At 43.9% G+C, this 72089-nt stretch overlaps 1 protein-coding gene across 2 annotated transcripts; it reads left to right on the top strand.

Moving 5' to 3' along the window:
- Positions 1-26782: 26782 nt before the first annotated feature.
- Positions 26783-60624, top strand: LOC121539267 (RAS guanyl-releasing protein 1). Of its 2 annotated transcripts, XM_045207495.1 has the most exons (17): positions 26783-26994; positions 28238-28428; positions 37563-37668; positions 39516-39578; positions 39813-39944; positions 41282-41435; positions 41604-41777; positions 43897-44013; positions 44141-44416; positions 54696-54776; positions 55087-55191; positions 55415-55524; positions 55917-56061; positions 56347-56383; positions 56952-57086; positions 59055-59434; positions 59576-60624. In XM_045207495.1, the coding sequence occupies exons 1-17, from the start codon at positions 26855-26857 to the stop codon at positions 59726-59728; spliced, it is 2499 nt and encodes an 832-aa protein (XP_045063430.1). In that variant the 5' UTR covers positions 26783-26854; the 3' UTR covers positions 59729-60624. The 2 variants fall into 2 exon arrangements, with proteins under 2 accessions (XP_045063430.1, XP_041703564.2); XM_041847630.2 differs by lacking the exon at positions 55087-55191.
- Positions 60625-72089: the final 11465 nt, after the last annotated feature.

The following is a 72089-nucleotide window of genomic DNA, read 5'->3' as shown; positions in this document are numbered from 1 at the left end:
AAACTTAACAAAGAGTTGCAGTTAGTTTTAGAATAAGTGACAAGAAATAAGCTAGTCCTAATTATTTAAAAAAACGAAAGGCATTGTATTTGGGACAAATCATTCAGTAAACCTTAAACCTCAACTAAATCTTGTAATGAACAATGTGGAAATTGAGCAAGTTGAGGAAACTAAACTGTTTGGTGTAACCCTGGATTGTAAACTGTCATGGTCAAAACATATTGATGCAACGGTAGCTAAAATGGGGAGAGCTCTATCTGTAATAAAGTGCTGCTCTGCATTCTTTACATCGCTATCAACAAAACAAGTCCGACAGGCCCTAGTTTTGTCGCACCTGGACTACTGCCCAGTCATATGGTCAAGTGCCACAAAGAGGGACATAGGCAAATTACAGTTGGCCAAGAACAGAGCAGCACGGCTGGCCCTTAAATGAACAAAGAGAGCTAACATCAATAACATGCATGCCAATCTCTACTCAAAGTAGAGGAGAGATTGACTGCATCACTACTTGTCTTTGTGAGAGGTATTGACATGTTGAAAGCACCAAGCTATCTGTTTAAACGACTAGCACACAGCTCAGACATCCATGCATACCCCACAAGATATGCCACCAGAGGTCTCTTCACAGTCCCCAAGTCCAGAACAGACTATGGGAAATGCACAGTACTACATAGAGCCATGACTACATGGAACTCTATTCCACATCAAGTAACTTATGCAAGCAGTAAAATCAGATTTAAAAAACAGATAAAACTACACCTTATGGAATAGTGCAGACTGTGAAGAGACACACACACACACAGGCACACCCACACATACGCACACATATGCTAACACACGCACTCTACACACACGTACATTGTAATATTGTTATATTGCTGTATTATGGATTTTGTATTGTAGATATGTTGGGGTAAAGTAGTGTGTAATAATGTGTGGTGTGATATACTGTTTTATTTTGTATGTAAGTGCCTTAATCTTGTTTGGACCCCAGGAAGCAGCTTGGCAGCAGCTAATGGGGATTCGTAATAAATACAAACACAAAGAAAAGAGAGGGGAGGTAAAACAGTTTACCCACAAATCTGCCTTGGTGTGCTCACTGGTTCATTGAACTTGTTTAGGCAGGAAAGTAAAGGCCATCTGCTCTTTTCAGACAACAACCCCACCTCAAAATCCTCCCTTTGCCCAAGTCACATTTACCACTTTCATTACCATTGGCCAGTAGATTGCTTGACCAAATACCCCCTCTCTCACAGGAGCCATTTATCCTAATGGGAGCCAAGGTTGGTCAAGCGACTGTTAGGGGTGTTGGGGATTTCTCTGTGTGGGTTTGTGTGTGTGTGTGTGTGTGTGTGTGTGTGTGTGTGTGTGTGTGTGTGACTGTGAGAGCCAGGGAGTCTCTGATGCCTCATCTCCTACTGGCGCAGAATGAAAGGAGAGAGCTGGACAGCGCACGGTCACAGCCATCAGTGTCACTGGACCAGCCATGACAGGCAGCTGCTCTTCTCTTCCCATCGCCAGGCCTGGAATGGGCAGTAACATTTACACAGCTAATGGGCAGGCTGGGCTTGGGATGTATTGTTCAGCTTTAGAACAGGCCTTCAATGAAATACAAACTTTTAGTTGATGAACTGGGCTGATATGGGGTACTGTCCATAGCTTTCAGATGGTGAACTACCACTCTAACTGGGCCAGTGCTTGGCATAGACAGTTGGACACTGCCACTTTGTTCAAGGCTTCATCCTGGTTTTTCCTCCACCACAGTAACTGTCCCTCTATCTCAGTAGTGTTATGGGTGGATCTGAAGACATCCATGCGTGCGGTGCCCATGCAGCATGTGGCATACTATGGCTGTCTACTCTGGAACTGGGCAGCCACACACAGCGTCCGCCGGCCTGTTTGAAGGCACACCAGGTGGGGCCAAACAAACACACATTAATCTGTGTTTTTTATGAATATTCAGACACAGCTGTCTGTGACGGGGAGATAGCAGCTGGTGCGTTTGGGCCCTGCTGATATCTCAGTGCCATCCCTGGACAGGAGCTCCTGCATCTGGGCCAACGGTACGGCCAGCCAGCCAGCCTGCCTACCTGGCCCAGGCTCCCCCAAACCCCATAGCTGACAACTTTTACATGCAGTGGGTCAAAGACACTTGTGACACTACCGTACACAGAAACTTTGTGTGTTTGTGTATCACAATGAATGGGAAAACTTTATTTTACAGCATCTACAGATGCTCAACAAACTATCCCCAATCAGATACAATTGTTAACTGTCAACTGCATGAAGGTTCTATCAAAATTAGTTATCAGTGTTTTCCACTGAACTATATATGATATATTAGAACATATTAGGCTACTTTGTACACATTTGTGAAATAAGTTTTCACTAGATGGTAGCAAACTTGAATCCTGCCATAAAATGAAAGGATAATTTTCCATTCTCTCGTTTCTTTTCAATGAAACAGTAGGTACAGATGGGTAGTAATGAATACAACTGTGTTATAAACAGCTGTTAAAACAGATGTCATTCCTCTATATCACATTTTATTTCCCATTTAGAGCTTTTGTTAAGCATTCCTGACAAAGGAAAGTATCTAAAATGTAATCATAAGGACATGTTCATTACGTTTACGTTCAGCTGAATGCGGTGTGAGGGACAGAGCATAACTGATTGGCATGTCTTGGCACCAAACTGTCTTCAAATTAATGTGGTGTGAAGAATACTGTATGGTGAAATGTTTCATTACTGCTGAATGTCAGATAGGCTTAAAGTGGCATTGACAATGTCCCACATGAGATAAATCAAATTTGCTATTTTTAATTGCCAAACTTGATCCACCACTAATCCAATAATATTGCCATAAGTAGAGATATAATGGTGAGTAGGTTTGGAGACAAAGCTTGGCGGAGGGACTGGAGGAGTTTGAGTTTGGTGTGCCTGGCGTTGGTGCCTACCAGGCAGACTGCTGGTTGGCCCTGGCAACATGGCATCATCCTGCTAGGCAGGCTGTCAGTGTGCCAGGACCAGAGCCCAGCTGCCAGGCCAAACCAGCAGGCACTAATTCAGCCAGCCACAGGGAGCCCTTCTCCCACCCCTAAGCCCTTCCCTGTGGCTATAACCAACCCTCCCACACAAAAACACATGCACACACACACACACACACCTAACTGACTCACATCCCCCAACATCAGCCTTAATTATGCCAAACTTGCCAGAACCTAATCTCCCATCTTTTTAATCAAATACATTTGTAACAGATGATCGTGCCAATATCCAGATGACTTATTACCAGAGATTCTGGTGAATAAACATATTTTCTTCTGTTGACCAGCACTACCCTCTTCTCGATACCGCAAAGCCTATGAGGCTGTCAAAGGCAGGAAGGGACAAAACCTCACTGAGAAAAAATTTGCCTTTGCATCTTCATTGATGTTGAGATGAATGTGTGTGTTGTCTCTGGCTGCTGTACTGAAGATGTGTGGAACATCAAGTGGAGTTTCCATTCATTTTCATGGATCTCTTTGACACATGTCCATGTTCATCTTTGTGAATAATTAATGTCCTGCTCGCTTGGTCATTATCCCCCATGTGGTTAAGAACAAGGCTCTGAACCCCAGGGACTACTATGAGGCCAGTTAGTCAGCGGTTGGTAAACTCATGTTCAAAATGCTCGGAAGCGTTCAGCTGGCATTCTGATTGTTCTAGAGCTTCTCTGTTGACATCCCACTGTGTCCTTGGCCTCTACACTGGACACAGGTTGAGATGGGAAGGCTTCCACTAGTCCTCCAGTGCTGGGCGTGGAGTTTCTTAGTGCTATGCCATGGGGTTCATCATCAAGGCCCAGTGAAACCCCACGCTCCAACCCTCCAGAGCAGGCAGGCTGACAGACATGGGTGGTTCCTCTATGGTCATCTCACATCCCCTAAGGCAAGAGCCACCTCTCCTCATCCTCTCACCATGTACATACGTACATGAAGCCAAGTCACAAAGTCTCTTAGGTTATTTTTATCACTCAATAAATGGATGTAATACATTCTGTAAATGTAGCCAGGGAGAGCCGGAGCGTTGCACAGAACCGAAGCCAGGGCAACATACTGCTGGAGCTTAAAGGCCTGGGTGTGAATGTGCCCTCAAACAGTCCATTTGATGTCAGTTGTACAGATTGGCACAGGGGTATTTGTGTGGTATTCCGCGGGCCTGCCCTCTGCCCGGTTACACACGCCTCATCTGCTCACTCACCTGTCACTCAATCTGTTGCTGATTCAGTCTGCTCTGGCTGATGGTCACAATATGGTGATGGGCTTCTGGTGGAGAGAGAACCCTCCAAAGGCCCCAGCCAGCCTAGTCTCCAGCCTGTGTACACAGGAGAGGAGCGGGAGAGAGCACTACAGAGAAACATGTGCAGATATTAACATTCAAGGCCCCAGGCATGATATAGAATCAGCATTTAGTATAGGGTAGCGGCAGGTAGCTTAGTGGTTAAGAGCGTAGTGCCTGTAACTGAAAGGTCGCTGGTTCTAATCCCAGAGCCGACTAGGTGAAAAATCTGTCAATGTACCCTTGAGCAAGGCACTTAACCCTAATTGCTCCTGTAAGTCGCTCTGGATAAGAGCGTCTGCTAAATGACAAAATGAAAATAAAATAAATAAATAAGCAAAGCCGAATTTACAAGATTAAGCTGCTTTTGCCTCAAAGGCCCTTATGTCTGAGGTCTAGTCATTAGGTTTGGTCACAGCTCTCATCTTGTCCTTGTGGAGACTGACTAGTGACCACAGGGAAACACAGCATACCTACAGTATAACATACTGAAATATTAATGCTGTTTCTTGTTCACATTTTTGGCCCTACCTAAGTGGCCTTCAGGGCAGCTTGGCTGTTCTCACGTTAACTATTAATTCCCCTGTTGAATATGACCAGTGCTGCACAGTGGGAGCTAATTGTGTTACTCTAGAGAGAATGAGAGAGAAAAAGAGAGGGACTATACGTAGGATGAATGACATGAATCTTATGATAACAGATTAGTGTATTCGTATTGTACAAGCAGATGGAAGTCGAATACTGTAGAATGTAGAAGCTGATGATTGATGATGTGTTTGACCCTGTGGACAGGGATAATAAAATTCAGATTATTAGTTTACTCTTGTTTTCACATTTGAGAAGCACAGTCCAGAAGTGCCAGCTAATGCTCATCTCTGCCTATTTGCCTCAGTGCTCAGGTAAGACTGACAAATCAAAACTCCCTAACACTACAGGGCAATTAAATCACCCACCTCTGACTGACTCTGCCACTCAGGCAAAACTACAGACACCCAGGGGAGAAATGATGGCTGCCAACAGCAAAGCTCTCGCTGACACCTTATGCCAGTCATCACACCTGAAAGCAGAGAAGTGCTTTCTTGGGGAGCCACAACCACTCAGGCCTGATGATCAAGACCTGACAGATTTGAAGAGCGCACACACACAGGGAGAGAGATGATCCAGTCAATGACCCGAAAACTGCTCTCAGGTCCTTTCTCCTTTCTGCTCAATCCACTTAATGACAGGCGAGCTGTGGACAAGATAAGCGCTTGCCCAGGAGAGCTCAACTCAAGTGTGAATATTAATGATTGTTTTGGCCAAGATGTGCTGATTGGAGCCAGCCAACAAATGGAATGACAGTTCTAAGGAGAGGAGCAAAAAAGGAGAGGGTGGGATCATTTATCCCCCTTCTATGGTTAATAATTCATGAAACCCTATTAAATATGAACCAATCTGTAACTAACACTAGTCATGAGGGATGCTGGTTGCCTAGGAACATTGACCCATTTAAAATACTACACCTTATTGTTGCTGTTAATGAGACCCTCCCCAGGATAGTGGTAATATAGTAGAAAGTAAATCAAGCGGGCCACGACAATAACAGTTGTTTTGGGTCCTGTCACAAAGGAGATACAAGCCCCAGTGATCAATAATGCAGTTGTGTCTGTTGTGTCAGGATGCCTTTGGGATCTTTGGCATTCCCCCACTGAACCTGCCTGAGCATGTGTATACAGATAGGCCCAGATTCCTATGGAACATTATTCCCTTTTTATGCACTTTTCTGTCTACGCGTATTTTGACCTTGAACTTAAGCATGTGAACCCACTATTCGTTCAGGGTGGAGATCTAAGAAAGTAAGGGGTGGCAGAGGTGTGTCTACATATAAGCCGTATTCTGACCTTTACTTAATTCCCTGATAATACCAACGCTTTTACGCGCGAGGAAACCATGAATAAGGTCGAGAAACCTGCCGGTTCCAAGTGGGAAAAGCATCAACTTTATTTTTTCCGATAGAAATAACAGCATTCTCCATGCACTGTAATTTATAAATGGATAAGAGCTATTGATAAGAGCTAGGTAAATTAGTAATCCGTTTGGAGAAGGGGATTATAAATACACATAGCAATTACTTTAGATTATATTTCCTTACGATCCCTGGAGACGAATGTGAAACCAGCCATATGGAAGTAAATTGAAACTCATATCAACATGACATGTATTGCAGCCCCTTTTCCACAGGTGCCATTTTTCAGAATTGTAATTGTGTTCCCTCATAATTTACGTGGATGAAATTTGGACACCCAAACTATAGGCTTCTGTAGGGCTGGACTTGCAGAGTTAGTCTATGCGCTTTATAATTGTTTTTATTACAGCCTATGCCCGGGCTTTTCTCCATTTTATTTTAACATTTGTATCTGTATGTTAAATATTAGCCACTATCCGGAGCCACCATCAGTAATACCCACATACATTTATAACTGTCACTTTAGTGTTTTGTTTCTTCAATGTAGCTTACATTAAGCATCATTCCATTCCATTCTGTTTACCTTTTTTTCCTCTGTCACGTTCGTGTGGTTGTTCCTGAGGGTCGCTAGCATTAGTGGATCATATTAGGCTAAGGTTGTGCAATAATTTGGGACATGTAGCCTATTTGGATCATTATGGAAGTCAGACCACACGTAGCAGGTTAAACCTGGAGCCTGGCGTATGGTTCACGACGACTGGACCGTTGTCATACAGTTCCATGATTAGTGAGAATTAGGGTAGATTTATAGGACTATTGTTCAACCCCTATTGTACACTTTTTTCCACCTTCCAATATTTCATGGATGGAACTTGAATATGACAACTTTAAGGATGAATCAAACCACTGTATTTTTTATTCATCGATATATTTAGTGCGTAAAGGCTCTCCAAAACAGTTTTTTTTTATTATTCATACCTACTTTCCTAATCCTAAAATTTACCAAAATAATCTTCAAGATCAGAGTATTTTTAAATGTACCAGTTGGTGCTGAAACGAAGACGAATATGCATAGATGGCATTCTTTCATTGATCCCTATTTTCTGAACCCGTTCTCTCAATGTATTCTCGTCTGTAGACAAAATTCTAATTAAAGGTACACTGTATTTAAAGGGATGGCTTAAGATAATTGTACTGAAAACCACATGAGGTTGGAGGCACCTTAATTGGGGAGAACGGGCTCGTGTTAATGTCTGGAGCGGAATTGGTGGAATGGTATCAAATACATCAAACACATGGTTTCCAGAATTACATTTATTCAGCCACGCAAGGGAACCACGCCTGCAAAGCCCATTACGCACCTTCATAAGGTAAGTCTGAATACCAACTACTGAGAAGTGTATAGGAAAGCAATGAGTAAGAAAGGCCTAATTTCGTTAAGTCGGAATCTGGCCCATAGTGAATGTCTGTTTAGTGGAGGTGTTATTGGGAAAATATAATATACTTTATAAGACCTAGAGATGTTGTAGGAAACATTATTCCTGTTGGATAATATTAATTTTATTTTATATTATGTAATCAATTCACATTCTATTAAGATTAGCTGTTTTGAAGGTTGTGTATTGAGTTTATAGTGTGGATAAAGCATACAGTAACTGTATGAAGGAGTTCATTGTGTGGTTGTTGTTTATTTAACTGTGGAAGGAATTGTTTGTTTCTGACCCACATTTAGACACGATGAGCAAACAGTAGACCTCCACTCCACGTTCCTCCGGTGAAGAGGCACAACATGGAAACAACAATTTCTTGTAACCAATAAACACAGCGGGTATTTCTAAAGTTTATGTTTATGTCTGTGTCCTACCTTCTCGACCTGACACTAAAAGTAACCATACACATCCTGCTGCAATGTTCAAGGTGTAGTCATCTCCCCTCAGAAGGAAAGAGACTGTCTGAAGTTAGGGGCCGGGGGGAGGAGGTAGGAAGCCATGACTACCGTGTGACAAGCGGTAGTTCCTTCCTCCCAGGCCTGAGAAACAGGAAGTGGAGCTCATAATGCATTATTGTGACGGACAGGAAATGCAGTGTCCTCTAAAATAAGATCCCTCTCTACCTGTCAATGACAGGTCCCTGCCCTCTATAGCCCTGTGTTAGACCTCTCTCCTACTGCACCCCTTTCTGTCTTCACGTTAGCAAGACACAGAGACTGGGGAGAGCATGACCATTACTGTAACAATATAGCCTACAAAACAACTAGAATGTGTGAGAGTGTTTAGTCATACCCTGCAAATCTACATCCCCATCATCAGGTATTATAGAAAATGATGGATAAACAATGGGAATGTTGAGTGTTTTATGACCAAAGGCAATGACAGACAGGTAATTTCAGGAACAGGAAGAGTGTGGCACACAATGGACTGGGCCATGTGATTTCTGCCAACCAAATACGGTACACTTCATATATACAGACTGCTGACACAGCCCAACAGGGAAGAGAGCCTTGAGTAACCCTTAGAGCACCCTCCTGCATTTACAGCCACTGTCAGTGTTTCAATGCTAAATTGATTGGAATTGTATTTTCAGTCACATTACTTGAAACAAGACTGTGATATTGTATACAGTGGGGAAAAAAAGTATTTAGTCAGCCACCAATTGTGCAAGTTCTCCCACTTAAAAAGATGAGAGAGGCCTGTAATTTTCATCATAGGTACACGTCAACTATGACAGACAAATTGAGAAAACAAATTCCAGAAAATCACATTGTAGGATTTTTTATGAATTTATTTGCAAATTATGGTGGAAAATAAGTATTTGGTCACCTACAAACAAGCAAGATTTCTGGCTCTCATAGACCTGTAACTTCTTCTTTAAGAGGCTCTTCTGTCCTCCACTCGTTACCTGTATTAATGGCACCTGTTTGAACTTGTTATCAGTATAAAAGACACCTGTCCACAACCTCAAACAGTCACACTCCAAACTCCACTATGGCCAAGACCAAAGAGCTGTCAAAGGACACCAGAAACAAAATTGTAGACCTGCACCAGGCTGGGAAGACTGAATCTGCAATAGGTAAGCAGCTTGGTTTGAAGAAATCAACTGTGGGAGCAAATATTAGGAAATGGAAGACATACAAGACCACTGATAATCTCCCTCGATCTGGGGCTCCACGCAAGATCTCACCCCGTGGGGTCAAAATGATCACAAGAACGGTGAGCAAAAATCCCAGAACCACACGGGGGGACCTAGTGAATGACCTGCAGAGAGCTGGGACCAAAGTAACAATGCCTACCATCAGTAACACACTACGCCGCCAGGGACTCAAATCATGCAGTGCCAGACGTGTCCCCCTGCTTAAGCCAGTACATTTCCAGGCCCGTCTGAAGTTTGCTAGAGTGCATTTGGATGATCCAGAAGAGGATTGGGAGAATGTCATATGAAACCAAAATAGAACTTTTTGGTAAAAACTCAACTCGTCGTGTTTGGAGGACAAAGAATGCTGAGTTGCATCCAAAGAACACCATACCTACTGTGAAGCATGGGGGTGGAAACATCATGCTTTGGGGCTGTTTTTCTGCAAAGGACCAGGACGACTGATTTGTGTAAAGGAAAGAATGAATGGGGCCATGTATCGTGAGATTTTGAGTGAAAACCTCCTTCCATCAGCAAGGGCATTGAAGATGAAACGTGGCTGGGTCTTTCAGCATGACAATGATCCCAAACACACCGCCCGGGCAACGAAGGAGTGGCTTCGTAAGAAGCATTTCAAGGTCCTGGAGTGGCCTAGCCAGTCTCCAGATCTCAACCCCATAGAAAATCTTTGGAGGGAGTTGAAAGTCCGTGTTGCCCAGCGACAGCCCCAAAACATCACTGCTCTAGAGGAGATCTGCATGGAGGAATGGGCCAAAATACCAGCAACAGTGTATGAAAACCTTGTGAAGACATACAGAAAACATTTGACCTGTGTCATTGCCAACAAAGGGTATATAACAAAGTATTGAGAAACTTTTGTTATTGACCAAATACTTATTTTCCACCATAATTTGCAAATAAATTCATAAAAAATCCTACAATGTGATTTTCTGGATTTTCTTTCTCATTTTGTCTGTCATAGTTGACGTGTACCTATGATGAAATTTACAGGCCTCTCTCATCTTTTTAAGTGGGAGAACTTGCACAATTGGTGGCTGACTAAATACTTTTTTGCCCCACTGTATTCTGTATGATGTCTATGAGGATGTATTCTGTATATTGTTTATTGCTTGCTGGCAGCACTTTCTCACTAAGGCAAATTCTGGGTATGTGTAAATGTACTTGGCGAATAAAGGTGATTCTTATATCTAAAAGACGATCTAAAGGCCTAGGAGGCTAGGAGGTGAAGCATATGAGAAGGATCCAGGATCTATCCATCCAGTCCCTAGCAGAAGCTGAGGAGGAGCGGTTGCTAAGAGAGATGGGTCTTTGTGCTCTGCTCCCTCCTAGTTAATTAAAAGCCTACTTTATCTGTTTCATGCTTTCAATGAGGGGTCCTGGCACAGGCCCAAGCTGCTATATCTAGATAACCATGGAAATAAGATGTGATTAATGTGGGCCCCATTTGTACCGTGCGCCCTGCTGCTGTTTGAACACATTGTTTTGTCTTAATATCCTGTTTTGTTCCAAACCTCTGAAAATTTATTCAAAGAGGCTGTTTGTGGAACATCTGTGTAATATCCTCATTGCAGGATCCTTATTCAGGAAACCGATAGTAGATTGATAAGACAAGGCTTTGTTTTGCTGTGTAAAACATGGCAGGTGTTGGGTACTTGTGATCATTACCATCTGAACTTCTTGAGTGATTAGTGCTGCAGACAGGCAATATCAATTTAATAATGTCAACGTCCTGCATTCATTCCTTGCCAACTCTAATTGTTTTCCAGTCATCTGTAATCAAAGGAACCTTCCAGAAACAATGTTTTTCCTAAATTAACAGCAAATCCATCAATGCTTTCCTCTGCTTTCAGCCTCAATTAATAGCAGCCAAGAAGCCAGGTTTTTAGGCAATGAATCATCATAAGCTAAATGCATTTAGCTATTGGGTGTTTTGTTCTAACATGTTCTAACACAACTTCCCATTTGACTTTTGAGGAGAAAAAAGTGTCAATAGCACAATGAGAATTAGTTTTATTTCCACAATTAACTGATCATGAGGTTTCCTTTGACGAAACATTTAAAATGATAATTCTGCCAGTGCTGAATACATTGTCTTCCTAGAAGGCTGGTATGCATTGATGGGTCTAGTACCACTGCATATAGTCTTATCAAAGAAATTAGTTGGACATTATCGGGCTGTAACCCAGCAGAATATCACTGTACGCTGAGGACCTCATTACCAAGTGAAATGACTTTGAAATGACTGCACTTGACAGATTCAGAATGTACCATTACTCACGCAAATCAGGCCAGAAAGAGAGAAAGACAGAATCACAATAAGCAGAGTACTGAACTGGTGTTTCATTTACATTTGTAACAAGTCTTGAACAGCAATTTGAATAAACAAAAAAATACAAACTCAAATGAACCACTGCACACAAGATAAACTAAATACCATGATACAGAATTATCAAAATATCACTCATCCAATTTTAATTTTATGTGAATCTACTGTTGTTTTTCCATTTGAAATAGAAAACCATTTAACTGAAACACTGTTGTTGATACAATTTAAATTGCAAACAAAATCGACACTGCCATCTAGTGGTCTTTGTAGGATAAACAATTACAAAAGTAATTTCATTTACATTTACATTTTACATTTTAGTCATTTAGCAGACGCTCCTATCCAGAGCGACTTACAGTTAGTGAGTGCATACATTTTTCAACCAACCCTTCACAATCACGGGTGGTCCTCTTAAGTCTTTCTAAAGGAACTGAAGGAGAGACAGAGGAGAGGTGAGACCTTGGGGTTTCTGGATGAAGAGGCCTCTCCCTGCACCAGGGATGTTTTCAGGCCTGGCAGGAGGAGGGCCAGCATGCTGGCCTGCTGGGGAACAGCTCGCTGTACTGTACTGGGGAACAGCTCGCTGTACTGAGTCTTGGGCCTGGGTCTTCAGGACCCTGGGGCTCTCCTTGGGGACCTGGGCCGCAGGTATCGGGAGAGCCAGGCCTCTTCCCAGGGAGAGGAAGGCAAGTAGGGAAGGCAAGGGAAGACAGGGAGGGTTGGTGGTGCTGGGTCTTTCATCAGAGACCTCCCTCTGCCTGCCATTGTGTCCACCACTATCTCCATGAGTCCTGATGCTCCTGATCCTGATGGAGCCGCTGGGCTGACGACTCCAGAGGGCTGTTTCCTGGAGCTCTGCTGGACCTCTGGGGTCAGGGCACTGGGCATAGCATGGAGGTCAGATGCCCACGGGGTATTGCAGGGACGGGGGGTCTCTGCTCGGGCCTGCAGCCCTGCTGTGGGGACAGGGGGGTCAGGTTGTCTTTGGGTGTCTGTGTTCTGGCCCTGCCCATCCTGTGATGGGGGTAGGGGTCTGGGGTTGGAGCGCTCCAGCAGGCCCTGCTCTATGACAGGGTGATGGTCGATGGCCCACTCCTGCCGCATGTGCTCCAACTCCTGCAGCTCCCTAGGCAGCTCCAGAACACTGCTCTGTAGACAGATACACACAGCAGTACATAAGCTTCTATATCATCTCAACACACTGGGACATTTATACCTCAGATAATTACTGTCATTGAGATCTATTCACTAAATATTCTCTACTATTACAATGTTTTCCGTCAACATTGCCATTTGTCATATGTACAGTAATGAGTAAGTGACTCTGGATGTTTGAGGATGTAAGTACTTTATTTATCTGGGTGGTTGTGTGTTGGGTCATGTGTGTGTTGCTCATTTGCTCACAGAGCCAATGTTCTGCATGTGGACAGGTTCCTCACGGCTGCAGCTAAGGTAGGAGTCCACCAGGCCTGTGTAGTCAGCCATGAGGGCATCCAGCAGCTCCAGCCTCAGAGGCTGCAGATGGATCACCGACAGGGCCATGACCTTCAGCAGGGATGCAGAGCAGGGACACACGTACCACACCTCTTTGTCCTCCTACAGGTATAGTACAGACACACACAGTAACAAGTCTTGAAATGCAGATACACACACAGACACACACAGACCACATCCATACTGTTGTGCTATGTTCCCTGCTTTAGGGTTATGTACCTTGGTGAGCAGACACTTGATCTTGAGAGAGGAGAGTCATGATGAGGGCATCTTCAGATGTACGATCACCACTTCCTGTAGAGTACTGACCCTGTCTGGCAGGAAGCCACCTGTCTCTCTGCAGAAGCACAGGATATCTGCCAACTATGGAGAAATAACCCAAACACATCACAGTGATAAGGCTGGGAGGGTAATACTTGGTATGATGCCTACAGGGCTGTAAGAATCCATTCATAGAACGACAACAAAGCTTCGGCTGCACACTCTAGGATCATACATTTTCTACAGTACACTACCTGCGTGTCAAAGACGTTTGTGAGATTTACTCCAAACTGAGCCATCAGACATCTGGCAATCCTCCGGCAGTCATGGGTGACCTGAATAAGATACATACACCGACAGAGGTGAAATTACATGAGGTAGAAGTAAAATGGATTAATATAATAATCTCCTGTCTACATTACTCACCTTTAATATGTGGTTATTTTCCAGGATCATGGACAGGCTGTTCTTGAAGGCCCGGGCTCCAAGCAACAGGATGTCAAAGAGGTACACCTTGTTCTTAGTGGCAATCTACAAAGGAGATTGGATATAGTTCAGCGGTTCAAATTTCCATTCATGAAAAGTAATAGATAATGAAAAATAGAAAATGATGAACATATTCATATCAAAAAGCCTAGGTAGTATTACTTAGAGCTCTGTATCTCTTTCCTCACCTGCAGCCAACAGAGTCTCTCATGCAGGAACGTCCCGTCCCCGTCAGCTCCTATCCCGATCACCTGCTGCTTCCGGATGAGCATCACCTATTGTGGAGATAGCATGACCAAGCAAGGTACTAGAGATCACTCCATACACCCACAGGACAGGACACAGGGCACACACCTCCTTAGACTCATTACAGCTTCATTTTCTTCAGAGATGTTATCCACGTCTGTATGCCAATAGGCTATGTAATGGGAACCGTACACACAGGGGGCGAAGTGAAATGAAACCCTAATTGTGAGGGTTAGGTACTCACAGCAGGACTACATTTCTCATGGAACTCATCAATGACCACAAAGTTGACATGGCTCTCATCAATTTCATCATCTGAGGAAGGGAGACATCTATTTGTTGAGCTACATACATAGATCATATAGCTAGCTACCTAATGAAAAAAGCTAATGATGCAAACCTATGGCTTCAATTAGCTAAATGTGTACAATAGAGTATAAAACATGAGGTCAACTAACTCAGTATGAGACTCTTCCTGTAAGGCTGAAACTCTGCCACAGTCAGGTGACCTTCAGGTCTGTGGTCACTAGAGTTATCTGTGCCACAGATTGAATACAGGGTCAGTTTCTTGCATTATTGCATGCAATACTAATGAGACATTAATTTATACGTGAGCAAAGTCAACTATTGTAAAACATAATTTATACGTGAGCAAAGTCAAAAGATGGACACTTACAAAGAATGATTCCATGGTCAGTGTTGGAAAAAGTACTCAACTGTCATACTTGAGTGTCACGGTTTCGGCCGAGGCTGCTCCTCCTCCTTGTTCGGGCAGGCTTCGGCGGTCGTCGTCCCCGGAGTACTAGCTGCCACCGTTGTATGTTTCGATGGTTGTTTGGTTTTGTCTTATTGGTACACCTGTTTCTGTTTTGTGCTTATTATGTGTCCTATAAGTTCTCGTTGTTTGAGTCTTGTGTTGTGTGTAATTGTTCACCGGTCAGAGGTGCAGTGTTTGTTTCCTCCATTGGAGAGGAGAGAGTTTCCGCACTTGTTGTGCGCGCTATTTTGGCGAGTAGAGTTTTACGCGTTGTGTGCGTAATTTTCGTGTTTGCCTTCTGGGCTCTTGTTGAGGCCCGTTTGTTTTTTTGTGTATTTACTAAAGCCTGTTGGACGAAGCCTCTGTTTCCTGCGCCTGATTCCTGCACCACATCCACATTTCACACTGACAGAATTACACACCATTATCGATGGAATCAGCAGGAGCAGCAGCAGCACCCGAGTCGTTCGAGGAGCGCGTCCGCGGACAGGACGACCGGATAAACCAACTCGGGACCGCCCTGCAGGGAGTAATAAATACTCTACACCGATGGGAGACCAGTGGGGTACCCACACCTCCACCTACCTCACCCCCACCATCGGCCAGTCCGCCCGTCCAGGCTCCAGAACCCAGTGGGAATCGGCTCTCGCTCCCGAGGGCGTATGATGGTACCGCTGCCGGGTGTCAGGGTTTCCTCCTACAGGTAGAACCTAGCCACTGTACACCCGGCGCCCTCGGGACACGAGAGCGTTTCCGCCCTCATCTCCTGTCTCACCGGCAAGGCGTTGGAGTGGGCCAACGCCGAGTGGAGGGGGATAGACGCCGCAACGATCACCAACGCGGAGTTCTCCCGCCGCTTCAGGGCTGTGTTCGACCATCCACCTGAGGGGAAAGCGGCGGGGGAGCGTCTATTCTACCTCCGGCAGGGGAAGAGGAGCGCCCAGGAGTTTGCCTTGGAGTTCCGGACTCTAGCGGCAGATGCAGGGTGGAATGAGCGGGCCCTCATTGACCACTTTCGGTGCAGCCTACGGGAGGACGTCCGCCGTGAGCTGGCTTGCAGGGACACCAACCTCTCGTTTGACCAGTTGGTGGACATGGCCATACGCCTCAACACCCTGCTGGCCACCCGCGGACGTCCCGAGTGGGGGCCTTCCATTCCACCCTCCAGCGCCTCCGAGCCGAGTCCTATGGAGCTCGGAGGTGCTGGCGCTAGAGAAAGGAGGAGAAGGAGTCCAAGGGGAGCCGTCCCCTGCACCAACTGTGGCCGTGGAGGACACACTGCGGCTAGGTGCTGGGGAGGGTCTCCAGGGGGAAGAGACAACAGGCCACGCACTGGGGAGTCATTCCAGGTGAGTAGGCGCCCCACTTACCCAGAGCTCTCTGTTGTGCACCTAACTATACCTGTCAGTTTTCCACAGGTTGCACCTCGGTCCCAGCATAAGGCGCTAGTAGATTCAGGCGCAGCTGGGAACTTTGTTGATCGGAAGTTTTGTGTAGAGTTAGGGATTCCTCTCCTTCCTGTCAATGCTCCCTTCCCTGTACATGCTCTAGATAGCCGCCCGTTGGGATCGGGGTTGATTAGGGAGGTCACGGTGCCACTTAGGATGAAGACGCAGGGGGGTCATGAGGAGACTATTCAGCTATATCTGATCGACTCTCCTGCGTATCCGGTGGTGCTGGGGCTTCCCTGGTTGATTACCCATAATCCCTCTATTTCGTGGCAACAGAGGGCTCTTAAGGAGTGGTCTGCCCAGTGTATGGGGCGATGTCTGGGTGTTTCCGTGGGAGCGACCTCGGTGGAGAGTCCAAACCAAGTGCCCGCAATGCACGTTCCCCCTGAGTATGAGGATTTAGCACTCGTGTTTAGCAAGGCGAGGGCGGCGCGATTGCCACCTCATAGACAGGGGGATTGTGCGATAGACCTCCAGGCAGGAGCTGCGCTTCCATGGAGCCATGTGTATCCTTTGTCTCAAGAGGAGAAGAGGGCTATGGAGACATACATAGCCGAGTCTCTGAGACAGGGATACATACGGCCCTCCACTTCCCCTGCGTCCTCGAGCTTCTTTTTTGTGAAGAAAAAAGATGGAGGTTTGCGCCCGTGTATTGATTACCGTGGTCTCAATCAGATTACTGTGAAATACAGTTATCCACTCCCTCTGATTGCGACTATGACGGAGTCATTACACGGAGCGCGGTTCTTCACAAAATTGGACCTCAGGAGCGCCTACAACTTGGTGCGCATTAGGGAGGGCGATGAATGGAAGACAGCATTTAGTACCACCTCGGGTCATTACGAGTATCTCGTCATGCCATACGGGTTAATGAATGCTCCTTCAGTCTTCCAATCCTTTATGGATGAGATTTTCCGGGACATGCAGGGGCAAGGAGTGGTCGTGTACATAGACGATATTCTGGTGTACACTTCTACCTGAGCCGAGCATGTAGCCCTGGTGCGCCGAGTGTTGAGGAGGCTGTTGGAGCACGACCTGTATGTCAAGGCAGAGAAATGTCTGTTCTTCCAGGAGTCTGTCTCCTTTTTGGGTTATCAGTTGTCCGCGTCAGGGGTGAAGATGGAGGTTGACCGCGTGTCAGCCGTGCGTAATTGGCAAACCCCAACCACGGTTAAAGAGGTGCAGCAGTTCTTGGGCTTTGCGAATTACTACCGGAGGTTTATCCGGGGTTTTGGACAGGTGGCAGCTCCCATAACGTCCCTTCTGAAGAGGGGGTCCGGTGCGCTTGCAGTGGTCAGCTGAGGAGGACAGGGCTTTTGGGAAACTGAAGGACCTGTTTACTTCGGCTCCGGTGCTGGCGCATCCGGATCCCGCTTTACCATTCCAGGTGGAGGTGGACGCGTCAGAAGCCGGTATAGGGGCCGTTCTATCGCAACGGTCCGGCACGCCACCTAAACTCCGCCCCTGTGCTTTTTACTCTAAGAAGCTCAGCCCGCTGAGCGAAATTATGACGTGGGGGACAGGGAGTTGTTAGCCGTGGTACAGGCCCTAAAGGTGTGGAGGCATTGGCTTGAGGGGGCTCAACACCCTTTCCTCATTTTGACTGACCACCGTAACCTGGAATACATTCGGGCAGCTAGGAGACTGAATCCTCGCCAGGCTCGGTGGACCATGTTTCTAGCCCGGTTCGTATTTAAGATCACGTACATCCCTGGGTCCCAGAACGGAAAGGCAGACGCCCTGTCTCGGCGGTATGACACAGAGGAGAGGTCCGTTGAGCCCACTCCCATACTACCGAGGTCTTGTCTGGTGGCACCGGTGGTGTGGGAGGTCGATGCTGAAATCGAGCGGGCGTTGCGTACCAACCCTAGCCCTCCACAGTGTCCTGTGGGTCGAACGTACGTTCCGCTTGAGGTTCGGGATCGACTTATTTATTGGGCTCACACGTCACCCTCCTCTGGGCATCCAGGGATTGGCCGGACAGTGCACTGCCTTAGCACGAAGTACTGGTGGCCAACGTTAGCCAGGGATGTGAGGGTTTATGTCTCCTCCTGCTCGGTGTGTGCCCAGTGTAAGGCGCCCAGACACCTGCCCAGGGGAAAGTTACAACCCCTGCCCATTCCACAACGACCCTGGTCTCACCTCTCGGTGGACTTTGTTACAGACCTTCCCCCCTCACAGGGGAATACCACCATCCTGGTCGTTGTGGATCGGTTCTCGAAGGCCTGTCGTCTCCTTCCCATGCCGGGTCTCCCTACTGCCCTACAGACCGCTGAGGCACTATTCACCCACGTCTTCCGGCATTACGGAGTACCCGAGGATATAGTGTCTGATCGAGGTCCCCAGTTTACCTCCCGAGTCTGGAGAGCGTTCATGGAGCGTTTGGGGGTCTCGTGAGCCTTACCTCGGGGTACCACCCAGAGAGCAATGGGCAGGTCGAACGTGTCAACCAGGATGTGGGTAGGTTTCTGAGGTCGTATTGCCAGGGCCGGCCGGAGGAGTGGGCGAGGTATGTCCCCTGGGACATCTCGTGGAGTGGGAGGGGTACGGTCCGGAGGAACGGTGCTGGGTGCCGAGGAGGGACATTTTAGACCTGTCTCTTCTGACTGAGTTCCACCGTGGTCACCCCACGCGCCCTGCTCCGCGTCTTCCTGGTCGTCCCCGAGGCCGGGGTCGGCGCACGGCTGGAGCCGCGCGTCAAGGGGGGGGTACTGTCACGGTTTCGGCCGAGGCTGCTCCTCCTCCTTGTTCGGGCAGGCTTCGGCGGTCGTCGTCCCCGGAGTACTAGCTGCCACCGTTGTATGTTTTCGATGGTTGTTTGGTTTTGTCTTATTGGTACACCTGTTTCTGTTTTGTGCTTATTATGTGTCCTATAAGTTCTCGTTGTTTGAGTCTTGTGTTGAGTGTAATTGTTATGGCCGGTCAGAGGTGCAGTGTTTGTTTCCTCCATTGGAGAGGAGAGAGTTTCCGCACTTGTTGTGCGCGCTATTTTGGCGAGTAGAGTTTTACGCGTTGTGTGCGTAATTTTCGTGTTTGCCTTCCGGGCTCTTGTTGAGGCCCGTTTGTTTTTTTGTGTATTTACTAAAGCCTGTTGGACGAAGCCTCTGTTTCCTGCGCCTGATTCCTGCACCACATCCACATTTCACACTGACAGAATTACACACCATTATCGATGGAATCAGCAGGAGCAGCAGCAGCACCCGAGTCGTTCGAGGAGCGCGTCCGCGGACAGGACGACCGGATAAACCAACTCGGGACCGCCCTGCAGGGAGTAATAAATACTCTACACCGATTCATTGTTACATTCAAAATGTAACAATTACTTTTGGGTGTCAGGGAAAATGTATGGGGTATAAAGTACATTGCTTTCTTTAGGAATGTAGTGAAGTAAAAGTTGTAAAAAATATAAATAGTAAAGTAAAGTGCAGATACCCCAAAAAACTACTTAAGTAGTACTTTAAAGTATTTTTACTTAAGTACTTTACACCACTGTCCATAGTTATCATTATGGGTGAAAGATCAACTAATGTTATGTCAATATCGGACATACTAGCTACTTACTCACGGTCAGTCTTTGTTACATTTGGGAATTTCACTGAAAAACTAGTAGTTACATAGCAGATGACCAGAGATTATTATATTCAATTTGAATAGCTAGCTAGTAATAATGACAGAAATAAAGTGCATGTTTCCATGATTTAGGCCACCTACCATTCAGAATTTCATGTCCAGAAAATAGTTTAATTCCTTCCATTCTTGACATCCACAACTGAAACAGATTAGACCCATACATTGCAGATTACAAATGTTATGCAATACACACTGGCAGCACAGGGCAGTAACTGGCACACGTGAACAGCTTGCCAGGTAGTTATCACTACTTACCGCAGCCACAAAGTCAAAATTGGCTATATCGTTTTTTGGTCTTAATTTAAGGTTAGGCATAAGGTTAGCAGTGTGGTTAAGGTTGGGGTTAAGGTTAGGTTTAAAATCACATTATAAGAAGATACATGTTTGAAATAGGCGGAGTTTATGACTTTGTGTCTGTGGTAACTATTGACGACCAGGCTGCAGCTTCTGCTGGCTACAGTAGCTACTGTAGTTAGCTTGCTACTAGTAGCCAACTAGCTGGCAAGTTAGCTGAGCTGATCGTGATCAGCTACCGTGCAGATTTTTCAGCAAAAATATGAGCATGTGAAACACTGAACAACAACTATTTTCAAGATAATGTAAGTCAGTGCACTCATTTTTTCTTAACTTCCTCTAAAATCACCGTTTTATTGGCATTGATCTGCTGAACAATACAAAGGGAAGTCGCAGTCTTGAGGGTCAATGTGATGTGCTTGAAGCTGTCCATAAATTGGAAGTCGTCCATGGTCATCTTGCTAAACAAGAGTTGTAATGCTTGTTGTTGCAATATATCAAGCAAAGTTGAAGCTAACAACCTAACTAGTAATGACAGCTAATACATTTATGTTGATACTTACCAGCACTAGCTGCAGTGACCAAAGCAACGAAACAAGGTGCGCGAAATGATCTACGTCATAATGATTGACGGCCAGGGGGTGGAGCGTAGGAGGTTGGAGGGGACAGACGTCATCATCATGACCTTGCATGATGCTTGAGAAAAATCTTTATTGTCACTACATTGAATGCAAATAAAGAAGTTGCACTCTATGCTAAATTGCTGCAGGCAGACAGACAAGTTCCTCAATTGGAGAGTTATCTGGTAAGCAGCCTTAAATATAATATAATGAGTGTCAGATACTCTTTCCTATTTTTCCACAGCAGTAAGTTACTGTCTTGCAACAGTAGTACAGATTTCCTTACAATGTATCACACGTTAAACCACAGTCAAATCGAATCTACTTCAAACATCACAAAGGTATTGTGGGGTTACATAATGCACAGAGGGAAATATTATAGCTGGAAGTTATTCACTTTCATAGCCTAACCAGTCTGTGTGAAGACTTCAACTCACGTTGGGAGAGTTCATAAAATAGAACAGTTAATTTAGAAGTTAGGAAAGTATCACATTTTTATGACTGTTTTATGTGTTTCTTGAATCTTGATGATCTGGAGAAGACATCAGATGTGGAGAACATGCTGTTAGGTTTGAGTTATGCTTTTATATTTTAGGTTAGAGCTATCTGCTGACATGTCACAGATTTATTTTATAGATGGAACATACTCAGTAGAATTTAGAATGAATTCTATCTTACAATAAAAATAATAAGAGTTTTTTTTTTGTCATTTAGCAGACGCTCTTATCCAGAGCGACTTACAGTTAGTGAATGTATACATTATTATTATTTTATTTTTTTCATACTGTCGTCCCGTGGAAATCGAACCCACAACACATGCTCTACCAACTGAGCTACATCCTATTCCCTCCCCTACCCTGGACGACGCTGGGCCGATTGTGCGCTGCCCGGTCGCGGCCGGCTACGACAGAGCCTGGATTCGAACCAGGATCTCTAGACCACTGCGCCACTCGGGAGAGTTTCATAAACTTTCCTGGGAAGTTTCTCCTACCGTATGTAATGTTTCTCTGTCCTGGTAAATAATTAAGTGGGTGCTGACTTCAACCACATGGGGACAGACTTGAGACATTTTGGGCCTTTGTTCAATCCCTCAATTATATTAGAGAAGGTAGCCCTGTGAGAAAAGTAAACAGTGAATCTAATCCATTGTCAAAAGTCAGAGAGCATATGGTTGAATGATGTTCTCAGTCATAAAAAAACTGATTTGAAAGAAGTGCAAGCCCTACAGTGTTTGCAATTATACTAGATAACAACCATTAGTCCATCTTGCCTAGTGCAGAAAGACAAGGGAGTATAGTATTTCCATCCATATCAGCCTGGTAGAACCCACATCACACAGTTAAGGGTAGAAGGGGGAAAGAAGTATCTGAGTAATGGGAGTAGGCCAGGGGAGTAAACACAGATAACAGGAGTTTCTGAGTTGTAGGAGTTTTTTAAATATATTTTTTTATCACAGTCTACAGTATGACCACACAATACTATGACTAGTGCTTGTGTCAACATCAGGACTGGGTTGTGTCATGTTTGACGGCTTCTCCAGAACCTACTCAATCAATGTCTCCATGAAGATCAAAATAAAACGTATTGGATAACAAATAACCCATGCATAGTTAGGTCTATAGTAGATGCAGACCAGGGTTCAAATACATGTGTATTTGATTATTTGTTATTTAAATACTTACTTTCTGTGTATTTGAGTATTTTCAAATAATATGTCCAGAATCAACTACTTCTGTTGTAAGTATTTGAAATTATTTTCAAAAACGTTCCTATAAAAAGCCTACTATTTTAAATATACTTATTTCCAAATACAATGTTTCAAATACCAAACAGACCTGGGTTCAAATGCATGACAGTATTGAATATTTTCATATACAGTGCATGCCAATACTTTCTAAGTGTATTTCCAAATACATTCCAATATTCAACTACTTGTGTTTTTAAATAGAAAACTATCCAAATGCTTAGGCTACTTCCCAATGTCTTTGAACGCAATTACCAACACCCCACATATCTTTAAGATTTATATTTTTTTCTCTCCCTCATGAGGTGGGAGGATAATACAAGTTCAGAAAAGTAACAAATAAAGGTAGACCTACCAATTAGTTATAGTGTTTTTACTGATATCTATTTGGTTTATGAATTATGAAGTGATTAAAACTCAAAATTCTGTTACCAAATCTGTAAATAAAAATCAGTAATGGAAATATGCAAAGGAAGATATTGCATATTTCATTAACAATAATCCACATAATAATTCATATTTCCTGTTGCTGCAGGATTCTTTTCCTACTGTAGCAAACTGGCTCAAATTAAGATCCTGTTTTCTTCCTCTTGCAGTCCTCTGGTGGTCAAAGCAAGTGTGAAAACAGTCTAGACAACCCCTCCCTCTCTCTCTCCCTCTCGCTCTTCTTACCCACTGAGCACCGCCCGACACTGGATGTCCATGGAAGTTGAAAAGTAGTTGAAATTTGGCCAGTCCGCCCTGGCCTTGATTTCAACTTCCACAAACGTTGTTTTTTTTGGTCCAGTCCGGAACGGACCAAATCTGAACCAATCATAGACGTCTATGTTTCACAAGTTTGGACAGCACAGTAGAGCACAGTACAGTAAAGTAAAGTAAAACCATTTTTTTGTGGAGTTCAGTACAGTACACTCCTGTACTGTACAGTAGAGTAGACTAGAGTAGAGTTCAGTAGAGCACACTAGAGTTACAATATACTGTATTGTACTGTACTGATCTGTACTCTACTGTACTGTACTGTACTGAACTATACGCTACTCTTCTGTTATGTGCTTTACTGTACTGTACTGTACTCTACTGTGCTCTACTGTGCTGTACTTTGATGTCCAAACTTGTGAAACATTAACCTAACGTAACAGGCGTAAAAGAAACGCCTGAAACTAGGTTTTGACGAGAGAAGAAAAACGGTCAGGGGAGGTTCTCTTCAGCACTGTTCAACCAATCCAGTAAATGTGGAGAAGGAGTTAAGATGGGGTGTCGCCTTGTTAACGTCCAAACGCGGAAGTCGTGTCACAGGCTCTATGTCCATTTCCCCTGAAAACCGGAACATCCGGTTGTTGGGGGCTCAGCAGCGGATTGTGAAACATACAGTAGACGTCTATGATTGGTTCAGATTTGGTCCAACCAAATTTGGTCATGTTTGGGGGCAGAGCTCATTAAAATAATAGCCAGTGTGTAGAATAATGCCCAAATATGCAAAGGAGGATGTTGCTTATTTCTACATTTGTGTACCTATTCAGGCTATCAGGGACCCATTATGTAATTTCGTTAACGTAATTCTGTTACCGGGTGTAAAGCCATTTCACTTACTGTAGTTCAATAACCAAAAGAGATTATACCATTTTTTAAGTCAAGGTGTCATGTCATAGCTGACACCCCATTCTTTCTGCAGACATCTTTGAATCTTAATATTTTGGAGTTTTTGGAAAACGTGGTCACATAAATCTGCATCTGCACAGTTCTTCCAGTAAACGTGTTTTTGCTACATTTTCTGTGTAAATTGTTAAAAGTAGTCCTTGTACATAGAGTTGTATGGTTTGCTAAACTTTGAAATCAATGGTTTTTGTTTGCATTCATTTTAAAATGAAAAATCTGAGTCTCAGCATAATTCCAATACCATGTTGCTGTTGGGAGTAGTGAACTACATGTAGTTCAACTAGTAATTGAACTACATTTTGCAGTAGCTTGGTGGTAGTTGAACTAAATTAAAATCTTGGTAGTGTTTTCAGTAATTAGTTATTTTTTTGCCATGTAGCGGTGAAGCTAACTACTGGAACTACACACTACTTTTTTGCACAAAAAAAAAGAAAATACTGGTGAAGTTGGCAAGAATTTCTTTTCTTTTTCGACATGCCTTATTCTCACTTGAAACATAGTTGTTGTGTTTAGTAGGCCAAATTACACATTCTGGTAGCATCTGACTCAAGAGTGATATGTTCTTGCAATTTCTATTCTATGACATTTCAGATTTAGATATGATAATTTTTCACGAAACAGTTGAGATGTAGTGACTTACTCTTTCAAAGTAACTTTAGTTAAGTAAACTATATTTTTCTTAAGTGTAGCGTTAGTGTAGCTTAAAGGGCCAATCATGGACAGGGCTGGGGAAATGTAACCACTCTCAAATTCGTAGACAGAGCTATGGATGCAAGGACTGACCATCCATGAAACTGACAATCGATGAAATCCAAGAAATGTAACCATGTTTTGAGGCTTTATAGTGTTTGTTTGCATTTACTTTGTTTACAAACATTAGAGTAAAACAAGGTTATATTTGGGGTTCTGTTGGGGTATGACAGTTGAAATACGCACATGAGGCATTTATAAGTTATATTAATCAATAATGAATGGGTACATATCATACATTTATAAGTCCAAAAATGAATGTAGAAACTGGGCATTTCCATGTAAAAAGGCCCCATAAGCACTAACATGAAGTTCATATGAGTCCATCAAATTTGGCTTCAAATGAAAGCTAAGAGTCTATATTTTGGAGAAATTAAGGCATATATAAATGTTTCTACCATTTTCCATCCTAAAAAATAAGAATTAGCAAAGGCTTTTTTTATTTTTATTTCTGGTCAAACAGATGGAAAAGGGGCCTTAGAAAAACATCTAGCAAAAAAAGTCTTAAAAGGTATTAGAAATGAAAACAGAATAATGTTGAAGTAAAGACCCCTGCCAACTAATATCAACATTTATAATTAGTTTAACAGTTTATATATCCCCCTGGCGTGATTCATCACTCCAGAGAACGCGTTTCCACCGCTCCAGAGTCCAATGGCGGCGAGCTTTACACTACACCAGCCGACGCTTGGCATTGCGCATTGTGATCGGCTTGTGTGTGGTTGCTTGGCCATGGAAACCCATTTCATGAAGCTTCCGACGAACAGTTATTGTGCTGACGTTGCTTCCAGAGGCAGTTTGAACACCATAGTGAGTGTTGCAACCGAGGACAGACGATGTTTACGCACTATGCGCTTCAGCACTTCAGATGTTTCCACTTCACAATAACAGCACTTACAGTTGACCGGGGCAATTCTAGCATGGCTGTGTGCTCGATTTTATAGATCTGTCAGCAACGGGTGTGGCTGAAATAGCAGAATCCACTCATTTGAAGGGGTGTCCACATACTTTTGTATATATAGTGTAGCTCTTATGGGAATTCAACAAGCTCACAGAAACATCTTCATAGGGGTCTAACATCTACTGTATAGTAGAGAGCTCTGACAGAGAGGAAGGCCCCACCTTTCCTGTTCTGCAGGCACAGCAAAACACCAATACATGGAGCTGTTGTCATGGTGGCAGTGTAATTCCAGGGTGCCTGAAGCCACTAGTCATGGGATGATGGGCATACAGCATAGGGGCACTGTGAATCAACCTGCCAACTGAAACCAGACTGACACAAATGTATTGCTGGAATCCATTTAGTTATTGCACACTTAAATGTGATAAAATGGATTTAAAAGTCTCAATTATATACATATGTGGTCTTAATTATCTATGTAACAACAGATATCACATTTTCTGATATTTAATTGGGATATCAGAAAATTGCAATTTAATCGTGACTCATGCTTTAATGACAAATCACTATACAATGGCAATATGCTAATAAAGAAATAGGTTAGGCGGCCTACTCATTCTATTCATTTGAGCTATCATGTGTCCCTATGCATAAATTACAGAGCAGTGACATTGGGCGCATCACCAAAATAACTTTTGTTCAAGTGCGTTAACGCCCACACAGCACAGCACGATGCATCTTCATTTGTGGGGTCCTCATTGACAAGTCAGAACAATGGTGAGCTCCCCGCCGGCGCATGGCGGCACACTGAACCAAGCCTGCAATGTTGCTCTCATCGAAACGGACACAGATGGATAGTCTCGTTCAACCACTTGTTGCCCAGTATCTCGCTATGGGCTGCCAATCCAAAGAAAATGGACAAAATGAAAATGTGGGATCGAATGGAAAGGAAAAAGGACATTCGTAAGTTATTCTTTTATAACGAACTCCTTCCTGTGTTTGTGAATTAACTGAACAGGTTTATGGAGCGCATTACGTGCACAGATTAAATACATTTGAAACATACGCAATTTTGAAACCTTTATTGACACCGAATAAATATTTGAATCTTGTACAATTTTCCAATGTAGTCCTAATTTAAATCAGACACTTTTGGTGGTTCTTGGTCGTAGAAGAACTTGAGCACAACAATTCAGTGCGCTGCGATTTATAAAAGCATCAGCCAGTGCGCACAAAATGTGCACTCTCAAAACAGCTTATCTATAGCCTATTTGTTCTCTCCTTCGAATTGTATGCCATAGTTGAGTGTTTTTAAGTGCTATTTTAGCCTATAGTGTGGAAAGTGTATAGAACAAGTGCATGGTATCCTCTCTGTTTATCAGCCAACTAAATGTTCATTTAGTGCAACCCTGGTTCTCGAGTACCCCTAACAGTACACATTTTTATTGTAACCCTGGACAAACACACCTAACTCAATTTGTCAACTAATCATCAAGCCCTCACTGAGCTGAATTAGGTGTGTTTGTCCAGAGGTACAGCAAAAATGTGTACTGTTGGAGGTAGTTGAGGACCAGGGTTGGGGAAACACTGATTTAGTGTAGCCCATAATGGTAGTCGGGTAATCAACAATGATTTCCCCAAAGGGAAGTGAATGAGAACAATGAAAAATAGCACAGCTATGGTAACTGTAAGATACCTGGTATTAAGCATGTTTTAGTATTTTGTAATGAACCTGATAAGTGTTGTGTTAGTTGCAATATTTTTGGTACACTTATACCTACATTTTATTTGAGTGTGTGATTTTATTGTGTTGTATACTTCAATAGTGTATTGTTCACTGCATGCTGTGAAAGTCCTATCATATTTTTAATGTAGCCCATAATGGTAGTCGGTAATCAACAATGATTTCCCCAAAGGGAAGTGAATGAGAACAATGAAAAATAGCACAGCTATGGTAACTGTAAGATACCTGGTATTAAGCATGTTTTAGTATTTTGAAATGAACCTGATAAGTGTTGTGTTAGTTGCAATATTTTTGGTACACTTATACCTTCATTTTATTTGAGTGTGTGATTTTATTGTGTTGTATACTTCAATATTGTATTGTTCACTGCATGCTGTGAAAGTCCTATCATATTTTTAATGCCCCCCCCGTAACACACACCTCCCTCTATCTCACTCCCTCTCTCCTCCACTGCCCCTCCAGACGGCTCTGTCCGGGACCGGGATGTGGCTCCAGGTCTAAGGTCTGTCCGCCGGTGCCTGCCCGGCCTCAGCGGTTCAACAGGCCCAACCTGGCCCAGATGACCCAGGGCAAGGTCATGATGTCTCTGCCGGGACACTTCACAAAGGGGGCCAGCTGGGAGGAGCTGATCCAGGCCTGTATCCAGTCCTTTGGTGAGTCCCTGTGCTCTGAGCTGCTCTTGTGTTTCTGCCAGTAATACTATTGGTAACTAATGTGCTGCATATTTCGCTCTGTTATTTGAAAATTATTTCTGGCTCAGTCGGTAGAGCATGGCACTTGCAACGCCAAGGGTCATGGGTTCAATTTCTGCTGGGACCACCTTACGTAAATTGGATGCATGCATGACTAAGTCACTTTGGATAAAAGCGTCTGTTAAATCACATAAAAATATGTTGTTGTTTTTGGTTGCATGTAAAATTAGAAACATGCTTAATATTTCAGTTTGTTGTTGAGCTGTACAAAATGGTTGTGCAGGTCAGGATCATTGTCATTAGTTGTGCATGTCAGGTTAGAGCATCCGCTTCATTTGATCATTTTTAAATGGCGCTGAATGCTGAACCTCCGTTTATTTGAAATCAGTACGGTGAGTGTTTCCTGGAAGCACCTGTTTTTCTCGGCCTCTAGCTGTTTGATGTTAAGAGACACTGTCTCCATTAAACTGTCACCATTTACAAGGTATCTCTAACTAGCATATAGTGCTAAGTTGACACAAACAGACCACATTTGAAGACTTAAATGAACTAGCCTCTATTTGTTGTCTAACAACATGGTCGTCAGTCTTTGCTTTTGAGATGATAAGACAGTGATTGACATTAAGGTCTGGTTGCCCGAAGATTATGATCACTTGCCAGAAAATGTAAAGTAGCTATTTTCACCTACAGAATGGAGGAACCAGAAAGACCAGACTACTGGAATTTTGGTTGTTATCATTTAAAAAAAGCTCAGAGCAGGTTCAACTTTTGCGACTGCTCAGGTCACTTGCCCCGGGTAATAGGGCAACCCTTCATACCAATCCCTGTAAGACTATATAATTGTATGTGGATCCAACTATGCCTGCTATGAATATGAGATAACACAATCATTCAACAACTGAAGTACTGATTCAGTAGATGTGGAATGTGATTAAGCAAATCACATTAGTAATACATTAACTTTTCCCATTTACATGGATTTATATATTCTGTTTATTGGCTGCCAGGGCCGGCCCCAGGAATAAGCGACATAGGCTGTTGCCTAGTAACTCAGTCGGGATCTCAATTTACTGTTGAGAGTAAGAGTAGTAGAATTCACCAGGTGCAATTTGGAAATTTGGTTGTGCATAAGTCGTTTTTTCTCTTTTTATGTCAGTCACTGACAGTCACTCAATTAACCATGTAACAATTTATAGATTGGTAAGTTAGTCTAGCCAGCTATCTAAACTTGTAGTAATCATGGCCGAATAAAGATTGGACACGTGCCCATGGGCCCTGACCTCCAGGGGGCCCCCATTGATTTTGTATGTCACTCTCACTCCGATATCATTAACATGGCATAAGTCATGAAAACATTTGCTTTAACACTGCAAAAACTTCTCTCCACCCCATGGCAAAATGAAATTAGCTGTAAAACTGGAATTGTTTTCTCTCTGCCCAATGGCAAAATGAATAGAATTGCATGACATTTGTTATCAAATTCCAAAATGTTCTCTCTGCCCCATAGCAAAATGTGTAGAGCTGCATAAAACTGGCTTTAAAACTGCAAAAAAAATGTATATGCCCCATTGCAAAGTGTGTTGAATTGTAAGAAATTAACTTTAAAACGAAAATGTTTCTCTCCACCGTCAAGAGGGGAGCTACTAAAACATTTTGCCCGCGAGGTAGGTAGGTGGGGGGGGGCAACAAAATCTCGCCTAGGGCCCCCAAAAGGCTAAGGCCATCCCTGTTGGCTGCACTATAAATGCTGTCAAAAACCCGGTCAAGAAACCCTGTCAAATTAGAATCATGTGCTCTACGAAGTTGTCTGGAGTGCTCTCAAAGTTATGGTGATTATGTCTTTGAAGAGGCAAGCATTCAGATTGCCGTTGCTTGGAGACACAAATGGAGTGAAGAGAGAGTGATGAGGAGGTGGTACAATGGACTGAATACAGAAAGTGACATCCCCTACTTACAGTTACAGTATCTGTCAGCAAGAACAATAGCAGAATAATGGCTGGCTGTTCATTTAGGATATATATTTAAAAAAAAGATCAGCTAAGTTAATCAAGTGAGAGCAAGAAATTCAAATCCTCTCATTGGAATCTGGTCTAAAGTATGGAGATTAACAGGCAGGTGTTTTTAAATCCAGGTTAATATAAGGGACAAAATAGAGGTACCTAGTACAGAGGGGTCTAAGAGGGTTGAGTGCTCCCCAGCGGCTGCTGTCTCACATCAGAGGCTGACCCCCCAGGTCCTGGGGATCTGGCACCTTTTTCAAATGTGAGAGCATACGCAAGAGCTATTTGAAGGATTAGCTGGCAGCTGCTAGCCCAAAGGTCAGCTCCCCAAACGACCCTCCTCAGATGCTGACCACTCTTTGAAATGCAGAGGACCAAGGAGCGTGGATCAATATTGTTTGACATCATCATACACCCCCAAGTTCACACTCCACAGTTCCACTCACCCACATTGCCCGAAGTCTCTACGCAATCATAATGTTAATGGACAGCAATGGGCAGTGCATATATTTGAAGGCCTCAATCGTGGAAGACATTTTGAATGAAATGCATATTCCATATAAATCATGTATGATGCAGGCACACAACCTGTGAATGTCACAAAGAGATAAACCATGAGTCAGAGTATCCACTGCAGACTCGGATGTACTGTAGACACTGTGAAAAACCTTTATGTGCCTATGGCGGGCAATATATGTACACTTACAGAGCATCATGGCTGTCTGGGGGATTAAAGTAAGTTCCTGTACTCAGTAATGTATTGTTCTACATGTAGGCCTACAGCATGCTGGTACATGCAGTAGTGAGAGAACTATTGAAAGTGTGCAACTAATAATGAAATATAAATCTCTGGGGTCTCTTAGACCGTTCCTTACCGGTTCTTTCATGTGTACAGTAGAGATAAGCATCAGGCTGACGGAGGCAAAACAAAAGGATCATCCATCCCGTTAGCCCTGTTACTGTACCTCTCTGTCAAAACAAGGAAAGACTCCTTACACCGGGGCTTTCTGATGAATGCCTACGATAATAAAACCCCTCAAAGTAGGGCAACACTCCCTGCTCTTTGTTGTGTTTGTCATCATATCCCTCCTCCTATCCCAGTGCTGCCTGCTGCTGCTTTCCTAACTTTCCACAGTGAGTAAAACGGAGGGGATTTCCTCAGCAATTAGCCAAGTCTGGGTTAGCAGGGAGGTGTTGTGAAATGATCAAGCAATTGTTTACCTGGTAGTGAATCAAAACAGCTTCCTTGATATTTTAGGTCATTTTAGAGTACGTGTCAAACTCCACCCTTGTATTTGATTGATGAATTAAGGTCACTAATTAGTAAGGAACTCCCCTCACCTGGTTGTCTAAGTCTTCATTCAAAGGAAGAAAAAAAAGACTTGGCCCTCCGTGGAATGAGTTGGACACACCTGTTATAGAGCATGACTTGCTTACATGATTACAGCCATAAAAACAGCAATAAAACACTGTTCAGTTTGTTATAGTAGAGGAAGGATATAGTTTACTTGTTTTGCATCACTCCTTTTATACACTGTACAGTGACAGTATAATGTTTCAAAACTATTGATCTTCTAGATGTTTCTTTTTACTCTTGCCAGTTTTTTATTCTCTAAGATCACGTCTGTGTGTCATACTGACCTGGGAAGGTAACTTTTCATTGACATTGACCATTGGGGCGTTGTAGCCATTGTTTGGACGAGTAAACAGAACACTCCCATACCAGCGGTGCAGGATACGAGGACAGGATTAGCTGCCTGCTGAAGTATTATTATTTATTTTTATTTGACCTTTATTTGACCAGGTAAGCCAGTTGAGAACAAGTTCTCATTTACAACTGCGACCTGGCCAAGATAAAGCAAAGCAGTGTGATTAAAAACAACAACAACACAGAGTTACATATGGAATAAACAAAAACAAAATGTACAGTCAATAACGCAATAGAAAATCTATATACAGTGTGTGCAAATGTAATAAGTTATGGAGGTAAGGCAATAAATAGGCCATAGTGCAAAATAATTACAATTTAGTATTAACACTGGAGTGATAGATGTGCAGAAGATGATGTGCAAATGGAGATACTGGGGTGCAAATGAGCCAAATAAATAACAATATGGGGATGAGGTAGTTGGGTGGGCTAATTACAGATGGGCTGTGTACAGGTGCAGTGATCAGTTAGCTGCTCTGACAACTGATGCTTAGTTACAACTGAAGTTAGTGAGGGAGATAAGTGTCTCCAGTTTCAGAGATTTTTTGCCGTTCGTTCCAGTCATTTGCAGCAGAGAACTGGAAGGAATGGGGATGGAAGGCTTTGGGGATGACCAGTGAGATATACCTGCTGGAACGAATACTACGTGTGGGTGTTGCTATGGTGACCAATGATCTAAGATAAGGCGGGGATTTGCCTAGAAGTGATTTATAGATGACCTGGAGCCAGTGGGTTTGGCAACGAATATGTAGTGAGGGCCAGCCAACGAGAGTGTACAGGTCACAATGGTGGGTAGTATATGGGGCTTTGGTGACAAAACGGATGGCACTGTGATAGACTACATCCAATTTGCTGAGTAGAGTGTTGGAAGCTATTTTATAAATGACATCGCTGAAGTCAAGGATCGGTAGGATAGTCAGTTTTACGAGGGCATGTTTAGCAGCATGAGTGAAGGAGGCTTTGTTGCGAAATAGGAAGCCGATTCTAGATTTAACTTTGGATTGGAGATGCTTAATGTGAGTCTGGAAGGAGAGTTTACAGTCTAACCAGACACCTAGGTATTTGTAGTTGTCCACATATTCTAAGTCAGACCCGTCGAGAGTAGTGATTCTAGTCGGGCGGGCAGGTGCAAGCAGCGTTCGATTGAAAGTGACCCAGTGAGATAGATAACAAAGATTAGAAAGGATCATGTTGCCATGGTGTCTGTGGTATTTCAAGGAGATATGGGATAAGTGGGGACCCATGGAAACTGGAGTCCTTGTGTGGCATCAAAACAATGCCAGCTGCTTAGGTTCAAAGTTAAACACCATTTTAATGGTTTCGTCAAGGTGATCTCTTAGCCACGATTCGATTTCCAGAAAATCACTGTCAAATTGTTTACCTCTACCTGGAATGGAAGAGACAGGAAGTCTACACTCTTAGAGAAAAGGGTTTCAAAGGGATTATTTGGCTGACCCCATAGGATAACCTTTTTTGGTTCCTTGTAGAACCCTCTGTGGAAAGGGTTTTACATGGAACCCCACAAGAGTTCTACCTGGAACCAAAAAAGGTTATTCAAAGACAACCATGATAGTGAACCGCTTACTTATACACAACATGTTACAGCGGACCAATAAAATATAAGCATTTCTCAAGTAAGATCATTTGTAAAAGAAAGGCTAATGTAGTTAGAAATGGAATCTGCAATTGCTACTTTGCAGTGGTGTAAAGTACTTAAGTAAAAATACTTTAAAGTACTACTTGAAGTAGTTTTTGGGGGTATCTGTACTTCACTTTACTATTTATATTTTTTGACAACTTATACTTTTACTTCACTACATTCCTAAAGAAATAATGTACTTTTTACTCCATACATTTTCCCTGACACCCAAAAGTACTCGTAAAATTTTTTATGCTTAGCAGGACAGAAAACTGTCCAATTCACACACTTATCAAGAGAACATACCTGGTCATCCCTACTGCCTATTATCTGGCGGACTCACTAAACACACATGCTTTGTGTCTCAGTGTTGGAGTGTGCTCCTGGCTATCCGTAAATAAATAAAAACAAGAAAGTTGTGCCGTCTGGTATTGCTTAATATAAAGAATTTGAAATGATTCATACTTTTGATACTTAAGTATATTTGAGAAATTACATTTACTTTTGATACTTAAGTATATTTAAAATCAAATACTTTTAGACTTTTACTCAAGTAGTATTTTTTTGGGTGACTTTCACTTTTACTTGAGTCATTTTCTATTACGGTATCTTTACTTTTACTCAAGTATGACAATTGGGTACTTTTTCCACCACTGCTACTTTGTGGATACAGGTAACAATGTATTCCTTGAGATCTTTCCCACTGGGCACAAATGTCATTTCAACAACTAGTTTTGGTTTACATTTGGTTGAGTTGTCCAACTAACAGTGCATATATTTGTCCAACTAACTAGAACTCAACGTGAAAATATATTTATATATATTTTTTTATTTAACCTTTATTTAACCAGGTAAGACAGTTGAGAACAAGTTCTCATTTACAACTGCGACCTGGCCAAGATAAAGCATAGTAGTGCGATAAAAACAACAACACAGAGTTACATATGGGGTAAAAAAACATAAAGTAAAAAAATACACCAGAAAATATATATACAGTGTGTGCAAATGTAGCAAGTTATGGAGGTAAGGCAATAAATAGGCTATAGTGCAAAATAATTACAATTAGTATTAACACTGGAATGCTAGATGTGCAAGAGATTATGTGCAAATAGAGATACTGGGGTGCAAAAGAGCAAAATAAATAACAATATAGGGATGAGGTAGTTGGGTGGGCTAATTTCAGATGGGCTGTGTACAGGTGCAGTGATCTGTAAGGTGCTCTGACAACTGATGCTTAAAGTTAGTGAGGGGGATAAGAGTCTCCAGCTTCAGAACAGTTAAACAACACAATGTAACTCCAAGTCAATCACACTTCTGTGAAATCAAACTGTCCACTTAGGAAGCAACACTGATTGACAATACATTTCACATGCTGTTGTGCAAATGGAATAGACAACAGGTGGAAATTATAGGCAATTAGCAAGACACCCCCAATAAAGGACTGGTTTTGCAGGTGGTGACCACAGACCACTTCTCAGTTCCTATGCTTCCTGGCTGATGTTTTGGTCACTTTTGAATGCTGGCGGTGCTTTCACTCTAGTGGTAGCATGAGACGGAGTCTACAACCCACACAAGTGGCTCAGGTAGTGCAGCTCATCCAGGATGGCACATCAATGCGAGCTGTGGCAAGAAGGTTTGCTTTGTCTGTCAGCGTAGTGTCCAGAGCATGGAGGCGCTACCAGGAGACAGGCCAGTACATCAGGAGACGTGGAGGAGGCCGTGGGGAGGGCAACAACCCAGCAGCAGGACCGCTACCTCCGCCTTTGTGCAAGGAGGAGCAGGAGGAGCACTGCCAGAGCCCTGCAAAATGACCTCCAGCAGGCCACAAATGTGCATGTGTCTGCTCAAACGGTCAGAAACAGACTCCATGAGGGTGGTATGAGGGCCCGACGTCCACAGGTGGGGGTTGTGCTTACAGCCCAACACCGTGCAGGACGTTTGGCATTTGCCAGAGAACACCAAGATAGGCAAATTCGCCACTGGCGCCCTGTGCTCTTCATAGATGAAAGCAGGTTCACACTGAGCACATGTGACAGACGTGACAGAGTCTGGAGAACGTTCTGCTGCCTACAACATCCTCCAGCATGACCGGTTTGGCGGTGGGTCAGTCATGGTGTGGGGTGGTATATTTTTGGGGGGCCGCACAGCCCTCCATGTGCTCGCCAGAGGTAGCCTGACTGCCATTAGGTACCGAGATGAGATCCTCAGACCCCTTGTGAGACCATATGCTGGTGCGGTTGGCCCTGGGTTCCTCCTAATGCAAGACAATGCTAGACCTCATGTGGCTGGAGTGTGTCAGCAGTTCCTGCAAGAGGAAGGCATTGATGCTATGGACTGGCCCACCTGTTCCCCAGACCTGAATCCAATTGAGCACATCTGGGACATCATGTCTCGCTCCATCCACCAACGCCACGTTGCACCACAGACTGTCCAGGAGTTGGCGGATGCTTTAGTCCAGGTCTGGGAGGAGATCCCTCAGGAGACCATCCGCCACCTCATCAGGAGCATGCCCAGGCGTTGTAGGTAGGTCATACAGGCACGTGGAGGCCACACACACTACTGAGCCTCATTTGGACTTGTTTTAAGGACATTACATCAAAGTTGGATCAGCCTGTAGTGTGGTTTTCCACTTTAATTTTGAGGGTGACTCCAAATCCAGACCTCCATGGGTTGATAAATTTGATTTCCATTGATAATTTTTGTGTGATTTTGTTGTCAGCACATTCAACTATGTAAAGAAAAAAGTATTTAATAAGATTATTTCATTCATTCAGATCTAGGATGTGTTGTTTAAGTGTTCCCTTTATTTTTTTTAGCAGTGTATAATGTCACCATGTCATTGGATTTAGGTTTAAAGTTTGGTGGAAAAAAAGACAAAATGCCCTTATATATATATATATATTTTTTAATCCAATTAGTTTTCTATGTTTTTTTTGTTGTGAAAATGACGTTTTTCAGTTTTTGCCTTGTGGGTTTCCACATTGTCATATATATTTTTTTATCTCCAGTGCCTCTAGGGACAAAGCTGTTAGAGTAGATGACAGAGATGGTGGCTGCAGGACCCTGTGATGTCAGTAGTGTTAGCAGAGTTAGGGGAGGTGGTCACAAAGACAGGAAGTGAGATAAGACAGAGAAAAGTAGACAACACCACCACAGGAAAGGCAGCTTGTCAAGCATGACCTCACTACATTAGAGATAGAAGGGGAATTGGTAAAAGTAGTTGTACTTAGATGACAATGCTATCACACATGCCATTTATTTTTATACATGTCCGTTACCCAATGACTAAATACATTTGAGATTTGCATTTGGCACATTATTGTGCTCATGGTTGATTTCTATCATTCTTTTTCTGTTATTGCATGACTTTGCAGACTTGTGGCTGAAAGAAATCAGGTAGTTTTAATGTCTACATCCCCTTGTTTTGTTGACATTGATTCTGTAGCATGACATGACTGATAGATGTAGTTATCCAAGAGCTACAGTATCATTGGACATTCATTTTCTTGTCCATATGCAATCTCAACCATCTATAGTACAGTGTTGGCATTGTGATGTGCAACAGAATGTCTGTTGACGTGCTCCATGTGTTGTGGTCCTCTGTAGCTCAATTGGTAGAGCATGGCGCTTGTAACGCCAGGGTAGTGGGTTCGATCTCCGGGACCACCCATACGTGAAAATGTATGCACACATGACTGTAAGTTGCTTTGTATAAAAGCGTCTGCTAAATGGCATATTATTATTCCAGATGCAGAGGGCTGTGTGTATGGGAGCAGTCACCTGATGAACATCACCCTGACCATGCACCGACTCCTCATGTCCTCCAGTGACCTCCTGGAGAAACTCACCTCCCTATATCCTTTACCAAGCAGACCCAATGCTCTGCGGCTGCTCCACTACAGCCAAAACTATGATTGAGTTGGCACAAGGACCTGACCAATCTGTTGTGCCAAACATAACACAGGATCTTTACCGGCTGTGCAGCACTGTTTTGTGATTTGGTTGTCAGTAGCAACGGCCAATTAAGATCCAACTTGGCTGACAAGGTGCCATGCCATCGACGCCTCACTCCTCCAATCAATGTGACTGTCAGTGGCAATATGTGTGCACCCCAATTTCGTATTACTGTACTTTAGATCTTTGCTAGCTCCAGTACACATCACCATGTTCTGTTTCAAATCCAGTGTCTTCCAGGTACCTTACATTCTTGTTCTATTACAATCTTAGCTGCACAGGACCATTCGAAAAGCACGAATCATCCCAATTTAATTCCCCCACTTCAGGTCTGGTTTAAAAAGGTAACTCTAGAAGCCTATTTTCTGTTTTAAATGAGCGGTATATAATCTAGGCCTCCATTCAACAAAGAGCTCTGACGTCACAGAGCCTAGAGGAGCAGCAGGACTGGCCCAGTGAGGAGGGAACTAAGGCTAGGGGCTTCAGGTATTAATGAGCTCTTCCCAGACTGACGTCCTTTTCAGATAAATGCACAGCCTCTCAGCTGCCCAAGGAGGCTCGCTCACCAAAACCCACGTCACACCTCAAGATGCACAATGTGTCCTGCCCTCTATTTTTAACCCCTGGGCTCGTTCTGAGCCTAGGACTCAGAAGCATGTACCAAATATTGTTAAGATTGGGTTAGGAACAAGGGAAAGCACTGGAGCCATTAATGCCATTTATTGTAAACACAATCTGGCTTTGGGATGGTGTGGACAGCTCTTGAGCTCCCATGATGCAATTAGCCTTTTTATGTGCATCACTTCAAGCTGATTTCTGCCAATAGAGTGCTGTGGCGAGGCTTACAGTGCCTGGCTATTTTTACCCCTGTTATATATAATAAGAAGAATGGAGATGTTTTTTAGTTTCGATTAATACAATCCCCCAGAGATTCTGGTCACTCTGTACTTACCGAGCATATGGCACAGCAGCTTAGGTAATAAACTGTTCTCACACTCAAAGCCATTGGGAGGTAAAAGTATCATTAAGTGAGCTGTGTTTTTACCTGGTTGAGAGAACATGTTTTTACTAAATAAAAGGGTCCTCTGCCAGCACATTTAATACACAGTCTGTTTTGGTAGGAATAGTGAATGTGTGTTGGGCACGTTTAACAGACACACCAAAGCATCCAAGGAATCCAACCCATAGCCCTGTAAACACCATATTTCAACCAACTGAGCTATTGGAACACCAGAATGATTCACTTGCTGATGCTCCTAACCAGTTTTCCCATTTGTGATCGCCTCCTCCCACACCACCAAATGTCACATCTATTCGCCTTTTAGTTTCCCTATTGATGACTTTCCTGCACTAAATATAATAAACACCAATTTGGAATTGTTTACTTAGATCAGGTGTGTCAAACTCCATGGAGGGCCTAGTGTCTGCTGGTCTTTGGTTTTTCCTTTCAATTAAGACCAAGACAACCAGGTGAGGGGAGTTCCTTACTAATCAGTGACCATAATTCATCAATCAAGTACAAGGGTGGAGCAAAAACCTGCAGACACTCGGCCCTCCGTAGAATGAGTTTGACACGGGACTTAGATGAATAGAAATGAATAGACACTTTGTCCTGCACAGTGATCCAGATCGTTTATTCACTAACAAATCCCACATACAGTTCCTGGTCTCTTCCCTGACTCTAAACAATGTGCACATGTTTTAATATACCAGTGAATCATAATGTATCCTTAACTTGAGTTGTTACATTTAAAAGCACCCTGGAGAATGAGCAGTCCACAGAATGTGAGAGGATCTGCTACTTCATCAGGTAAGTGTGTGTTCCCCGTGCAGTGGTCCTGATCCTGTCACTACCACAGGGCCTGTTGGGGTCCACTAAGGTCTCCACACAATACCTCACTGTTCAATCATTCTTATGAAAGAGCTTATGAAATCCACTTATCACCTAATAATACAATGGTTTAGGTCATGCTATTATTGCATTTACTTTAAACTATAGTGTTGATTTAATTGTGGTAAACAATCTATTTTCTATCTATTTCAGGTATTGGATCCAGGAGTTCTGGACAATGTTCCGGTTGCACAGCAGCCTGTCAGACTCCATGGAGCAGTTCCAGGATCTGATCAGAGATCAGGGCCAGGAGAGGCTGTGCCCTCTGTTGCAGACTAAATGGATGTAAGTATCCCCGGTATATTACTGAACATAATTAATGTCTCTCTGGCTTAACATTCATGCTGATGTAATAGTTTCAAATTATGCCTGTGTAGTACACTATATATACAGAAGTATGTGGACACCCCTTCAAGTTAGTGGATTCGGCTATTTCAGCCACACCCGTTCAGCCACACAGCCATGCAATCTCCATAGACAAACATTGGCAGTAAAATGGCCTTAGTGAAGAGCTCAGTGACTTTCAACGTGGCTCCGTCATAGGATGCCACCTTTCCAACGAGTCAGTTCGTAAAATTTCTACCCTGCAAGAGCTGCCCCGGTCAACTGTAAGTGCTGTTACTGTGAATTGGAAACGTCTAGAAGCAACAATGGCTCAGCCGCGAAGTGGTAGGTCACACAAGCTCACAGAAAGGGACTGCTGAGTGCTGAAGCGAGTAACGCGTAAAAATCACCTGTTCTTGGTTGCAACACTCACTACAGAGTTCCAAACTGCCTCTGGAAGCAACGTCAGCACAATAACTGTTCATCGGGAACTTCATGAAATGGGTTTCCTTGGCCAAGCAGCCTCACACAAGCCTAAGATCACCATGCGCAATGCCAAGCGTCGGCTGGAGTGGTGTAAAGCTCGCCGCCATTGGGTTCTGGAGCAGTGGAAACGCGTTCTTTGGAGTGATGAATCACGCTTCACCATCTGTCAGTCCAACTGACTAATCTTGGTTTGGCGGATGCTAGGAGAACGCTACCTGCCCAAATGCATAGTGCCAACTGTACTAGTTTGGTGGAGGAGGAATAATGGTATGGGGCTGTTTTTCATGGTACAGGCTAGGCCCTTAGTTCCAGTGAAGGGAAATCTTAACGCTACAGCATACAATGACATTCTAGACGATTCTGTGGCAACAGTTTGGGAAAGTCCCTTTCCTGTTTCAGCATGACAATGCCCCGGTACACAAACCGAGGTCCATACAAAAATGGTTTGTCGAGATCGGTGTTGAAGAACTTGACTGGCCTGCACAGAGCCCTGACCTCAACCCCATCTAACACCTTTGGGATGAATTGGAACACTGATTGCGAGCCAGGCCTAAGTGGCCAACATCAGTGCCCGACCTCACTAATGCTTTTGTGGCTGAATGGAAGCAAGTCCCTGCATCAATGTTACAACATCTAGTGGAAAGCCTTCCAAGAAGAGTGGAGGCTGTTATAGCAGCAAAGGGGGGACCAACTCCATATTAATGCCAATGATTTTGGAATGAGATGCTCGACGAGCAGGTGTCCACATACTTTTATTCATATAGTGTACCTCTGTATTTCCTGTCTATGTTGTTTACCATGTTGTGTCTCAGAAATGACAGGCACTGGTCTCAGAAGCCCAGTCAGAGGATCAAGGCTAGCAGAAGTAAGAAGAGGAAAGTGTCTCTGCTGTTTGATCACCTGGAGCCCATTGAGCTGGCTGAGCACCTCACCTACCTGGAGTTCAAGTCCTTCTGTAGAATATCAGTGAGTAGAGTCCCAATCCGCCTGTATGTGATCAAATGACTTGACATTGGGAAGAATCTCATAGCACATACTCTCTACTTTAGGTATTGCAATGCATTCCAAATGTGTTCCGCCAACCTCTGTCCTTTTAGCAAAATGAGTCAGCATATGCTTTATTATTTCTGCCAGTTTGTAGACTACCAGAACTACATCCGCAGCTGCTGCATGAAGGACAACCCCATGATGGAACGTTCCATTACATTGTGTAATGGTATCTCCCAGTGGGTGCAGCTCATGGTTCTGAGTCGGCCTACAGCTCAGCTGAGAGCAGAGGTCTTCACCAAGTTCATCCATGTGGCTCAGGTATGGCCCTAACTATTCCTCCTCCTCCTTATCTATCATAGACTAACACTCTCTCTCTACAGTTTATGTATAAAAAAATAAAAAAATGTCCACATACAAGGTGTTTAGCTTCCATGTTTTGTACCCTCTTAAAGAGTGTTTGTTCATTGTGTATATCCGGTACCCTTTCCTCGGCTTAAGCTAATGCATGTCTACTATCTCGTACAGTACAGTGAGACCTACCTACTGCTGAGCTGCAGAAGCACCATCATTTGTAGTTACATAATGCATATTAAAAGAGGGCTGCTAATGACTCTCAAGAGTTCCATGATGGGCTTTTAGTGCATCAAAGATGCTTGCTAACAGAGAATGTGTGCTCTGAATATTAACAAAGTACAGGCCATCCGCACTAATGGATTTATCAGGTGAAACACTGACACTCAAGTGCTAGCAAGTATACCATGGAAAAATGGATCAAGTCTGGTTTATTATGCCTCTTCACCACTTTATTCACATGCAAAGCTGTATCCTGAAAAGTGATGACGAGCTGAGAGAGTTGGATGGAGAGGCCAAACTCTGGAGAATCTCTCTAGGTTACATTAAAGGGATACTTCAGGATTTTGGCAATGAGAGAGTCAGATGAACTCGTGGATATCATTTTTAGGTTTCTGTGTCCAGTATGAAGGAAGTTAGAGGTAGTATGCTAGCAGATACCATAGACTTCATGTCATTGCACTAGCGCTAGTTAGCATTGGCTCACGAAACTACCTCTAACTTCCTTCATACTGGACACAGAAACCTAAAAATGATATCCACGAGTTAATCTGACTCTGGGGAAGAAGATAAAGGTCATCATTGCCAAAATCCTGAAGTATCTCTTTAATGCACTAATCAGATGCTGCTCCTCTACCTTCTCTTAATGTATTCCAAATTGTAGACCTGCACCAGGCTGGGAAGACTGAATCTGCAATAGGTAAGCAGCTTGGTTTGAAGAAATCAACTGTGGGAGCAATTATTAGGAAATGGAAGACATACAAGACCACTGATAATCTCCCTCAATCTGGGGCTCCACGCAAGATCTCACCTCGTGGGGTCAAAATGATCACAAGAACGGTGAGCAAAAATCCCAGAACCACACGGGGGGACCTAGTGAATGACCTGCAGAGAGCTGGGACCAAAGTAACAAAGCCTACCATCAGTAACACACTGCGCCGCCAGGGACTCAAATCCTGCAGTGCCAGACGTGTCCCCCTGCTTAAGCCAGTACATGTCCAGGCCCGTCTGAAGTTTGCTAGAGTGCATTTGGATGATCCAGAAGAGGATTGGGAGAATGTCATATGGTCAGATGAAACCAAAATATAACTTTTTGGTAAAAACTCAACTCGTCGTGTTTGGAGGACAAAGAATGCTGAGTTGCATCCAAAGAACACCATACCTACTGTGAAGCATGGGGGTGGAAACATCATGCTTTGGGGCTGTTTTTCTGCAAAGGGACCAGGACGACTGATCCGTGTAAAGGAAAGAATGAATGGAGCCATATATCTTGAGATTTTGAGTGAAAACCTCCTTCCATCAGCAAGGGCATTGAATATGAAACTTGGCTGGATCTTTCAGCATGACAATGATCCCAAACACACCGCCCGGGCAACGAAGGAGTGGCTTCGTAAGAAGCATTTCAAGGTCCTGGAGTGGCCTAGCCAGTCTCCAGATCTCAACCCCATAGAAAATCTTTGGAGGGAGTTGAAAGTCCGTGTTGCCCAGCGACAGCCCCAAAACATCACTGCTCTAGAGGAGATCTGCATGGAGGAATGGGCCAAAATACCAGCAACAGTGTGTGAAAACCTTGTGAAGACTTACAGAAAACGTTTCACCTGTGTCATTGCCAACAAAGGGTATATAACAAAGTATTGAGAAACCTTTGTTATTGACCAAATACTTATTTTCCACCATAATTTGCAAATAAATTCATAAAAAATCCTACAATGTGATTTTCTGGAGAAAAAAATTCTCATTTTGTCTGTCATAGTTGACGTGTACCTATAATGTAAATTACAGGCCTCTCTCATCTTTTTAAGTGGGAGAACTTGCACAATTGGTGACTGACTAAATACTTTTTTTCCCCACTGTATGTGTTAACCAGAGCCTCCATATTATGCACAACTTCAACACACTAATGGCTGTGGTGGGGGGCCTGTGCCACAGCTCCATCTCCAGACTTAAAGAGACCAGTTCACATGTGTCCCACGAGGTCACCAAGGTACATTATCTATAACATTATCATAACTTGATCTATTGATCAGTATGTTGACAAACGTCTCCAATATAAACATACTGTACAAGGTGATCATCTACAATATCTTCTCCGCTGTCTCTTCTCTCCACAGGTGCTGAATGAGATGACAGACCTCCTGTCCTCCTGTAGGAACTATGACAACTACCGTCAGGTGTACAGCAGGTGTGCAGGCTTTAAGATCCCCATCCTGGGAGTCCACCTCAAGGATCTGATCTCAGTCAATGAGGCCATGTCGGACTACGTAGAGGACAACAAGGTGAATGTTCAGAAGCTCCAGGCTCTGTACAACCACATCAACGAGCTGATCCAGCTACAGCAGATCACCCCACAGCTCGACGCCAACAAAGACCTGGTCCACCTTCTCACGGTTAGTACACATGTATTTACACACTTATATTGCCACTGACACGTTTATACCTACAATACAAAAATGACACAAACAGTTGGGAAGAGATTTTTGACGTCCCGATTCCATGGCATAGTGTTTATGAACTGATACGCAAAATGACGCCGGATTCAAAACTTAGAATTTTTCAATTTAAATTATTATATAAAATTCTTGCTACCAATGGAATGTTATTTATATGGGGGATACAATCTTCCCAGCTCTGCAGATTTTGCTACGAAGAGACAGAATCATTAGATCATTTGTTTTGGTACTGTCCATTTGTAGCTTGTTTTTGGACAAAGGTCCAGGAATGGCTAAAGGATTGTAATATTTACCTGGCGCTAACCCTGCAGATAGCACAATTGGGTGATCTGAAAAGTCATAGTCAATCGATCAATAACATAATAATACTTTTAGCAAAAATGTTTATTTTCAATTTACAATCTGTAGAAACAATGAGAATAGAAAGGTTCAGAACTTTTGTAAAACATCACAGTACAGTTGAAAAATATATGGCAAATAGAAATCCAATATGGATGGTGTTAAGAGATAGATGGGTGGTGTTTAATTAAGTTGAAGGATGGGACTAATAACAACTAACAACAAGATAACTAATGTAAAGCATACTGTGTCCATAATAAGTATATACAGTGGGGAAAAAAAGTATTTAGTCAGCCACCAATTGTGCAAGTTCTCCCACTTAAAAAGATGAGAGAGGCCTGTCATTTTCATCATAGGTACACGTCAACTATGACAGACAAAATGAGGGAAAAAAATCCAGAAAATCACATTGTAGGATTTTTTATGAATTTATTTGCAAATTATGGTGGAAAATAAGTATTTGGTCACCTACAAACAAGCAAGATTTCTGGCTCTCACAGACCTGTAACTTCTTCTTTAAGAGGCTCCTCTGTCCTCCACTCGTTACCTGTATTAATGGCACCTGTTTGAACTTGTTATCAGTATAAAAGACACCTGTCCACAACCTCAAACAGTCACACTCCAAACTCCACTATGGCCAAGACCAAAGAGCTGTCAAAGGACACCAGAAACAAAATTGTAGACCTGCACCAGGCTGGGAAGACTGAATCTGCAATAGGTAAGCAGCTTGGTTTGAAGAAATCAACTGTGGGAGCAATTATTAGGAAATGGAAGACATACAAGACCACTGATAATCTCCCTCGATCTGGGGCTCCACGCAAGATCTCACCCCGTGGGGTCAAAATGATCACAAGAACGGTGAGCAAAAATCCCAGAACCACACGGGGGGACCTAGCGAATGACCTGCAGAGAGCTGGGACCAAAGTAACAAAGCCTACCATCAGTAACACACTACGCCGCCAGGGACTCAAATCCTGCAGTGTCAGACGTGTCCCCCTGCTTAAGCCAGTACATGTCCAGGCCCATCTGAAGTTTGCTAGAGTGCATTTGGATGATCCAGAAGAGGATTGGGAGAATGTCATATGGTCAGATGAAACCAAAATATAACTTTTTGGTAAAAACTCAACTCGTCGTGTTTGGAGGACAAAGAATGCTGAGTTGCATCCAAATAACACCATACCTACTGTGAAGCATGGGGGTGGAAACATCATGCTTTGGGGCTGTTTTTCTGCAAAGGGACCAGGACGACTGATCCTTGTAAAGGAAAGAATGAATGGGGCCATGTATCGTGAGATTTTGAGTGAAAACCTCCTTCCATCAGCAAGGGCATTGAAGATGAAACGTGGCTGGGTCTTTCATTATGACAATGATCCCAAACACACCGCCCGGGCAACGAAGGAGTGGCTTCGTAAGAAGCATTTCAAGGTCCTGGAGTGGCCTAGCCAGTCTCCAGATCTCAACCCCATAGAAAATCTTTGGAGGGAGTTGAAAGTCCGTGTTGCCCAGCGACAGCCCCAAAACATCACTGCTCTAGAGGAGATCTGCATGGAGGAATGGGCCAAAATACCAGCAACAGTGTGTGAAAACCTTGTGAAGACTTACAGAACACGTTTGACCTGTGTCATTGCCAACAAAGGGTATATAACAAAGTATTGAGAAACTTTTGTTATTGACCAAATACTTATTTTCCACCATAGTTTGCAAATAAATTCATTAAAAATCCTACAATGTGATTTTCTGGAAAAAAAATCTCATTTTGTCTGTCATAGTTGACGTGTACCTATGATGAAAATGACAGGACTCTCTCATCTTTTTAAGTGGGAGAACTTGCACAATTGGTGGCTGACTAAAAACTTTTTTTTCCCCACTGTAGGTTATAGGTTGAGAGCTTTTGTGAAAGAGCACAGTTAGAAAGATATGGCATATAGAAGCAAACCGGATGGACATCATGAAAATGATCAGAGGGTAGAGGAAGTTCAGGAGTAAAAACAAACAAAATATAAATATTGTAAATTTGACTGTGTCCATAAAATGTATATAGTATGTATAAGCTGGAAGTAGAGGCCTAAGCATTGTTGTTCACTAGTTTACTCAAATTAGGGAAAGGGTGGTGGGGTTGGAAAGTAATACAGGGAAATATATTTTTTTAAAGGATATGTATATGTGTTTATATATATGTATACAGTGAGGGAAAAAAGTATTTGATCCCCTGCTGATTTTGTATGTTTGCCCACTGACAAAGATGATCAGTCTATAATTTTAATGGTAGGTTTATTTGAACAGTGAGAGACAGAATAACAACAAAAAAATCCAGAAAAACGCATGTCAAAAATTTTATAAATTGATTTGCATTTTAATTAGGGAAATAAGTATTTGACCCCTCTGCAAAACATGACTTAGTACTTGGTGGCAAAACCCTTGTTGGCAATCACAGAGGTCAGACGTTTCTTGTAGTTGGCCACCAGGTTTGCACACATCTCAGGAGGGATTTTTCCTCCTGAGACAAAATCCCCAGGCCGAGGGAGATTGACAGTTCTTTTGTGTTTCTTCCATTTGCGAATAATCACACCAACTGTTGTCACCTTCTCACCAAGCTGCTTGGCGATGGTCTTGTAGCCCATTCCAGCCTTGTGTAGGTCTACAATCTTGTCCCTGACATCCTTGGAGAGCTCTTTGGTCTTGGCCATGGTGGAGAGTTTGGAATCTGATTGATTGATTGCTTCCTTTAAGAGTGTGCTCCTAATCTCAGCTCATTACCTGTATAAAAAACACCTGGGAGCCAGAAATCTTTCTGATTGAGAGGGGGTCAAATACTTATTTCTCTCATTAAAATGCAAATCAATTTATAAAATGTTTGACATGCGTTTTTCTGTTATTCTGTCTCTCACTGTTCAAATAAACCTACCATTAAAATTATAGACTGATCATTTCTTTGTCAGTGGGCAAACGTACAAAATCAGCAGGGGATCAAATACTTTTTTCCCTCACTGTATATATATATACACTGCTCAAAAAAATAAAGGGAACACTAAAATAACACATCCTAGATCTGAATGAATGAAATAATCTTATTAAATACTTTTTTCTTTACATAGTTGAATGTGCTGACAACAAAATCACACAAAAATTATCAATGGAAATCAAATGTATCAACCCATGGAGGTCTGGATTTGGAGTCACCCTCAAAATTAAAGTGGAAAACCACACTACAGGCTGATCCAACTTTGATGTAATGTCCTTAAAACAAGTCAAAATGAGGCTCAGTAGTGTGTGTGGACTCCACGTGCCTGTATGACCTCCCTACAAAGCCTGAGCATGCTCCTGATGAGGTGGCGGATGGTCTCCTGAGGGATCTCTTCCCAGACCTGGACTAAAGCATCCGCCAACTCCTTTACAGTCTGTGGTGCAACGTGGCGTTGGTGGATGGAGCGAGACATGATGTCCCAGATGTGCTCAATTGGATTCAGGTCTGGGGAATGGGCGGTCCATAGCATCAATGCCTTCCTCTTGCAGGAACTGCTGACACACTCCAGCCACATGAGGTCTAGCATTGTCTTGCATTAGGAGGAACCCAGGGCCAACCGCACCAGCATATGGTCTCACAAGGGGTCTGAGGATCTCATCTCGGTACCTAATGGCAGTCAGGCTACTTCTGGCGAGCATATGGAGGGCTTTGCGGCCCCCCAAAGAATTGCCACCCCACACCATGACTGACCCACCGCCAAAACGGTCATGCTGGAGGATGTTGCAGGCAGCAGAACGTCTGTCACGTGCTCAGTGTGAACCTGCTTTCATCTGTGAAGAGCACAGGGCGCCAGTGGCGAATTTGCTCTCTGGCAAATGCCAAACGTCCTGCACAGTGTTGGGCTGTAAGCACAACCCCCACCTGTGGACGTCGGGCCCTCATACCACCCTCATGGAGTCTGTTTCTGACCGTTTGAGCAGACACATGCACATTTGTGGCCTGCTGGAGGTCATTTTGCAGGGCTCTGGCAGTGCTCCTCCTGCTCCTCCTTGCACAAAGGCGGAGGTAGCAGTCCTGCTGCTAGGTTGTTGCCCTCCTACGGCCTCCTCCACGTCTCCTGATGTACTGGCCTGTCTCCTGGTAGCGCCTCCATGCTCTGGACACTACGCTGACAGACACAGCAAACCTTCTTGCCACAGCTCGCATTGATGTGCCATCCTGGATGAGCTGCACTACCTGAGCCACTTGTGTGGGTTGTAGACTCCGTCTCATGCTACCACTAGAGTGAAAGCACCGCCAGCATTCAAAAGTGACCAAAACATCAGCCAGGAAGCATAGGAACTGAGAAGTGGTCTGTGGTCACCACCTGCAAAACCAGTCCTTTATTGGGGGTGTCTTGCTAATTGCCTATAATTTCCACCTGTTGTCTATTCCATTTGCACAACAGCATGTGAAATGTATTGTCAGTCAGTGTTGCTTCCTAAGTGGACAGTTTGATTTCACAGAAGTGTGATTGACTTGGAGTTACATTGTGTTGTTTAAGTGTTCCCTTTATTTTTTTGAGCAGTGTATATATATATATATATTGTGATGCCACGAGAGGCTACCGCTTCCAGCGGGGTTGCCCAAGTAGTGCAAGGAGTCCAGGTTCAACCAAAACAAGGATTTTTATTAAAGGTCTTCGGCAACTAACGAAATTATAACACAATTCTCTTCTTCTCCGAGCCCACCTTCCAGACCGTGTCTCTCCCCTTCCAAAACAACTCCAGCTTATCAGCCCCTGATTGGTTTCAGCTGCGTGGGAAGATTGGCCACAGAGGGTTGGAGTTCCCGACCATACCAGCAGATGGAGCCATAGCTGTCTGGGTTTGCAGCCACCTCAGGGGGATGTAACGTCCCTCCAGGACACAGCCTCTCGTGACATCACACATCCCCCTCCTCGGGACCGACGTCCTCGTCGGGGTAAAGGCAGTGAAGAAGGCATCACGCCGGGAGAGGGCGTCCGCATTTCCGTGGTGCTTGCCAGCCCTGTGGACAACCGAAAAGTTAAACGGTTGCAAGCTCAAAAACCATCTGGTTACTCTACTGTTTGATTCCTTGTTCTTGGCCATCCACTGCAGAGGGGCGTGATCAGATACCACCATGAAACGTCGGCCCAGGAGATAGAACCGAAGGGACTCCAGGGCCCAGACTACAGCCAGACATTCCTTCTCCACCGTTGAATAGTTCTTCTCTCTTGGAAGTAACTTCCTGCTTAGGTAGAGAATGGGATGTTCTTCCCCCGTCATGTGCCTGGGTGAGGACAGCACCCAGACCCACCTCCGAAGCATCCGCTTGGACCATGAATTCCTTCTTGAAGTCTGGTGCCACCAGGATCGGACTGGAGCAGAGTGCTCGCTTCAGGTTGCGGAAAGCCGCCTCCGCCGCAGGGTTCCACTTCACCATTCGTGAGTGGCGTTTGGTCGTCAGCTCCGTCAATGGTGCCGCTATGGTAGCAAAATCTGCAATAAAGCGTCTATAGTAGCCAGCGAGGCCCAAAAATGACCTTACTTGCTTCTTGTTGATGGGCTGCGGCCAGTCCTGTATGGCCCGCAGTTTGGCTTCCTGTGGTTTGACCAACCCCCGCCCAATGGTGTACCCCAGGTAGTTTGTCTCACTGAAGGCCACCTTGCACTTCTTCGGGTTTGCCGTGAGCCCTGCTTCCCTGAGCGAATCCAGCACCGCTTGTACCCGGGGTAGGTGGCTGGCCCAATCCTGACTTTGTATAACCACATCATCCAAATAAGCCGCTGCGTGCCTCTTGTGGGGCGCAAGGACTCGATCCATCAGGCGTTGGAACGTGGCAGGTGCCCCGTGGAGACCAAACGGAAGTCGGGTATACTGGTAGAGCCCCTCCCGGGTGGCAAAGGCTGTCTTCTCCTTAGACGCCGGGGTCAAGGGCACCTGCCAGTAGCCTTTTGTGAGATCAAGAGTGGTTATGAAACGAGCATGCCCCAAGGAGTCTATTAAATCATCGACACGAGGCATTGGGTATGCATCAAATTCAGACACTTCATTCAACTTTCGATAGTCATTACAAAATCGTACTGAACCGTCTGGCTTGGGAACTAGTACTATGGGACTTGCCCAGGCACTGTGGGACTCTTCGATTACTCCCAACTCCCGCATCTTCCTTACCTCCTTCTGTATAACCACTTTACGAGCCTCTGGCACGCGGTACGGGCGCTGGTTTACCGTTCGGCCAGGCATGGTGCGGATCTCATGTTGGACCACCTCTGTGTGACCGGGAAGGGAGGAGAAGACATCCTGGTTCTGCTCCACGAGTTCCAGGGCCATCTGTCGTTGATGTGGGGACAGATTTGGACCCAGCTGAACCTCTTCTCGCGCCGGTTCCTGGGTCTCTGTGGGGGTAGAGAGCTAAACAGCGCCTCTCTGGCGTGCCACTTCTTTAAAAGGTTAACATGATAAATCTGCTCAGTTTTCCTCTTATCTGGTTGCCTCACCTTGTAGTTTACTTCTCCCATGCGTTCAATGACCTCATATGGTCCTTGCCAGGTTGCCAGGAATTTGCACTCAACGGTTGGCACCAGGACCAGCACTCTGTCCCCCGGCTTAAACTCCCTGGGCTGAGCAGATCTGTTGTAGGAGGCTTGCTGTTGCCGCTGACTGGCCTCCATGTGTTCCCGCATCATGGGATAGATGGCCTTCATTCTCTCCCTCATAGCCCCTACATGGTCGATCAGTGTCCGCTGTTGGCATGGCTGCTCCTCCCAGGCCTCCTTGGCGATGTCGAGCAGTCCTCTGGGTCTGTAGGAAAGCAAGAGCTCAAAGGGTGAAAAACCAGTAGAAGACTGAGGTACCTCTCTCACCGCAAACAATATGTATGGTAACAGCTGATCCCAGTTGCGCCCATCTTCCCCTACCGCTTTCCGCAGCATGGATTTTAGTGTTTTGTTAAAACGTTCGACTAGGCCATCTGTCTGGGGGTGGTAGACCGAGGTTCTCAGCTGTTTGATTTTCAGTAAAGCACAGAGTTCTTTCATCACCCTGGACATGAATGGAGTCCCTTGGTCCGTCAATATCTCTTTTGGGATTCCCAGACTAGTTGAGAGACGGAACAGCTCCTTGGCGATTTGTCTGGATGTAGCCTTCCTCAGCGGAATGGCCTCCGGGTACGGGACGCATAGTCCAGAATGACCAGAATGTATTGATGTCCCCTGGCACTTTTCGGTAAGGGCCCGACTATGTCTAATCCAATCCTCTCAAAAGGAGTTTCGATAATGGGCAAGGGAATGAGCGGGTTTCTATATGTGGGCTTTGGCGCAACCTGCTGACACTCAGGGCAACTACGGCAGTAGTTCTCTATCTCTTTGTGTACTCCTGGCCAAAAGAAACGTTGCATGATTCTTTCCTTAGTCTTCTCTACCCCCAAGTGGGCCCCTAGCGGGTGTGTGTGGGCTAGGTTGAGTACTGTGGCCCGATAGGGCTGTGGCACGAGGAGCTGTTCATGCACTTCCTCATTTTTCTTGACTATCTGATATACTAACCCCGGTTTACTGCGAAATGGGGTAAGTAGGGGTTGTCTTATCACCTAACACTACACCTTCTAATACCTGCACATTTCTTAAGGCATTTGCAAGAGTAGGATCTTGTAATTGAGCCGTACCATACTGGCCTGTGAGAGGGGGAAGCTCTTGGGTGCCTGGGACGTCTTCTTCACTGGAGAACGGAGCACTTTCCTGGGCTGCGTTCTCTTCTCCCGTATCCGGACCAGTCTCGGTGTCGGTCTGGGCACCTGCCATCCCTATCAGAGCCCGGGCGGGAGTGAGTAACTCGGAGGATTGCACCGGAGCCTTCCGAGGATGAGTCTTGCCTCTCCGTTTCCGAGGTACTCGGGTTATCCTCTCCTGAGACTCTCTCCAGAGTGGGTAAAAGGCTGGGCAGTCTCGTCCAATTAGGACAGGGACGGGGAGGGAATCAACCACCCCCGCCGTCGTGTGTATGGTTCCCCGTGTGCTGGTCATTGTAAGTTCAGTAATGGGGTATTCTCTGGTGTCCCCATGGACACAGGAAACTGGGAGGACTTTCCCCGGGGTCAGACACGTTGGGCCCACCAAATCCTTACGCACCAGGGTGGCCCGGCTACCAGAATCCAGTAAGGCCTCCACATCATGGTGATTCACAGTTACCGGGCAGGTGGGGGGTCGATCTGGGCCGCCATCTACGACTCCCAAGAGCGAGGCAACCCGGTGTGTGGGTGCTGAGCTGGAGGACTCCGCAGTGGGCATAGGTTCATCGGCTGGTTTCCCCACACTGCCAGGAGATATGTCCCATCTCCCCACACCGGTAACACTGTCGAGTTTCCCCCTCCTGGTGTACTCTTCTTGGACCCGCCTGGTTTCTGGCTCCCCCTGGAGCCGGGATAAGTCCTGACGTGGCTGGGTTCGAGACCTTGGGGTCCTTTGGACGGGTCCTTCCCATTTGTGGTGGGGCCGCACTCCTGGGGTCTTTTCGGGAAGCATTCAGCATCTCCGCTGTGGCCTGGTACTTTTCCACAGCTTCCACGGTCAGATCAGCCGTGGTCAAGGCCTGTTGACTGATGAACCGTTTTGCCTCATAAGGCAGGGCGCGTAGGTAACGATCCACCACAACGGCCTCCACCACCGCCGCTGCTGTATTCCTCTGCGGATCCAGCCATTTCCTTGCGATTCGGACAAGTTCATGCATCTGCGCCCGAGGAGGTTGGTCTGGTTGGAAGGTCCAACTGTGAAAGCGCTGGGCCATACCAAATTTTGTGAGTCCATATCTGCTGAGGATCTCAGACTTCAGGGCATCATAGTCAGTAACCTGGTCAGGGCCCAGGTCCCGGACAGCATTCAGCGCTTCCCCGGTTAGGAAGGGGGCTAACAGACCAACCCACTGTTGCTTGGGCCAGGCTTCCCTAGTGGCCGTGGCCTCAAATGCATGCAGGTATGCCTCAATGTCATCGGTAGCTCCCATCTTAGATATAAAGTCACTTGCCTTTATTGGGCGGGTATTTTGGCCCACCCTCTGTCTCTGCAACTGCAATTCCTCTGCCTTCAGAAGGTTGGCTTTCTTTTGCTCCTCCAAGAGAGCCACGTTTGCTTGCATCTGGGCTTGCTGGCCAGCAACAAGGGCTTTCAATATGTCCTCCATTTCAGTCGGCGGGGAGCCTACGGCCAACTTGGAAAACTGGGTGATCAAACCTTCGGTATCCTCCTCTGACATGCACTATTAACGCTTGAGCGTGCCTGTATTCTCCACCATCTGTGATGCCACGAGAGGCTACCGCTTCCAGCGGGGTTGCCCAAGTAGTGCAAGGAGTCCAGGTTCAACCAAAACAAGGATTTTTATTAAAGGTCTTCGGCAACTAACGAAATTATAACACAATTCTCTTCTTCTCCGAGCCCACCTTCCAGACCGTGTCTCTCCCCTTCCAAAACAACTCCAGCTTATCAGCCCCTGATTGGTTTCAGCTGCGTGGGAAGATTGGCCACAGAGGGTTGGAGTTCCCGACCATACCAGCAGATGGAGCCATAGCTGTCTGGGTTTGCAGCCACCTCAGGGGGATGTAACGTCCCTCCAGGACACAGCCTCTCGTGACATCACAATATATATTTGTGAAGGAAAAAAACATATGGGGGATTGGAAGTGATGCAGACAATTACATTGATGGAAGTTACAATCTATCTGCAATATTAAAGCTGATCTACCCCCTAAAATATATATATATATATATATATATATATATATATATATATATATATATATATAAGACACAAAAAAGTAATCATAATATCAGTGCAAAATATCAAATTCATAGGCTAGTACACACTACTGTGTTGGTTGGTATATATCAGCTGTCTGACCTTGGTGTCCTCTACTGCTCAGCTGTCCCTGGACCTCTACTACACAGAGGATGAGATTTATGAGCTGTCTTATACCAGGGAGCCAAAGAACAGCAAAGCACCCGTGAGTAAAAAGGGGACATGAAAAACACTGTGGGAAATAAAACTGAAAATACCCCTAGCCATAGCAAGTTCACTGTGTTACGGCTAGGGGTATTTTCAATTTCAAACGTGTAATAATACTCACAAAGACCCAGTTAGCTTTAGTGAATCATTTCTGAATGTTTGGAAATTGGATGTTGCATATCTCATTAACAAACCTATTGAAAGAGAACATGCACTGAAGCTCTTTTTTCATTGGCCCATTTAACATCAGCACGGTATATTCTACACCTGCTGACAGTGTTCTGATCATCTATTTTGTTTTACATCAGCCAGCCACCCCCTCTAGACCTCCAGTGGTTGTGAACTGGGCATCAGGCGTACCCCCAAAACCTGACCCCAAAACCATTAGCAAACATGTGCAAAGAATGGTGGATGTGAGTTGTCCATGACCTATCACTCTGTATTCTCATAGGCATTATATTCGGTTTCATAAAATAAGTAATCATGTTGTGATTATTGTTATGTCATGACTGTTATTGTTTACTACATACATTATTTCTCTGGAAGTTGTGGTTTTACTCCACCTCTCCCAGTTGATCTATTGTGCTTCATGTTTCATGTATCTCAATATGATTTCTTGTCTCTCGTCCTCAACAGTCCGTGTTTAAAAACTATGACCATGATGAGAATGGCTTCATCTCTCAAGAGGACTTTGAGAAAATTGCTGCTAGCTTTCCATTCTCCTTCTGTGTCATGGACAAAGAGAAGTAAGTGGAGGGTATGGTTCCATTGTGGGTGAATGGGCTCTCCTTTGGCACATTTGACAGTTCATTGTAACTGCATGGGTTCATTTGTGACTGCAGAGAAAGGAAACTAAAGTGGAATCTGTTAGCAGGGCCTGTAGCAACAGGAAACAGAAATAGCAACAGAACTATGAGCTAGCCACTCTCACTGTGGTCAACTGACAGGTTAAACCACACACTTTTTAACCAGTTAGCTACTGGAGTGAAACTGTTGAAGTGAAAATAAATTAGTTTTAGTTGCTCTTATTTCAATGGTGACATGTGAAATGTTGCCCAATGCCTATACAGTACATTGCAAACATTTCTTATCAGACAGTTTGTTTACATGAGATATGCTTTGTGTTGTCCTGCTCCAGGGAAGGCCTAATCAGCAGAGAGGAGATCACAGCCTATTTCATGCGTGCTAGTGTCATCTGTTCCAAACTGGGTCTTGGCTTTGTCCACAACTTTCAGGAGACCACCTACATGAAGCCCACCTTCTGTGACAACTGCTCGGGATTCGTAATTCACTGCACTATATTACAGCACTATGTCCTGATCTGTCTGTCTTCAGCTAAGCTGTAGTTCTCATTAATAGGGCCAGGAGGTTTTCCAGACAATGTAACCTGATCAGGAAAAACTCTGGGCCTTAGTTATAGCCTACTCATCATCAATAGCAATGCTGTTTTAGGATCATCAATAGCATTGCTGGCTTTAAATGACTATATTTAAACATGCTCATTTTTAAATATGCATCACTTGTGTTATCTCTAAATAACCTTAGCAACGTCCTCTTCTCCATTACAGTTGTGGGGCGTCATAAAACAAGGCTATAGATGCAGAGGTGATTATTTATTTTTACTGTCACTGAGTCTAGACTGGAATATTCCATAGTGTTTTTATAAATGTCATACTGTATGTAGCTTAGAGTTCAGTACTTTGTATTGTGATAGAATAGAATGTTAGCAGAGGTTGTTGATAATGGGGAGGCTGTGAGAAGCAGGTAAAGTGTAGATATCTTGAGAAGAAGCTGCATTGTGTGGTTTCTGTCATGTAGACTGCTAGCTGAACCCTGCAACAGATAAGAGTCTGCAGTCGCAACCACAACATTGCTTTTTACCCTCTTCCCCTTGAAACAGTCAGAAACACGCTGTTTTCATGGCAACATGCACGTAAAGGTCTGAGAACTGTTCTGTTCCACAGGCTGAGCAGCACCATTAGGCTACTGAGGGGAATGGAAGTTACATTAGCTAGTAGGGTGCTAAAGTGTTCCGTTAGTAAATCACAATTAAACATAAACATGCATTCTCTGTGCAACCCAGCATGACCATACAATAATACTTTTTGAACTTCCTCCTTTCCACCTCTACCTGCTTTAACACATTGTCTACATTCTCTTGGCCTGCTCACAGACTGTGGGATGAACTGCCATAGGCTATGTAAGGATCAGGTGGCGTTTGAGTGTAAGAAGAATGCCAAAGGCAGCAGCACCTCTGAAGGTCCACTAACACCAGGGTCCACACCCGGCACAACAGGTGGCCCGGAAGGTGAGGAGGGACACGCACACAAACACACATACAGTGCATTCGGAAAGTATTCAGACCGTTTACTCAGTACTTTGTTGAAGCACCTTTGGTAGCGATTACAGCCTCGAGTCTACTTGGGTATGACGCTACAAGCTTGGCACACCTGTATTTGGGGAGTTTCTCCCATTCTTCTCTGCAGATCCTCTCAAGCCCTGTCAGGTTGGATGGGGAGAATCGCTGCACAGCTATTTTCAGGTCTCTCCAGAGATGTTAGATCGGATTCAAGTCCGGGCTCTGGCTGGGCCACTCAAGGACATTCAGAGACTTGTCCCAAAGCCACTCCTGCGTTGTCTTGGCTGTGTGTTTAGGGTCATTGTCCTGTTGGAAGGTGAACCTTTGCCCGAGTCTGAGGTCTTGAGCACTCTGGAGCAGGTTTTCATCAAGGATCTCTCTGTACTTTGATCAGTTCATCTTTCCCTCAAGCCTGACTAGTCTCCCAGTCCCTGCCGCTGAAAAATATGCCCACAGCATGATAACGCCACCACCATGCTTCACCGTAGGGATGGTGCCAGGTTTCCTCCAGACATGACGCTTGGCATTCAGGCCAAAGAGTTCAATCTTGGTTTCATCAGATCAGAGAATCTTGTTTCTCATGGTCTGAGAGTCCTTTAGGTGCCTTTTGGCAAACTCCAAGCGGGCTGTCATGTGCCTTTTACTGAGGAGTTGCTTCCATCTGGCCACTCTACCATAAAGGCCTGATTGGTGGAGTGCTGCAGAGATAGTTGTCCTTCTGGAAGGTTCTCCCATCTCCACAGAGGTACTCTGGAGCTCTGTCAGAGTGACCATCGGGTTCTTGGTCACCTCCCTGACCAAAGCCCTTCTCCCCCGATTGCTCCGTTTGGCCGGGTGGCCAGTTCTAGGAAGAGTCTTGGTGGTTCCAAACTTCTTACATTTAAAAATGATGGAGGCCACTGTGTTCTTGGGGACCTTCAATGCTGCAGACATTTTATGTTACCCTTCCCCAGATCTGTGCCTCGACGCAATCCTGTCTCGGAGCTCTACGGACAATTCCTTCGACCTCATGGCTTGGTTTTTTCTCTGACATGCACTGTCAACTATGTGGGACCTTATATAGACAGGTGTCTGCCTTTCCAAATCAAGTCCAATCAATTGAATGTACCACAGGTGGACTCCAATCAAGTTGTAGAAACATCTCAAGGATGATCAATGGAAACTGGATGCGCCTGAGCTCAATTTCGAGTCTCAGAGCAAAGGGTCTGAATACTTATGTAAATAAGGTATTTCTGTTTTCCCTTTGTCATTATGGGGTATTGTGTGTAGATTGCTGAGGATTTTGTATTAATTTAATCCATTTTAGAATAAGGCTGTAACGTAACAAAATGTGGAAAAAGTGAAGGGGTCTGAATACTTTCCGAATGCACTGTACACACATACTAAATAGGTTCTTCACCTAAAATAGTGAAAACCACATGTACTGTAGTAGTAGGTCTCCATCTGTTGGCCTAGAAGTAATATATCATCCTCATTGTGCTTACTACCGGTTAATAAACTAAAACCTATTTGTCTCAGATAGGCCTAAACTGTACCATTCAATGTGGCAACCATTCTTGACACTGGTCATATAGAGTGCAAATACACATGAACTTTAAAATGCCAAATCATTACTTGAAAGATACAGTATGTTTTTGCAGATGATAGTGCAGGTTTAAGATAGTTTATGGAAAAGTACCACAGCATCCTGGGTAGTTTCCCTGTGTAGGTGGACTCAAACTGTCATACTGCTCGCTAAAGTCAAGGACCTGCCTCACTTACCGTACTACTAAAAATAACATTCTGTGGTCAGACAAAAACTCAGTTGACCTTATGGGATGCAGACTGTATGCAAACATATCACTTAAAAACCAGAAAACTGACTGAAATGGGTTGAACAGATTTGACTGACTATCTTCATGGTGCTGTTTGTGTTAGGCTCAGAAGAGGGACCTTTCCCGTACCACTCAGAGGAATGTAGAGACTGGAGCCTTGTCTCTCCGGCCCCCTCCCATCTGAGGCTCCCCCCTGGGCTGGCCATGCCTGTGGGAGTCCATCGCAGCACCCAGACAGAGGGCCCCCCCGCCCCTGCCCCCCCTCCAGAGCCCAGTCAGCTGCAGCCAGTACAGCCCTCTCTCCTGGCCCCTGTACCCTCCTCTCTCTTGGCCCCCGTACCCCTCTCCCTCACCCCATGCCCCAGCCCAGTGCCCCAACGCAAACAACGGGCCTACGTCAAGTGGGAGAACAGAGCCTCTACAGTGCTAAAGCCCAGGGAGCCGGACGAAGACAACAAACCCACCTATGATACTTTGGAAATGGTGAGATTCAGACACCACTGGGTTACTGATACGTGTTCAATTGTGTACATTGAATGTACTACATTCTCATTTCTAGAGTTTTGAACACAAGGTTGACCATTCAAACAAATAAACAATGATAGTGAATTATGTTGTTCTCAGGAGAACCAGAAGCTTCAGAAGAACAACGAGACGCTGCGTAAGAAGCTGAGGGAGACGCAGCACGAGGTAGAGATCCTGCAGACACTCCTAAAGAGGCACGCCCTTCACTCCGTGGTGGAGGATTCCTCCTCCTCCTCCTCCTCCTCCTCCTAGCAGGAACACCCCTCAGCAGGTCAGACACACCCACTCTATGACATCACAGGTGATGCCCAGGCCTCTGTCTCCAGAGCCACTGACAGTACTGTATGTCTTGGAGGACCCTAGTGCCACACAGTCGAGAATATACACAGAGGGACCTAAAACTCCCTGTGAGGAGACGCTGTTACTCACATTGTGGCATGCCATGATTACCTCACAGTACGGCACATACAGCCACTGTTAACACCAGTTGCAGCCAATCACAGCCAAAACAGGGCTATGAGGCATAGCCAATGAAAGTACCGTCCTGAATAGGACACAGACAATCAAAGTACAGTACCAGCCATTATGGAACATAGCCAAAACATATCCAATCAGTGTGCCATCGGCTTTGGGACTCTGACAATCAGAATACCACACAGTATGGCAGAAAGGCCAGGACATTGCAGAAGTTCATTCAGGTGTACTGTGTAGTTATTGTCCTGTCTTAGGTAATATCAAGGTTGCATATTGTATGCAACATGTAAATCCATGTGATTTCAATGTTACTGTCCATATTTATTGTTAAAACACTACAAAACTCGTGAGTTAATGTCAATCATTGAGGAAAAGATAAGCAGAGTTCAGATTTTTTATACAGGTAGATGTAGACAAATAATTGTTCTTATTTAGGTGCAAGACATTTTAGCGAAAGAATACATTCAACCACAGTTTTATCATGTATATTTCATCAGCTCAGTGTTGTCCATAGTAGCAATTAACATAATATTAGATGTTTCACCAATGACATACCATGTAAATACCCTAAGCATATGATATATTGTGGTGCCATCATACTAGTATTTTCTCTCAAGATGTCCTCTCTCAGTATTGCTGTCATAATGAATGTTATAATAAAGACATATTCTCTATTAGTTGTATTGGGTGAGTTTTCTAACTCAGTGGGTACTAATTTGTCTTTGTTTGTATGGAACCTTCACAGTATGGAACTGATAGTAGCTGTGAGATGTGGTCCACTAGGGGTCACTGAAACCCTCTAGAATGTTGGCATAGCCTACCACCAAGATATAACTGTTTTATATTTATGCCTACCACTCTGCCTGCTTTCATAATGGCTTGATGGTTTTGTTTTTGTTTTGTTTTGTTCAACTTTGCTAAAATAATTGAAAACACAACTCACAGTGACTTTACTATTTGCTGGGTAAATGTATTCCATTTTCTCTATTCAACCTCATCACAATAGCTGTGAACCAGTGGAAACAGTGCCATTACCTCTCAGTTGGAGATTAATGGGAAGTCTAATAGGAAAATAAGAAAGTCCTTCCATAATGTCAGGGAACATGAGCAGGGTAGTTGATAGTAGCAATCAGCCTGGACATGGGGTTCTGCTCTTAAAGGGATAGACATCCTCGCCATCAGAGGTTTGGAACAATAAGGCTCCGCCTCCACAGTAAACAGGTGAGATTGTGACCACCTATATGGCATTAATCTATTATTTTAACCAGACTTAACAGACTGAAAAGGCCAGTTAGAAACAAGGTATTGATGGAAACTGATATTCTATTTAGACCTACAGTCGTGGTCAAAAGTTTTGAGAATGACACAAGTATTGGTCTTCACAAAGTTCGCTGCTTCAGTGTTATGAGATATTTTTGTCAGATATTACTATGGTATACTGAAATATAATTACAAGCATTCCATAATTGTCAAAGGCTTTTATTGACAATTACATTAAGTTTATGCAAAGAGTCAATATTTGCAGTGTTGACCCTTCTTTTTCAAGACCTCTGCAATCCACCCTGGCATGCTGTCAATTAACTTCTGGGCCACATCCTGACTGATGGCAGCCCATTCTTGCATAATCAATGCTTGGAGTTTGTCAGAATTTGTGGGTTTTTGTTTGTCCACCCGCCTCTTGAGGATCGACCACATGTTCCCACTGGCTATAGGGTGAATGCACCAACTTGTAAGTCGCTCTGGATAAGAGCGTCTGCTAAATGACGTAAATGTAAATGTAATTAAGGTCTGGGGAGTTTCCTGGCCATAGACACAAAATGTCAATGTTTTGTTCCCCGAGCCACTTAGTTATCACTTTTGCCTTATGGCAAGGTGCTCCATCATGCTGGAAAAGGCATTGGTCGTCACCAAACTGTTCTTGGATGGTTGGGAGAAGTTGCTCTCGGAGGATGTGTTGGTACCATTCTTTATTTATGGCTGTGTTCTTAGGCAAAATTGTGAGTGACCCCACTCCCTTGGCTGAGAAGCAACCCCACACATGAATGGTCTCAGGATGCTTTACTGTTGGCATGACACAGGACTGATGGTAGCGCTCACCTTGTCTTCTTCTGACAAGATGTTTTCCGGATGCCCCAAACAATCGGAAAGGGGATTCATCAGAGAAAATGACTTTACCCCAGTCCTCAGCAGTCCAATCCCTGTACCTTTTGCAGAATATCAGTCTGTCCCTGATGTTTTTCCTAGAGAGAAGTGGCTTCTTTGCTGCCCTTCTTGATACCAGGCCATCCTCCAAAAGTCTTCGCCTCACTGTGCGTGCAGATGCACTCACACCTGCTTGCTGCCATTCCTGAGCAAGCTCTGCACTGGTGGTGCCCCGATCCCGCAGCTGAATCAACTTTAGGAGACGGTCCTGGCGCTTGCTGGACTTTCTTGGGCACCCTGACGGCTTCTTCACAACAATTGAACCTCTCTCCTTGAAGTTCTTGATGATCCGATAAATGGTTGATTTAGGTGCAATCTTACTAGCAGCAATATCCTTGGCTGTGAAGCCCTTTTTGTGCAAAGCAATGATGACAGCACGTGTTTCCTTGCAGGTAACCATGTTTAACAAAGGAAGAACAATGATTTCAAGCACCACCCTCCTTTAATGCTTCCAGTCTGTTATTCTAACTCAATCAGCATGACAGAGTGATCTCCAGCCTTGTCCTCGTCAACACTCTCACCTGTGTTAACGAGAGAATCACTGACATGATTCTGACACAGTCCCCTGTAGCTCAGTTGGTAGAGCATGGCGCTTGCAACGCCAGGGTTGTGGGTTCGTTTCCCACAGGGGACCAGTATTAAAATGTATAAACTCACTAACTGTAAGTCGCTCTGGATAAGAGCGTCTGCTAAATGACAGAAATGTAAATGATGGCAGCTGGTCCTTTTGTGGCAGAGCTGAAATGCAGTGGAAATGTTTTTGGGGGATTAAGTTCATTTTCATGGCAAAGAGGGACTTTGCAATTAATTGCAATTCATCGATCACTCTTCATGACATAATGGAGTATATGCAAATTGCCATCATCGAAACTGAGGCAGCAGACTTTGTGAAAATTAGTATTTGTGTCATTCTCAAAACTTTTCTAAAACCTCCAACATCAAGCTTAAACATGAAACACACCACAAACACAAACACTGATGGTGGTGGCTCAATAAATGAAAGAAATGACATTTGCAAGAGAACAATAGAGCAGTGTAAATGTGCTGTCTATCTTTTGTGTCCCTTGTAGGTCAACAGCCTGCTGCTCATAATAAGTGCTGTATTCCCATTAACATTGACCTGAGATCTCTGTAGGTAATTAGAGGTGCAGTCTTCTGTGGTGAAGAGCAGTGACACATATCATATCTCAGACCAATTCATCTGGCTTCACCTTTACTGAGGACAGACAATACTACAGTACAACACATACTATTATGTCTCTTAAAAATAAGAAAATATCTCCCATCAAATAGGATGTATTAATTTCTCTGAAATGTCTTTGGAGTTCATATAAAAGGGTATTTATCCCCCAGTCTCAGTGTCACTGTGCCCCAGTGGAAGCCTAAGCTAGCTGTGGCGTGAGTTTACAGTACGTTCTTACCTCCGTTGCACAAACACATGCAGAGGAGTTCCAATCATGACTACAGCTGCTCTGAGCGGAGCGAGCAGCCTGAGATGGTGCAGCCTGCAGCCTTAGCGTTGCTGACAGTTCATTTACATATATTTGAATGTGACACCCAGCTCAGGGAAAGTCACAGTCAGTCTCCCACCCAGGATCATTTCCAATAACATGGCTGAGTAAAGAAAAAGAGGGACAGTTAACAGACAGTTCATTAAACTCAGAGGATCGCGTGTCTGGAAATGGGATGTTTTTAATGTGATTAAGTCACTGATGACAAAAACACAAAACATGTAACCTACACACTTAGAAAAAAGGGTTCCAAAAGGGTTATGCGGCTGTCCCCATAGGATAACCCTTTTTGGTTCCAGGTAGAACCCTTTTGGGTTCCAGGTAGAACTCTTTTGGGTTCCTTTAAAGGGTTCTCCTATGGGGACAGCCGAAGAACACTTTTTGGTTTTAGATAGTATCTTTTTTTTTTAAGAGTGTAAAGGCATCTATAATTACATTGAAATGTTGAAGACAAAGACAGCCATAACAACAGAATCTACTAAAACAAAGGAAAATGGGTAGTTCATTATTCTGGTGTCATCCACCTAATTCAGACTGAAAATGAACTATAAAACATATTCATACACATTAAGATCCTTCCATCCATGAGATGGTATAGTCAAAAAGCAAAGAAGCATGAGAGTAGAACTACGGCGGAGGTAGGCTTTATTATATGTTGAGGCATGGCAGGCAGGCAGGCGAGGAGACACCGATGATTTATGGCACTGGTATCAGTGGACTATAGGGAATTGATCCATGGGAGATGGATCTAATGAACAGGAGCTCAAACTAATTAGACGTGGGAATATCCCATTATAGTCCCTATAGAAGAGTGGGAAACTGAGAACCCAATCAAAGCATCAGAATTAACACACAGGACCCAATCAACGTTCATTTTAAACAAAGATGGATGCCGCAATGTCCTTAGGATATACAGTATCTTACACCCCCTCCTCACTCAAACTGCTCTGATTTAGGGAAGTACATTCCTACATTTTTGAGTTCATTAAGTTCTAATGATGGCCAAAGGAGCCCTGTGTAGGAGCAGAGTGTTGAATGCATGTGGAAATTCATTTTTCTGGAGGCATCTGAGAAGTAATGTAAAGCCCTGTAGGTCTTTCTAATTGAAGATTGGGATGTGTGGATGTTAGTGAGCAGAAACCTCATCGCTCCCATGTTCTTTCTGGCCTTTCCCTCTCATTTCCTAATGTCTGCGCCAAGGCCTCTTATACAATCTTAGAGGACTCTTATTTTCCTCAGTTCTTGCTGTTAACCAGGCCAGAACAGGATTGTCAAATGTCCATAATATCCATCATCTCCAGATCAAAAGTCAAGCTGTAAGAAAGTTGAGAATAATAACAATAATTTCGTAACATTCCATACTTACTGGGCTTGCTGTTGTGTACTGTGCACTACAAGTATCCGACCTCCGCTTTCTCTTATAACAACCGAGACTGAGGGTTTTGAATGGTTATTCTCCATGGATATTTAACGTCAGCACATTTACATGGTATGTTCAGCTGATCAAGACTAATTGTGTTTGAGTAGCTGAACTAAATGTACATACCTAGCATACATTTCAAATATTCATGTACTGTATCTCTGTGTGATTCATTTGGCCAAATTTGCATGTTTCCAACAGCAAGAGAGCTGCCTCACACTGTAATTGCCTCTGGATCCCTTGGAACTATAGAAAAAGGGGAACTCAGGACTCATTAAATACCCGACTATGTGTTTATATGGATACATTATGCATAATGTGCTCCCACACAAAATGAATCATCTGTAATAACTGTAGCATGTGCACCAAAATGAATTCTGGAGTTAATTTAATATTGGAGTCTGAATTTAGTGCAGTAGGTGAAATGTTGCACAGCAGCAAGTTGCATATTATCTTGAATTTTATCTCCCTTAGAACTTTAGTTCCTACATAATAACCTTTTAGATGTTTAGATAAATGTAGCTTAATGCAATTCATGGTTTAAAACGTACCAGGTAAACTTATTGACAGCAATAAGGGATTTCCAAAGTCAAATAAGTAAAACAAATTAAACAAAGTGTGATTGCCCGTGATAATAATCTATTAATCAACCCCTTATCATTAGTCACAAAACAACAACTTTGATTGGCACTGCAATGCTGACCAAGCCACTCCAATCTATGATATACATGTAAATTGCTACTAAAATACCAACTGGCCAGTGCAGGAGCTAAGAACATGACAGAGCTGGGCAGCAGCTGATGGCGTCCCAATGCCCTCTTTATACCCACGGGCAGTGCTGGCCCCAGTGCCACCCTGGGCCAGTATATAAGGCTCCACCTCCACAGTGTATCAGTGGCATGGTAGTTCTCCTTGGGACGGTGAGAGAGGGCCATTCACTTCCCAGCACAGCACCTCTCCACAGTGGCTGATTACAATAGCCACAGGACTTTAATGAAATACAGCAAGCAATTACTCTTCTTTACTGACACGAACTAGGACACAGCCTGTGTGTATGAGATGTAGGGTATGTAGTAGGCTATGTGGTATTGTGACTGTAGGGTGTGTACACACTAATAAGGTAAAACACTCATATCCATAATTCCTTCCCAGGGTTGTAGAATCCAGAATATGATCTCTAGTCCTTGAAGGTCAGGTGTTCTTCACTGAAAGGGGTTAAAAAGGAAAGAGCAAGCAGCTGAACGTGATAGGCATCATATCACAATAAACTACTGAGGAGTAAAGGATGGGGAGAGTGACAGAAAGGTGATGACTACAGACAAGTGTTAAATGAGCTTGTGTGTTGTACTATACTTTGTACATTCACGTCCATCCCCCTCAGCATGTGTAATCCAGTGCTCTGTGGAGGCTTATCATGCGCACAGTATCTCCCCTAGCAAGCTGTATTTGAGTATTTGAATGTGGCCTTCTAGTCCCAGACAAACCCCAGCCAAATAAAGACCTCATTTTCTACTTCAGTCCAACACAATAACTAATGGGTTTTTCAAAGTGCTGGATTTATAGGGAAGGTAATGTACATTGACAGCAGTAATACAGCAGCCCACAGTGGAACATAACCAAGACATTCCTTTGGGTTACTGTCAAACTAGGACTGGGCCATCACTGCTCAGGAGAGGACATTACCACACATTCACACATGCACAGGGAAAGAGATACCTAGGCCATTGAAGAATATGGGATCAAAGCTACATGAGTGGATGGACCCATCATGGCATATCTGTCTGTGATGGACGTATCTGTGTCGTTAAAAAACTCTATATCTTGAGAGAAAAAGGGAAACAGAACACAGCCAGGCATGTTGACATAAAAGATGCCTCCACCTCTCTGTTATTATCCTTTATCTTTGAGGAATGTCAGAAACATCCCTGAGTCACCAATGTGATGGACTGAAGTTCATTTGAGGCAAGTAGTAAGGAGTTAAAACACCACCACATAACTCTGCCATCTGTGAGCCTCCAAGCCACAGGGAGATGCCAACTGTTCTCCTTCATTTGGCATGATGCCTCCCTCTGCATAGATCTCAAGGAAAATTATACCAGCAGTAACATCATAGAGACATGGAACAAAATATTGAATTTTCATGGTAATAAACCATTCCCATCATACCCTTATTAGACCATTGTCACACTTTAGAGCAGTTGCAGTGGATACATAGAACATTCAATCATTATTGGATGAGTCTGAGTCATAGTCCTAAATGTTACAATCTGTTGATCAAGGTTGTCTGTAAAATGAATGCCTGAGCCAATCATGACCTTCCCCCCTGCTAACTGAAGTGCTAAGAGCGTTTGATGAGAAAGAAATCTACAGGTAATGTGAATCGACAGCTCTGGCTACAGCAGTCACAGCTCTTTATTTATAGATCACACTGCCTGGAAACCTCTCACCTAGCATGTCACAAACTCTTAAACTCTCCAATGCTCCAAATACCCAGCATAAGGTGAGAATGACAAAACAAACAGAATGTTGCTCAACAGATATTTCGGAAACAGAAAACTGAGGACATATTTGGCTTAGTTAATTTACTTGGTTTGCTGATTAAGCTTGTGTGTTTTTACATCATGTATTAGTCTCAGCAGACACAGACATGGCCAACACAGCCAGTATAGTTCTGTCTCCTGTATTGTAGATATACCGTAGTAATTCAGATGGCCAACCTCTCCTGGCGAGGTTGGTCTGCTGTTGCTTTGGTTGCCTCGCCCACAGACTGGGTAACCATGGAAACCACAGCTGCCACTTTGTCATACTATTTTAAGAAAACTATTTCATCCCATGGATTAGAGCACAGTGCACCACACAGCATCAGCTGCAGGAGGCTGCTCTGTTACAGCAGGAAAGAGGACATTTAGTTTAATTTGTACGGTAGGTATATCATCAAAATTCAAATTTACATTTCTTTAACATTGTGGATAAACCCTTTTAACATAAAAACCTGAGTTCCGAGAGTATGCTTCCTCCACTATAGTTAGATGAACAGTGTGTATGAGGTTAAAAACGGGTGAGAGATATTGCCATAAATGATACATAAATGTCCTCGGGTGTTACAGCAGTGGATTCAGAACTTGTATAAAACATCTGTTCCCCCTTTATTGCTGGTGATAGGATGCAAATTGTGGGGTCAATAGGGACATTTTGTACATTTTCCTTACATTTGTATAACGGTATAATAGGATTTCAGAAGCCATTGTCAAGGGGGAAATATGGCATTATGCCGTGAGTGTGAGATAAAAAAAAAAAATGCTGATTAAATGTCAAGTTGCTGAGCACTAAAATGAACACTTCAATAAAATATGGATACTTTCACCAGTCCATGTGCTACTGGACTGGACTTGACTGCAATGTCTTGTATCTTTATGGATTAGCTGGGAATTTTAAAACCTGATCAGCCTGAATAAAAAGACTCCGTAGTGTTTCTGGTTACAGGTATTCATCTCACTTTAACAGTCCAGTTGTGATTGGACAGTGATATATTGCCTCTACCATACCATCGGCTGATGATGCAGAGGACTTCCCCAGGTGTTGAGCCTAACAGGGTCACATTATTAGCACAACAACACAGTTATGTCCCAAATGGCACCCTATTCCTTTTGTAGTGTACTACTTCTGACCAGGCTCTGGTCAAAAGTAGTGCTCATCATAGGGAATAGGGTGTCATTTGGGATGCACAGAAGGAAATGAAGTGGTGAGCTCATTAAACACTCACACAGGCAGACAACAGATAGTAGCTCTGCTCATGTTGAAGATAAACAATCAATAGAGATGCTTTGCCAACTCAACCGTTACTGATCTGTTTATACAGTATATAGACATTCATTTATTTGCAAACCTTCCTTGGCTAATGAATTTTCCTTGGTTAATACATAGAATACATTAATTATTCAGTTTAACAAGAGGAAGATGTGTCAAAGCACAGCACTAACATGTTGTCAAGCATAATCTCTGCTCAGACCATGTAGACACTTCCAGTAATCAGTCTCTTGAGAACTGATACGTGCACCGATAACTTCCGTTTGCCAAATTACATAAATATTTTTCTGTATTATGTTGGTCTTAGAGAGTCTCTGAACCACTCAGCTCCATTACAGATTATCCATCCAATACTGTGGCTGTAAGTATTTTGCAATCAGACTACAGAAGCCCTATATTTTACCACCTGTAGTGTGGCTGTCATCCTAATCTGAGAAATAAAGTATACAATGGTATTGTACTTCTCACTGGGTCAGTAAGCTGCAGTGTTTGCTGTCTGGAGACAGATGAACATGAAAGGGCAGAGTTATAATTTACAGGGATTTGACCAGCCTGTTCAAATGGATGAGCAGTTAAGAATTCCATTCCTCTGCCTCCAGCTTCTTTGACATTTTAGTCATTTAGCAGACGTTCTTATCCAGAGCGACTTACAGTTAGTGAGTGCATACATTATATATTTTTTTTTCATACTGGACCCCCGTGGGAATCAAACCCACAACCCTGGCGTTGCAAACGCCATGCTCTACCAACTGAGCTACATCCCTGCCGACCATTCCCTCCCCTACCCTGGACCAATTGTGCACCGCCCCATGGGTCTCACGGTCGTGACCGGCTACGACAGAGCCTGGATTCAAACCTAGTGCATCGCAGCTAGCACTGCGATTCAGTGCCTTAGACCACTGCGCCACTCGGGAGACCAGGGACCCCAGTGCTCTTTCTGGGGGTCAATTTGTGGGCATGTGGGTTCATTGATTTAAAGAAAAAGCCAGAGCAAATAAACAGAGATCATGTTGAGTGGTTGGGTGGGAGACTGAGCTGGTATTGACACAGTTGAAGGTCATGTGACAGGAAGCATGGATTTTTAGCTGTGAACATTATGGAGAGAATGGAGCATCACCGTGGAAACTGGGAAGATCTTCTGTGGCCCATTATAGGTTTCTGGGAATAATGGATTGTAGCATGGGGCATGGAGAATGAGCAATATTGAGAGATAGAGTAACAAGTAGCTGCTCTGTACTAACCCCATGGTGAACATTAAATGGAGAGAGACGCTTCCCCTCTTTATTAGTCACAGCACAACCTACAATTTCAGTCTGGATCAAAACCAGCTGGTAAAGTAATGGCACTCTCTGCATCTCCTCCTGCAGGAGGGAGAACAATAATCTCCAGTATCTGACCACAGAGAAGATGACATGGTGGAGGAACAGGAAGCAGCTAAGCATATTGATTAATAAAGGAGGACAGAACAGACTAATTACATTTTTACACAATTTACTTTGCATAAGCTTCATAAATGGAAAATCCTTCAGGTCTCTGAAACTGCTTTCAAATCAAAGCTGCTGATAATAGTAAAGGGACTCAGGGATGGGCATAGTGCCCAGAGCCCGCATTAAATATATTGGTGAATCAAAAATACAGTGGTTTGATTCATCCTTAAAGTTGCCATATTCAGTTATTTAATCCATGAAATATTGGAGGGTGAGAAAAGTGTACAATAGGGGTTGAACAATAGTCCTATAAATCTACCCTAATTCTCACTAATCATGGAACTGTGATGACAATGGTGCGCCAGGCTCCAGGTTTAAACTGCTACATATGGTCTGCGTTCCATAATGATTCAAATAGGCTACATGTCCCAAATTATTGCACAACTTGTAATACGTTAGCCTAATATGATCCACTAATGCTAGCGATCCTCAGGAACAACCACACGAACGTGACAGAGGAAAGAAAGGTAAACTAACGATGCAATGGAATGATGCAAAATGTAAGGAAACTAACACTGAAGTCGGTGACAGTTATAAGTGTATGTGGGTATAACTGACGGTGGCTACCGATAGTGGCTAATATTTATCACGATACAAATTTTTTTTCTTTAAATACAGTGGAAAGTCCAGGCATATCATTAAAATATTATAGAAATCTTAAATCAACTCGGTAGGTTTGGCACTATACTGTTATTTCCATATGACTACAGAAGCCTATAGCTTGGATCTCCAAATTTCATCCCAAGTTATAAGGCCAGCATTTCATAAAAAGGTGATATGTTGATATTCTTTAGTTTGCTGCAATATGACTGGTTTCACATTTGTCTCCAGCAATCATAAGGTAAAATAGATATAAAGCAATCCCCTTATCCAAATGGCTTACTCATTTACCTAACTCTTATCAATAGCTCTTATCAATTGGTAAATTACAGTGCATGGAGAATGGTGTTTTTCCACTTGGACCCGACAGGTTGCTCGACCGTATTCATTGTTTCATCATGCGTAAAGGTGGTGGAATTAAAAGGGTATTAAGTCAAGGTCAGAATATAGAGTATTTTTAGACATCTCCACCACACCTTCATTTCTTTGATCTCCACCCCCAACAAATAGCGGGTGAATAGCATGTTATTCTCATGCTTAAATTCAAGGTCAGAATACGCATTGACAGAAAAGTGCATAAAAAGGGAATTCTGTTCCGTTTATGCGCGGTTAACTCGGTTTGGAATTCCCCCCAAAGACATTAGTCTGCCAAAAATAAACCCCAATCGCTGTCAAGGCTCTTAAGAGCAAGCGTTGCTAGAGACTAGGGCAGTACTGAGCTAGCTAAACCTATAGCAGAGACTGAGCACCTTCCCTTTCAGCTGAAAAGTCCATTTTTTCTTGGTCTACTTCAATTAAACTTACAGTGACAAACTTACATTTCAGTAATGATACACAATATAGTAGAAAGATGAAACCAGGTTGTGCATGCTGCTCACATTACACATAAATGGAAGGCCTTCCTCTCATCACATTAACACATAGTTGGTTGCAGCTTCACACAGTTTTACCAATCTGGATTTCCAGAGTCAAGGAAAGATGATCTTGAACATTTAGGAACTTGATCACCTAAAATCCCTCTCTTTAACTAAATGTACTAGTAGTATAGCTGAACTGCCAGTAGTGCTTAGACTTTGACAGACATTATGTATCCAGGAGAGGACTGAGTGGGT

Source organism: Coregonus clupeaformis, chromosome 25, assembly GCF_020615455.1.
Source record: "Coregonus clupeaformis isolate EN_2021a chromosome 25, ASM2061545v1, whole genome shotgun sequence".
NCBI lineage: Eukaryota > Metazoa > Chordata > Actinopteri > Salmoniformes > Salmonidae > Coregonus > Coregonus clupeaformis.
Note: the sequence above shows the minus strand (reverse complement) of the source record. Positions and strands in the feature narration are given on the sequence as shown.

What these genes read in the sequence shown, in the direction of transcription:
- LOC121539267 (XM_045207495.1), top strand. Translation starts at nt 26,855, where the DNA reads ATGTTGCTCTCATCGAAACGGACACAGATGGATAGTCTCGTTCAACCA. An exon ending in AGTTCATCCATGTGGCTCAG is followed by an intron (nt 41,778 to 43,896) that starts GTATGGCCCTAA and finishes TGTGTTAACCAG; the next exon opens with AGCCTCCATATTATGCACAA. An exon ending in TGTCCCACGAGGTCACCAAG is followed by an intron (nt 44,014 to 44,140) that starts GTACATTATCTA and finishes TTCTCTCCACAG; the next exon opens with GTGCTGAATGAGATGACAGA.